The sequence below is a fragment of the Arvicanthis niloticus genome, chromosome 27, assembly GCF_011762505.2.
Source record: "Arvicanthis niloticus isolate mArvNil1 chromosome 27, mArvNil1.pat.X, whole genome shotgun sequence".
Taxonomy (NCBI): domain Eukaryota; kingdom Metazoa; phylum Chordata; class Mammalia; order Rodentia; family Muridae; genus Arvicanthis; species Arvicanthis niloticus.
The window spans coordinates 22557353-22610726 of NC_133435.1; the positions used below are offsets into that span (position 1 = coordinate 22557353).

Below are 53374 nucleotides of genomic sequence, written 5' to 3' on the forward strand. Positions count from 1 at the left end.
TTTTTTTTTTTTTTTTTTTTTTTTTTTTTTTTTTTTTTTTTTTTTTTTTTTTTTTTTTTTTTTTTTTTTTTTTTTTTTTTTTTTTTTTTTTTTTTTTTTTTTTTTTTTTTTTTTTTTTTTTTTTTTTTTTTTTTTTTTTTTTTTTTTTTTTTTTTTTTTTTTTTTTTTTTTTTTTTTTTTCTTTTTTTTTTTTTTTTTTTTTTTTTTTTTTTTCTTTTTTTTTTTTTTTTTTTTTTTTTTTTTTTTTTTTTTTTTTTTTTTTTTTTTTTTTTTTTTTTTTTTTTTTTTTTTTTTTTTTTTTTTTTTTTTTTTTTTTTTTTTTTTTTTTTTTTTTTTTTTTTTTTTTTTTTTTTTTTTTTTTTTTTTTTTTTTTTTTTTTTTTTTTTTTTTTTTTTTTTTTTTTTTTTTTTTTTTTTTTTTTTTTTTTTTTTTTTCTTTTTTTTTTTTTTTTTTTTTTTTTTTTTTTTTTTTTTTTTTTTTTTTTTTTTTTTTTTTTTTTTTTTTTTTTTTTTTTTTTTTTTTTTTTTTTTTTTTTTTTTTTTTTTTTTTTTTTTTTTTTTTTTTTTTTTTTTTTTTTTTTTTTTTTTTTTTTCTTTTTTTTTTTTTTTTTTTTTTTTTTTTTTTTTTTTTTTCTTTTTTTTTTTTTTTTTTTTTTTTTTTTTTTTTTTTTTTTTTTTTTTTTTTTTTTTTTTTTTTTTTTTTTTTTTTTTTTTTTTTTTTTTTTTTTTTTTTTTTTTTTTTTTTTTTTTTTTTTTTTTTTTTTTTTTTTTTTTTTTTTTTTTTTTTTTTTTTTTTTTTTTTTTTTTTTTTTTTTTTTTTTTTTTTTTTTTTTTTTTTTTTTTTTTTTTTTTTTTTTTTTTTTTTTTTTTTTTTTTTTTTTTTTTTTTTTTTTTTTTCTTTTTTTTTTTTTTTTTTTTTTTTTTTTTTTTTTTTTTTTTTTTTTTTTTTTTTTTTTTTTTTTTTTTCTTTTTTTTTTTTTTTTTTTTTTTTTTTTTTTTTTTTTTTTTTTTTTTTTTTTTTTTTTTTTTTTTTTTTTTTTTTTTTTTTTTTTTTTTTTTTTTTTTTTTTTTTTTTTTTTTTTTTTTTTTTTTTTTTTTTTTTTTTTTTTTTTTTTTTTTTTTTTTTTTTTTTTTTTTTTTTTTTTTTTTTTTTTTTTTTTTTTTTTTTTTTTTTTTTTTTTTTTTTTTTTTTTTTTCTTTTTTTTTTTTTTTTTTTTTTTTTTTTTTTTTTTTTTTTTTTTTTTTTTTTTTTTTTTTTTTTTTTTTTTTTTTTTTTTTTTTTTTTTTTTTTTTTTTTTTTTTTTTTTTTTTTTTTTTTTTTTTTTTTTTTTTTTTTTTTTCTTTTTTTTTTTTTTTTTTTTTTTTTTTTTTTTTTTTTTTTTTTTTTTTTTTTTTTTTTTTTTTCTTTTTTTTTTTTTTTTTTTTTTTTTTTTTTTTTTTTTTTTTTTTTTTTTTTTTTTTTTTTTTTTTTTTTTTTTTTTTTTTTTTTTTTTTTTTTTTTTTTTTTTTTTTTTTTTTTTTTTTTTTTTTTTTTTTTTTTTTTTTTTTTTTTTTTTTTTTTTTTTTTTTTTTTTTTTTTTTTTTTTTTTTTTTTTTTTTTTTTTTTTTTTTTTTTTTTTTTCTTTTTTTTTTTTTTTTTTTTTTTTTTTTTTTTTTTTTTTTTTTTTTTTTTTTTTTTTTTTTTTTTTTTTTTTTTTTTTTTTTTTCTTTTTTTTTTTTTTTTTTTTTTTTTTTTTTTTTTTTTTTTTTTTTTTTTTTTTTTTTTTTTTTTTTTTTTTTTTTTTTTTTTTTTTTTTTTTTTTTTTTTTTTTTTTTTTTTTTTTTTTTTTTTTTTTTTTTTTTTTTTTTTTTTTTTTTTTTTTTTTTTTTTTTTTTTTTTTTTTTTTTTTTTTTTTTTTTTTTTTTTTTTTTTTTTTTTTTTTTTTTTTTTTTTTTTTTTTTTTTTTTTCTTTTTTTTTTTTTTTTTTTTTTTTTTTTTTTTTTTTTTTTTTTTTTTTTTTTTTTTTTTTTTTTTTTTTTTTTTTTTTTTTTTTTTTTTTTTTTTTTTTTTTTTTTTTTTTTTTTTTTTTTTTTTTTTTTTTTTTTTTTTTTTTTTTTTTTTTTTTTTTTTTTTTTTTTTTTTTTTTTTTTTTTTTTTTTTTTTTTTTTTTTTTTCTTTTTTTTTTTTTTTTTTTTTTTTTTTTTTTTTTTTTTTTTTTTTTTTTTTTTTTTTTTTTTTTTTTTTTTTTTTTTTTTTTTTTTTTTTTTTTTTTTTTTTTTTTTTTTTTTTTTTTTTTTTTTTTTTTTTTTTTTTTTTTTTTTTTTTTTTTTTTTTTTTTTTTTTTTTTTTTTTTTTTTTTTTTTTTTTTTTTTTTTTTTTTTTTTTTTTTTTTTTTTTTTTTTTTTTTTTTTTTTTTTTTTTTTTTTTTTTTTTTTTTTTTTTTTTTTTTTTTTTTTTTTTTTTTTTTCTTTTTTTTTTTTTTTTTTTTTTTTTTTTTTTTTTTTTTTTTTTCTTTTTTTTTTTTTTTTTTTTTTTTTTTTTTTTTTTTTTTTTTTTTTTTTTTTTTTTTTTTTTTTTTTTTTTTTTTTTTTTTTTTTTCTTTTTTTTTTTTTTTTTTTTTTTTTTTTTTTTTTTTTTTTTTTTTTTTTTTTTTTTTTTTTTTTTTTTTTTTTTTTTTTTTTTTTTTTTTTTTTTTTTTTTTTCTTTTTTTTTTTTTTTTTTTTTTTTTTTTTTTTTTTTTTTTTTTTTTTTTTTTTTTTTTTTTTTTTTTTTTTTTTTTTTTTTTTTTTTTTTTTTTTTTTTTTTTTTTTTTTTTTTTTTTTTTTTTTTTTTTTTTTTTTTTTTTTTTTTTTTTTTTTTTTTTTTTTTTTTTTTTTTTTTTTTTTTTTTTTTTTTTTTTTTTTTTTTTTTTTTTTTTTTTTTTTTTTTTTTTTTTTTTTTTTTTTTTTTTTTTTTTCTTTTTTTTTTTTTTTTTTTTTTTTTTTTTTTTTTTTTTTTTTTTTTTTTTTTTTTTTTTTTTTTTTTTTTTTTTTTTTTTTTTTTTTTTTTTTTTTTTTTTTTTTTTTATTTTTTTTTTTTTTTTTTTTTTTTTTTTTTTTTTTTTTTTTCAAATGCAGTCTTTAAAGTTTGGATTACCTTTCTTCAAACTTATGTTTCTCCTTTCTACCACCTGGCATAGTAAAATCCTGAAAGAGAAACTGAGAAAGGTAATAGAGCAGGGAAATTTGAATTCACAGAAAGGAAGTATCACCCTAGAATAACTAGAAAAAGAGACTCTGAAGAACGTGCAGACCCTGGGGAATGAACGTTGACACGGGAACATGCATGCTATAGTAATTGTGTGTGTCACTCAAGGAGGCAACAGGAATTTTGTCTTATTATTTTATTGTTTTATGTTTGTGTAGTATACGAGTGGCACCCATGCCACAGTGTGAGAGACAGGGTTTTTTTTTTTTTGTTATTATTTTATGTTTATGTAGTATATGGTGGCACACACACCACAGTGTATGTGGAAGTTGTAGAACAACTTGTGGGAGTTGGTCTTTTTCTTCCACCACATGGATTCCTGAGGTGAATTAGGTGTGACAGTGTGCACTGTTACCCACTGACCCAGGTACTGACCAGGGATACAAGGAGATTTAAAGGTAAGATGAAAGGGTTACAGAACTCATTTGGAGACAATTACCTTTGACTGCCAGGAGCAGTAGCCAGTGTTGCATCTCGCTATAAGGCTGTAGTCTAAATAGCTTCTCTGAGCTTGAAGCAAAATGAAGGGCTCCTTTTCCCAGCAGCGCTTCCCCTTCTCTGACCTTGTCTGAGGAGCCTGACCCCACACTCTCTAACTGAGAAAAGTTACACAGCCTTTGACAAACCTACAAGCTCAACTTCCTATTTCCGGATAAGAACCTGCCCAGGGAGTACCTGGGATTCCTGGAGTGCGTCTCCATTCACACTTACTCTAGTCAACTCTCCAAGGGTCATATACAGCACTTGGCCATCCCGAATAAGTGTACGAGTACAAGCTATTTCACTGAAAACCGTCTAAGATAGCTGTTTCACTGAGTATCAGCTCAAAGAGCTGGAACACTAAAATCCTTGGAAAAGGCCTTCTCCCCACCCCCACCATCCACCCCCAACTCCCAATTCTCAGCCCCACCGTGATCCTGCAGACACCACCCATCCCAGACCCTGCGGCATCCTTCCAGCAGCATCGCCTAGACACCCTGAGGTGTCTGGAACCATAGCTCACCCCAGACATGCATAGGGTGGTGTCAGACCAAGACTGGAAAGGTGAACACTGAGCAGATGTCACAGAGAATATTTTGTGTGAGGGCTGGAGAGATGGCTTGCTGACTAAGAGCACGTGCTGCACTTGTAGAGGACCCAGGTTTGATTCCCAGCACGCATATGGTGGCTCAAGACCATCCATAACTCCAGTTCCAGGGATCCAATAGGTACTAACGTGGGATTCACAGACATGCATGTAGGCAGAACATTCATACACATAAAGTAAAATAAATAAAAGAGTTTTTTGTTTGTTTGTTTGTTTGTTTGTTTTCAAAACAGAGAGTACTTGTGTGAGCTTGTGGTTCTGGCAGTTGCTTGTGATGGTCCTTATCAGATATACACACCCCTCCTGACCTCATTTAGTTCATTATTATTTGATTAGGATTCCATGTTGATTCTAACAACTTTCAGTAAAGAAGGTGAAAGAGTAGGAGAGAAAAAAAAAATGGAAAGATCTGGGAAGAGGTAAAGGGTCAATGTTCAGCAAGTCTCAGTGCAGAGGGCATAGGACAAAGTCAGCTGAGGAAAGGGACCTGGCAGCAGAAGCCACCAGGGGGTGTGACGTTAAGGGGGCAATGCCCCACGTGAGTGCCAGGACAAAGTTGGGGCAAGTCTTCTGGGGAAGCTGATGTTCACCTGAAACCAGAGGGCAGCAAGGAATTAATCATCCAGGAAGTGCAGGCAGGGTGGTACAGGTGTCAAGCCAGGAGTTCATGGCAGCACCTAGGGAAGAGGAAGTGCATTGTCTGCCGATGCTGGTCTCCCAGGAAGTAGTCAGGCCGCCAGCACTTTCATGACACCTGGTTTTCAATACCAACACAGGCAGCCAAAGCACAAACAGGAAATGGAGAAGCTTATCCCTGGGAGGGAATGTAACACCTCACCCTCTAAATTCCTTGTAATCAAGCTCCACCCTGGAGAAACAAACATTAACCTGAGAAGAAGCTTTGCTCCCTGGTTTGCCCCAGCAAATGACCTCACTGTCCTCTTTTCAACTAATCTCCAAATCTCAGTGTAAAACAAATTTCTATACAGAGCTCATTAACTGACAGAGGAGAACCTACCAAAAGACTCTGCAGAGTCAAGAAGTCAGAAAAAGTGACTTTTACTAACAGGAGAGTGCCATACCTATTATCCTTTCTCTGTCAAACATCCCAGGGCACAGCTGTGCCCACCCATTGCATCCAGTGTGTCTGTATTTAACCATCAAAAGCATTCATTACCTTTGTGTCAAATCAGCCACAAGATGAATGGCTGTCACTCTTGTCAGAGATAGATTGTTAGATGAAAACTGTAAAGGGCTTTGGGTTTTCTTTATCAAGTGTCCTGGGTTCTTATCATCTCACCTGCATTGTACAGGGATCTGAAATAGAAAGTATCAAGCTATGGAACAGTGCAGTGTCTGGGATTACACAGAGTTGGAAATAGTTTGGTATTCATGCACTCAGATGCCCAGATCTCGATTGTAGCAGGCTCTGGTTCCGAGGACCTGCCCCTGCTGGATGCTCTCCATCAGTCTTTCTTCTTGGTGTCTCAGGAAAGCAAATGGACTTCCAACTGTAGAACCCGCAGGTGGAAAATATGAATATTGGCATTTTTGATACATTATTAGAGGCTGTCTTAATTACTTTTTTGTGGCTGTGAAGAGACACCATGATCAAGCAACTCTTATAAAAGAAAGCATTTAACTGGGGGCTGGCTCACAGTGTCAGAGGGTTAGTCCATTATCGTGACAGGAATCAGGCATGCAGCTAATAGTTACGTCCTTATCTTCAGGCAAGGGGAGAGACACTGGCCTGGTGTGGGCTCTTGAAACCTCAATGCCCATTCCCAGGGACACACTTCCTCCTACAAGACCACACCTCCTCATCCTTCTCAAATAGTGCCACATTCAAACCTATAGGCCTATGGGGCCATACTTATTCAAACTACCACAAAGGAGTCTTATTCAAACCCCAAACAGGGAGAGGAAAGTTACCACCAAAAAGGAACTTGTTTCACTTCTGGAGGGAATAAAGTGAAAGAATGGTAGCCAAAGAGAAGGGGGAGGGAGAGGGCAACTGGGAGAGTTTCAATATGAGGGGCTCTCTCTCTCTCTCTCTCTCTTCTTTCCTTTCCCTTTTCAAAATTTTTATTTTTTTTTTTCACCCTCATTTTTTAGACATGATTTCTCTGTGTAGCCCTGGCTGTCCTGAAACTCACGCGGTAGACAAGGCAAGCGTCAAACTCCAAGATCTGCCTGCCCTGCTTCTCAAGCGCTAGGGTTTACAGTGTGTCACCACAGCCCAGCCTTTCTCTCTATCAAAACACTAAAGATGCTTATTTAAGAAACATTGAAAAATAATAGGAGACAGAAATAATACGTTCACTGGTGTCTTAGTCAGGGTCACTATTGCTCTGATGAAACACCATGACCAAAAGCAAGTTGAGGAGGAAAGGGCTTATTTGGCTTACACTTCCAGATCACAGTCCATCACTGAAGGAATTATGTTGGTGTGCTTTTTTTTTTTTCTTCTTGGTATACTTTATTGGGTTCTTATACCTCAACCTCCCTTCCAACCATTATTCCACCCTAATCCCTTCCAGCCCCTGACCCCCAAAATAGAAAGGAGAGAGGAGAGAGCTGGGCATAGACATCTGTCTTTAAACTACTTCCTGCTGATTTGGAGCCTTCAGTTCTTTGGGGAAATGCTGATATTTGTCATCAGGATATCTTTAACTTCTCCTCTCTTTGCTCAAACCACAACAACAGCAAGCAGAAGCGGCAGAAGGGAGCAGCAGCCACTCCCAGTCCCTCCTGGGACTTTCCCATTTAAACCCTCTCCAGAGTTCCCAGAATTAAACTGTCTGCAGCTGGAAAGAAAGAAAGAAAGAAAGAGAGAGAGAGAGAGAGAGAGAGAGAGAGAGAGAGAGAGAGAGAGAGAGAGAGAAAGGGAGAGAGAAAGAAAGAGAGAAAGAAAGGAAAAAAAATCACACCCCTGCTAGTGCACAAGGCAAATCACAATCACCTGCTGTGAAGCAGCCGCTCACCCCACACCTGGAATTAAAACAAAAACATAATCATATAACATAACTGGGTTTTTAAAGAAACCAAAATTATCACGACAGAAGTCAGGACAGGAACTCAAATACAGCTGGAACCTGGAGACAGGAGCTGATGCAGAGGCTGTAGAGGGTGTGGCTTAGTGGCTTGCTCCTTCTGGATTGCTCTCCCTGCCTTTTTATAGAACTCAGAACTAGAACCCAGAAATAGAACCACCCACAAGGGGCTGTGCCCTCCCCCAACAATCACCAATTTAAAAAAAAAAAAAATGCCCTTCAGACTGATCTTTGGAGGCATTTTCTTAGCTTGTGTCAAATTGACACAAAACTATGCAGCACAATTTGAATCAGAGACAGTAACTGAAAGAAATAGCTTTTTCCTCAAGTTGAAGGGACATGAGTCTGAGAGCAAAGATCCTTAAGGGGGCCAGCACAGTGAAAGGCAGGGGTGGGGGGTAGGGTGGATTTACAACTAGATATCAAAACATCCAGGGCACATGTGAGGCCCTTGAGTCTAATCACAGCACTGGAGGAAAAAAAACCAATAGAATCTCAGCCATATCAGATGGTAGAATAGAATGGTAATCTTAAAACTCTAGAGAAAATTTATTGACAAAAGTACACATAACAGGTAAGCTTGTTCTCTCTACACAGCAGCTACGAAAAGTCAGAAACCCTAAGAACTAGGCCTGAAGCTTTCATTTGGATCTTATTCATCCTGTAGAAGATGGGATTTTTGATTCTGGAAGTTATGAACAGTTTCTAGAGAAGGTTAAAGTCAAGGGAAGAACTGGACATCTTGGGACTGTTGATCACATTAAATGCCTGAAGAATAAAATAACAGTTGTTCTGAAAACAGTTCTCCAAAAGGTACTTGAAATATCTTACCAAGAAATACCATAAGAAGCCGGGCGGTGGTGGCGCATGCCTTTAGTCCCAGCACTTGGGAGGCAGAGGCAGGCAGATTTCTGAGTTTGAGGCCAGCCTGGTCTACAGAGTGAGTTCCAGGACTGCCAGGACTACACAGAGAAACCGTGTCTCAAAAGAAAGAAAAGAAAGAAAGAAAGAAAGAAAGAAAGAAAGGAAGGAAGGAAGGAAGGAAGGAAGGAAGGAGAAAGAAAAAAGAAAGTAAAGAAAAGAAAAAGAAAAAAGAAAAAAAAGAAAAGAAAAAGAAATACTATAGGAAAAAAAATCTCCGAGACTGGCTTCCTGTGGTTGCATCTGACAAGAAGACTTGCAAACTTCCTTATTTCCAGATTAGTCAAGATGAAGATGGTCAGAGTCTGAAGAGTAGTTGGCCTTTGCTTTTAATAAAATCCAAATATGTTAAAGAAACTTGAAGTCGGTCTTTATCAACAAATAAAAACCACTGTACTCTATTTTTTTTAAAAAGTACACCTAACATTCAACCATGGGTTTATGATTATAAAATGAACATCCATGAAGCCACCACCCTACTAAAGATATTTACTATCTCAGATGCTTGTGACAAATCTAAGGTTCCTGGCCTGGATTCTTGCCTTTTTGCCCTGGCTGTAGAAATCTGAATTTCTACACTAGTCATTTCCTTGATTTCCTTTCAGCTTCTCACCTGTTTATGTATTACTGATCGATATAATTCTGGTTTTTTAAAAAAAAAAACACACATATTATCACATAAAATGTATCTGTTGTTTGAATTTTTTGATAAGTTACATCATATGACATGTTTTCCTCTGAAGAGCTGCTCACCCGTGTATTTTTAAGAGCGACCACATTGCTGTGAACACCTGAGTTCCAAACAGGTCCTGTGCTACATTCATATTTACCATACAGAATGCAGGTAGGCCAGCTTCACTCTGAGTAATCCCCAGTAAATCTTGTTCTCCCCTTTGGCTTATGCCGGTCTGTGCACTAAGCTGACAAACCTTGATACTATCGATAGATTTATTTTAAATCTGATCTGATAACTAAGGCTTTAACTAGGTTATTTAATGTGATCCCTGATGTGGGAATCTGCTTCCCATCTTCTGCTTTGTAGTTATTTCTTTTTCTCTCTCTGTTTCTCGTCCTTTTTTTTTTTCTTTCTTTCTTTCGAACTAGTCGAGTGTCTCTGTGTTCCCACTTCTGTACAGAAATCTGTTGAAACATGGAATTTCTAATCGAATTATAAAAGTCTGAGGGAAAAATGAAAACCTTTTCAGACTTAGAAAGACTGAACCCAGGAAAGGGATGAACAACAACGAGAAATGAGAAAGGCTTCCTGGGAGTGAAAGGCCAGCAGCTCCAGACAGTAATCACCTGGCTGTAGGTACAACTCAGAGGTACCGCGCAAAGGATCAGGATCCACCTTCAGTATGTCGGGTGTGGGGGAAAAGGGGCAGAGAGTAATCGTCCAAAACAGATGTTATGGGGTGAAATTTTGAAAAAGAGCCATTGGGAAAAGCAGAATTCCAAAGATTTGAAGTTAGCAATGGAGCAGCAGATTAAAGTACGCTCAATAAGAAGATAAAAGACAGACTAAGAAACAGGCAAGGGAAGAAATCCTGACCTCACCAGTTACATTTATTGCTAGCAACCTCATGGGCCTCTTGTGAGGATTAATTAGTTAATAACTGGAGAGTGATTGGAAAGGGCCAAAATAAACAGATAAAAGAAAATGAAACTTTGTTGAGTGAGCCCTTGGTGATCGCCCACAGGGCCAGGAAGGAGTGGTCACTTCCTTAACTGCTGAGATTCAAGCCCTAGTTTGAATCACTGAGTGCTTAGCCGTGGTTAAGGATATAAGTCTTATTATCTTAGAAAACACAAAAACTGTAAATATATAAAACATTAAAAATACAGACGTCGGGGGATAGGAATAAAAAAACACGAGACATGCTGTCCGTGGCTTACACAAAGAGCAGAGGGGACTGGAGAGGTGGCTCAGCAGTTAAGAGCACTGCGCGTCCTTGCAGAGAACCTGGGTTTGATTCCCAGCACCCGCATGTTTGGCTTACAACCATCTATAACTCCAGTTCCTTGGAGTCTAATGCCCTCCACAGACACAGACCTACAGATAGGCAAAACCCCATACACATAAAATAAAATAATAGTGTGGTGGTTTGAATGAGAATGGCCCCCATAGGCCCATATGTTAGGAAGTGTGGCCTTGGAGGAGGCGTGGCCTTGTTGGAGGAGGTGTAACTTTGGTTTTTTGTTTGTTTGTTTGTTTTGTATTTTTGGTTGTTGTTGTTTTTTTAGAGTTTTTTTTTTTTTCCCCGAGACAGGGTTTCTCTGTATATCCCTGGCTGTCCTGGAACTCACTCTGTAGACCAGGCTGGCCTCGAACTCAGAAATCCGCCTGCCTCTGCCTCCCAAGTGCTGGGATTAAAGGCGTGCACCACCACTGCCCAACGATGTGTAACTTTGTTGAAGGAGGTATGGCCTTGTTGGGGAGCGTGTAGCCTTGTTGGAGGTGTCATTGAGGGTGGGCTTTGAGGTTTCAAGAGCCCAGGACAACCCCAGTCTTGTCTCTCACTTTATGCTTGCTGTTCAGAATGTAAGTTCTTAGCTACTGCTCTAGTGCCATGCCTGGCTGCCTGCCTCCATTCTCCTCACCACAATGGTCGTGGATCTGCCTTCTGAAACTGAAAGCAAACTTTCTTCTGTAAGTTGCCTTGGTCATAACGTTACATCACAGCCTTAGAACAGTGACTAAAACAAATTCTAAATGTTTTCCTAAGATAAATTGAATGGGAATTGAATAAACATGAATGGGAAAGTTCTTTCTAAACGGTTCAGATCTTGGTGCTGGCTTTAACCAAAGGGATGACGTTTAAAGCAGACAGAACTGAAGTAGAAATCTAAGTTTATCGTTTTCCTGTGAGGTCGTTAACTATGACGATGATAACAAGGAGTTACTATGGCTATGCTGAAAGATAAATATAAGGGAGACAAGTATGAGAGAGGCCGATTCTCCTGGATTATGTGGAAAATTGTGCCTAAAATCAATAGTCAGTTACTGATCAATAACCAGCAGCAAACACATTATACACTGATATGAAGATAAACCCCCAGAGAGACTATAAACAGAAACACAAACCATTCAAGAGGTTGACATTGTTCTTTCTCTGGAGCAGGTGACTCTGAGAAAACACACAGAGACTGAAGCTTCTCATAGAAAACCTGTAGATTTTGAAAACTTCAGTTGTTTCCATGTATTACTTTGGAAAGAAAATAAAAGCACTTAAGGATACATTTACAACTTTGATGAGAGAAACCTTGCAACTACTATGTTTTAAATGCTTAAATGTTTAATTTTTCATTATTGGCAGTTTGCATTATCTTCAAATGTCTATGCAAAAATCAAATGTCTTCATGATACAGGCTTGCAATATTGAACAAATATTAACAGGTGATGAGTAAACCACCCTACCCCACCCTGCCCCCAACCCTCCACCTTCACCCTACTTCCACCCCATCCTACCCCCCATCCTTCCCACCCTCATCCTACCCTACCCCTACCCCTCCACCCGTACCTCCTAGCCCCCAACTCCCTCTTACTCCCCTAGACAAGGTTTCTCTGTGTAGACCTGGCTGACCTGGAACGTATTGTATAGAAGTTGGCCTCGATCTCAGATCTGCCTGCCTCAGCCTCTCAAGTGCTGGAATTACAGGTATGTATCACCATGCCCAGCTCCAAATATCTTAAAATTTTAGATATACCAAATTACCAATTCTCCTAAAAGGCCCTCAAGCCTTGATGAACTATTTTTTAAATCATGTCAAAAGTTAGAAGATTGTTGGTTACGGTGGCCTTAAATCCTGGGGCTTGGGAGGCAGAGGCAAGTGGATCTCTGAGAATTTAAGGCCAGCCTGGTCTACAGAGCAAGTTCCAGACAGGACTACACAGAGAAACCCTGAAAGGGGGGTAGGGGGGGTGATCTGTCACGAAACAATGAAGGCTGCATTAGAACTTCCTTTTTAAAATTACATTTTTATTTCATGTGTGCATGTTTGTGGAGGAGGGGAGGAGGAGTAGGCAGAAGGGAAGGAGATGGAGGAGGAGGAGGTAAACAAGAAGGTGGAGGAGGAGGAGGAGGAGGAGGAGGAGGAGGAGGAGGAGGAGGAGGAGGAGTGCCAGCGTTTCTGGTGCCTTCTGGTCTCCGCAGGCACTAGGCATGTACATGGTACACAGATGTACATGCAGGCTTACAAAACCAAATACACATTTAAGAGAGAGAGAGAGAGAGAGAGAGAGAGAGAGAGAGAGAGAGAGCAGGGGAAGGTAAATTGTAATCGTGACAGTGTGAAAATACTCTGTAAATATTGATCATAGATCAGGGATGATGGAAAGAAAATACAACACTTCTTCAGCAGTGACAGTGACTTGTCATTTTCATGCCATGTCCTCAGAGCATTAGCCCAGAACAGGGGCACATGCCCAGCGCTCAGAGGGCAGTTGGTTCTTCGTGACTCTGAAACTAGCAAGCTCTGCATACCGAGTTCCAGACCAGCCAGAGGTCCATAGTGAGACTCTGTCTTAAAAAAATAAGACTATCAATCATTCTTGAAGGACTAGAGTCAACCAGAAAAAGGACCAGAAAATGTCAGGTTCCTCTTATAATGAGGGTTGGAAACAATCTCCATGTTACATTGTTTACTTTTGTCTCTTACCAGCTACCTATTTCTAAAAACAAAGCACCCCAGAACTTGGTGGCTGCACCCGGTTACCACTTGTTTTACCTTGTAATTTTTGTGGCACTAGGAGGAAACTGTGGTTTGATGTTTGTTTTCATTTCCAAATGGTTTCTGTGTAGATGGCTTCAATATGACCTGCAAGTTGGTTCTTACTGTTGGCTGGTCTGCTTTATGGTTATGATCTGTGTTTCAATTCCTGTTCACATGGGTCTCTCAATGGGCTATTGGGTTCCAAAAACAAGTATTTCAAGGGAAGTTTCCAGCTTCATATGGCCTGGCCCAGAGAGTGACACAGACTGGCTGCTACCATGTGCTGTGGCCAAGAAACCACAGACAAGAAAGGATGTAGATCTTCCCTCTGTGTGAAAGTGGTATCAAAGAATTTGGAAGGCATGTTTTCAAACTGAAATATGAGTGTTCTCTCTCTCTCTCTCTCTCTCTCTCTCTCTCTCTCTCTCTCTCTTTCTCTCTCTCTCTCTCCCCTCTCCTTATCCCTCCCCCTCCCCCCTCCTCTCACACAGACACACTTTGCATATACACTGAGGTCATATGATGTTCAGAAAATCTCGTACAAAGAACACACAGACATACGCTTAGGTGATATGTGCAGCTTCAGGCCTGTAAAGCGATTTTAGATTTCAGAGTTCAAATGAACAGTTTATAGGAGGAGTAAGAAGAGGGGTAGGAAGAAGAGATAATGAGGAGAAACAAAAATGAAGGGGAAGCCAAGTCTTAGTCCTAAGCACTGGGTTAAAACCAAAAATGTTGATAGGAAAAAAAAAAATGGTGGTAGTGATGCTTTGGTCCCAGCACTCAGGAGGCAGGGGCAGGTGCATCTCCGAGTCTGAGGCCAGCCTGGTCTACATGGTGTTTTCCAGGACAGCCAGGATTACACAGAGAAACCCTGTCTCAATAAAACCAAAACAAACAGAAACAACTTGTCATCAGGACTTATTTCTCGTCTACTCTTCCAGATGTGTGTTTACCAAATTTAGGTCCCTGGCATATTTAGAAATGTGTACTATAAAGGCATAATGTAGTATATGCCAATCTTAAATTCTCCAGCAAAAGCAGATTTTCATAAACAGAGAGAACAAAGCTGAATCTGGTAAACAGTAACCGAGAGCCATGCCTGTATTGGCCACTTGTCTCCCTGCTCCAACAGAACGTCCGACACAAACAGCTTCAGAAAGCTATTTGACTCACATCTCTCTCCAGCATGGCGGGGAAGGCATGAGAGAGGAGGTGATGGCTGTCCACACCGGTCCACGGGAATCAGGAGGGGGTGGGAACTTATGCTCAGCTGGTTGTCTCCTTTCTGTTAAGTCACATGATTTGGATTGGCTTTGGAGGTATCGGCATGAAGCCTTGACCTAAGTAGACAGGTAGATAAATGTGTATCCGTGCCTAAACATATGTTCATACATACCTAACCATGCATCCTATCTATACTAACGGGGCCTAAAGCAATACTAATCCCTCAGTAATGAGCGTCCCGAGGAACCCTAACTTGGATTCTAAATAACCTTCTAATGAGAAGGCATGCTGGTACCAGAGAGGAGGTCATTCTTGAGTGAGAACAGGAAAACACAAGATAAATTTGGGATATCTTGTGATGCCAGAAAACAAAACAAAAAAAAAAAATTGTGAGTGATTTGGGGGAGGGGTCATCAGCCTGAAAGACCTGGCCTCTCTAAAGCCAAAGCTGGACAGATTGGGACAAGAAAATAAATAATAGGACAAGGTTACAATTTATAGAGTAAAATAAATATCTACTCTATATCAAGATAAATCATTTAATGAGAGGTTAATGGGAGCTGCACAGAAAAACCCTGTCTCGAAAAAGCAAACAAACAAAACAACAACAACAAAAAACCCACAAAAATCAGCTGTTAACAACAATCCTCCCAGATGCCCCAGGTGCCTGATCTTGAGGAGAAGGCACTGCATTACAGTCAACAGATATGATTGTGGCTTAGCCCGAGGCCTTCCTCTCTGAAACCTGAGACTGACTTGAGCATGTGACCTAAATCAAGCCAATGCAAATGACTTCTGAAAATTATGGAGATTGAAAGGAAAAAAAATAGGCTGGAAAGATGGCTCAGTGGTTAAGAGCACTGGTTGCTCTTCCAGAGATCCTGAGTTCAATTCCCAGCAGCCACATGGTGGTTCACAACCATCTGTAATGGGATCCGATGCCTTCTTCTGGTGTGTCTGAATACAATGACAGTGTACTCATATACATAAAATAAATAAATAAATCTTTAAAAGGAGAGAGAGAGAGAGAGAGAGAGAGAGAGAGAGAGAGAGAGAGGGAGAGAGAAAGGAAAATCCCTTTTCTGGGTTTGTTTGTTTGTTTGTTTAAACCTAGAGTGAGAACCTGCTATGTCTGGGGTGTCCTTTGCCCAGGCCTCTGGAATGAAGTCTTGACTGTAGAGGGCCTACATCACACAGGCAGAGTGAGAGGAGAGGAGACCTGTGAAGAAGGTGAGAGTCACAACCCCAAGACTCTGGTTCTCCTCAGCTAACTCTCCCAGGAGTTGAAAGCAACCTGCACATCCGCATAGCTGAGTAAGCCAGCAGTTACTCACCAAAAGCCCTTCCTTCCCTTTGTTTGAAGAAGCTTAAATTCAGTGTAATTCCTGTCACTTGACAGCTTAAAGACATGAGCAGCCTGTACTTAAGATTATACTGTCCTGGTAGCAGAGGACTACCATTCAAGAAAAGACTGGTTTTTTTTTTATCTGATTTTTTTAAACTTTCAAGTAAACAATGCAGAGTCACTGTTTCCCACGCCCCGCATTCCAGACAGTGAGACACACTAGGAGCTCCGAGGTTTAGGTTGGGTGGCTGTGCTGCTGGGGACCTGACTGAAAGCCTCATTTGCACTAGGCAGCTCTACCACTTTAGGATTTCCTCTTATTCATCAGAAATCTGAATCACAGGAAATCTCTGTTGCTTTGTGTTATCTAGACTCCATCTTCCAGTTCTGATGACTGCTGTTGGCTCATATTTAAATTTTATTTGGAATTTATTCTTTTGTGCAGCAGGAGGAAGACAATTTTATCTTCATTTCAAGGCTATCCAGTTACAACAGTACTACTTATCAAAAAGTTCATTTTTTTTTTTCCTGACTGATACAGGATACCTCCCTTAATACATACTCCCATTTTGTTGTTGTTGTTGTTCTATAGGTAATAATTTTATCCATCATCAGCTTTTAATGCTTTTAATACTTCTGTTTATAATCATTGCTGTGGTCACAGGTGAGGTTAACCTCAGGCAGTACTTGTTGAAGGACACCCAGAAACTTCAGCCGAACCCTTACAACTTCTCTGTAATGTCCACAGCTGTTTAAGCGTTAAGAACTGTTTCAGGAAGTGAGGGGCCCAAACAGATGGCTCAAGAGTCAACAGCTCTTGCTCTTCTTGCAAATGAAGAAGAGGCTGGGCAGCCAGCACCAGCCTCACCACTTCCACTGCCTCAGCACCTTTTTGTGATCATCTCCCTCACAAAAGCTCCCCTTCACACCCCTTCCTCCTTACAGCCACCTAACTGTTCAAAAGAGACACAGCCCAGCACCCTTTGGCAACCCTCATTCCAATAGCACTCCCTAATGCCAACCCCCTCCCGGCAAATGCCATCCTGAGAAAAGATAAGCAGGCCCCTTGTTGCTGAGGCTGGCACTCTCTCTGATGGATGGCTAGACACTCCCCAGCACAGGTGGCTTCTGGCCTTGGGAGAATCGAAGAACTACACATCCTTAGAGAGATTAAGCCAATTAACCATTCCCAGACAGCTGTGACCGGGTTTGTAAAAACACTTACCCCTGATAGCACCATAAAAGCCAAAGAAACATCCCTCCCAAGTTGTGCGACCCAACCTGCCGCCTAAATGGAATTGTGTTTGAAGAATGACTTCCTTTATCTGCCACATAACCCTGATACCCAAGACCTGCTTGTGCATAAATTCCCTAAGCCCCTAGACACAGGATCGAAATCCTGCCCTTCGAAGATCTGGACCTGAGTTCGAATTATTAAAAGACTCTTAGCCTCACTGCATTGGATCTGGCGTTCTTTGAGCTCTCTTTCGAGACCTGGGCATAACACAAAGATCTGGGTTCAATTCCCAGCATCCACAAGGTAGTTCACAACCATTTATAACCCCACTTCCTGAAGTCTGGATGCCCTTTTGGCTACTGAGGGCACCAGACACATATATGGTACCCAACAGTGGTCTCTAAATGATGCCACAAATAGCAGAAACCAGGAGTTCTTAAGCAAACAGTCAATTTCCAAAGAGGCTGAAATACATAAAATGTCTTTGGGTAAGAAGGATCAGCAGGTAAAGGCAGTTGCATGGGCAAGGGAGAGCACAAACTTTCACAAGGTGCACACACACACACAATTGTAGCACCAACAAGGATAAGAAAGATGGGAAATCTTTCCTTCTAGTTTCTTGAGGACACCTTCTAAAACAGACTAGAAACAAACGAAAAACATCCCTTTGAGATGAAGTCCTTTCCCAATCCCACCCGATCTCGGCTAAGTGGGGAGCTGCTTCCGGTTGGGTTGTGATAGCTCCTTGTGAACTGAACCATAAACTTGAGGTAAGAACACCGAGGAAAGGCAAGGCAAAGCCTGGAGGACCGACAGAAAGCCTGCATCGGTGGGTAGCAGGTGCCATGGAAAGCAACTAGAGAGGCTTGGCCAGGAAGTAACAGAATTTGATTTGCATTTTTAAACGACGGTCCTGGCTGCGTGGAAGAAGGGATAACTTTAAAACGCAGAGGCAAATAAGGATGTGTTTGTAGCAGTTCCCGGAATGAAGGTATGGTTTTAGAGGTGGAAGAAAGTGGGCGGGGCAGGCAGACACTTCTGAAAGCCGGCAACCCTTGCAACAGGATGGCTGGCCAGTGAGGGATGACCTAGGCTCTTGTCTGAAGCGATGAGTAGATTGTGTGTGGTGTTATTTGTGACACGCAGAAAGCAAGGCGGTATCCTTAACAGAGGAAGCAAATCAAAGGTTGAAACAGGAACATTGTAGCCTTGGTGAGTTTATTTGAATATTTACATATTGAAAGATATGCAAAGTTTCAACTATCTCAAGTCATGGCTTTGAGGGTGATCACTGAGACGTCGCCTTGGCAGTCTACTCATCTGTATCCCTTTTCCTCCACTGTCTCTGTTCCCAGCTCAGTGTCCTCACCAGTCAAATCCTAGTTCCTAAAGGTTACCCTCAGGCAGGAAAATTCACCTACTTACCCAACTAACCTTTTGTAACCAAAAAGGCTCTCTCCACTGCTCGCTCTCCAGTCTACATCTCCAGCAGTTGCAGTTCGTGATCTTGTGCTGCTATCCAGGAGCTCCTGGTATTCCATGAGAGGGTGGACTAGGCACTGTGTACCCTGCTCTGGGTAGCATGATGTTGTATATGAATACACAGTAGCTGTCTTCAGACACACTAGAAGAGGGCACCAGATCTCATTACAGATGGTTGTGAGCCACCATGTGGTTGCTGGGAATTGAACTCAAGACCTCTGGAAGAGCAGTCAGTGCCTTTAACTGCTGAGCCATCTCTCCAGTCCCAACACTTAAAAGACAGCCCCAACGTACAATGCCACAAATCAGCCAGTCTATAACTTAGGTAAAATTTTGTCAAAATTGAGTATCTACTTGTGTGTGTGTGTGTGTGTGTGTGTGTGTGTGTGTGTGATTGTGTAAAAAAAATTGCTTTCCACATGGGTAGATCCATGGGATACACATGATGAAGCAGAAAAGGTACTCCAGTAAGACGTCTTCTGACCCCCACTTTAGCTCCATGACCTGCCTGCACACAGACACACAGACACACAGACACACAGACACACACAGAGATACATACATGCACACAGACACACAAATGCACACAGACACACACGTGCATACAGACACATACATGCACACAGACACACACGTGCATACAGACACATACATGCACACAGACACACACACACATGCACAGACACACACAGATACACACACAGACACATACATGCACACAGACACATACACACACCTCAAGCACAATAAACAAATGAATGAATGAATGATAAAATCTTTAAAAGAGTAGATCGGTCATTTCAAAATCACTTTCTCAGTAGGGATGAAAGCAAGTGTGGTATGTATTAGTCAATTTCCCATCAATGTTCAGTAAAAAAACGTTCCTTGGGAACTTGTGAAATGGGGGGTTTTGCCTGACAGAAAGAACCACTTCCCTTTACACCTGAGGTCACACTTCAAAGCCCATACCAGCCTCCTGGCTCTTCTCCCTCCTTCTCTACTCTGAACATCCAGGCTGCTTCAGTTCACAGGCTCCCTCTGAACCTGGCCAGTCTGCTTCTTTTTGCACTCTTACAAATGCCTCTGGCTGCTCTCTCCTTCTCCTCCTTCTCCTTCTCCTTCTCCTTCTCCTTCTCCTTCTCCTTCTCCTTCTCCTTCTCCTTTTTCCTCTTCCTCTCCCTGTCTCTTCCTCTCCCTCTCTTCCTGTCTCTCCCTGTCTCTCTGTCTCTCCCTGTCTCTCTGTCTGTCTCTCTCTGTCTCTCCTTCTCTGTCTCTCCATGTCTCTGTCTCTCCCTGTTTTTCTCTCTCTGTCTCTGTGTCTCTCCATCTTTGTTTCTCTTTCTCTCCCTCCCTCCCTTCTTCCCTCTGTCTCTCTGTCTCCCCCTCTCCCCCTCTATCTATGTCTCTCTGTCTCTCCCTGTCTCTCTCTGTCTCTGTATCTGTGTCTCTCCATCTCCATCTCTCTTTCCCTCCTTCACTCCCTCTCTTTCTCCCTATCTCTCTGTCTCTGTCTCTCTCTGTCTCTGTCTCTCTCTCTCTCTCTCTGTCTCTCTCTCTCTCTCCCCCCTACTCCTCTCTCTCTCTGTGTCTCTAATTTTATACGATTGGCATTTTGCCTGTATATATGTCTGTATAAGGATGTGGGATCCCCTGGAAGTGGAGTGAAGGCAGCTGTGAGTTGCCATGTGGGTGCTGGGAATTGAACCTGGGCCCTCTGGAAGAGCAGCTAGTGCACTTAACCATGACAGCCAGCTCTCCAGCCCTTTACTCTCTCTTACTGACAATAAAAACTTTCTCCCCATGGATGAAGCAGTCATTTCTGTTTCCTTTACTTACTGGCCCTCACAGTGACAACTTCCTGAGGAAACCAGAGAAGGAAGAAAAATTTACTTCCCAGTTGTTTCTGAAGTCTGAGTCCATGGTTGTCCTGGTCTGTGGTGACACAGGACATTTTGGTGGTGGAAGTCTGATGGATGAAGCCGATGTCCTCTGATAACTCAGAAGCAAAAAGAACATGATGTCTTGGGGCTGAATAGCCTTTCAAGGAGAGCCTCCGTGACATACTTTCTTCAAACAGGTCTTATCACCTCTTAATAATCAAATTATGAATCCACCAATGAATTAATTCATTGATTAAGTCAGGGTCTTAGGAACCAATCACTCTCCGACAGCCCAACTTCCCTTGCATAGGAGACCAAGCCTTCAACAACACAGGAGCACCAGTGTGTGTGGGTGTACAGCATGTCAGAGCTAAACAACAGGAGGAATGTTCTTAATGCTGTCCATCAGGTTGACTGGAATTTCCCCTGTTGGAAAAACGGGGCTCCTTCAGGTTCACTTTGGCTGTGTGGTACTTAGCATAGATGTCTGCATTCTGGTCTGGTCTTCTGGGGAGTCTTGTTGTATAGGAGGCTAGTCTTTTTTATTTTTTTACTTTTTTAAGGCCTCCTATAAATTTTACCGCTTAATAAAACCACTCAGAAATGGAACATTCCCTGGGCTGGAGAGATGGCTTAGTGGTTAAGAACACTGTCTGCTCTTCCCAGAGGACATGGGTTCAACTCCCAGCAACCACATGGTGGCTCACAACCATCTGTAATAGGACCATCTGTAATAGGATCCGATGCCCTCTTCTGGTGAGTCTGAAGATAGCTACAGTGGACTCATATAAATAAAATAAACAAATCCGAAGGAGAAGGAGAAGGAGAAGGAGAAGGAGAAGGAGAAGGAGAAGGAGAAGGAGAAGGAGAAGGAGAAGGAGAAGGAGAAGGAGAAGGAGAAGGAGAAGGAGGAGAAGGAGAAGAAGGGGTAAGAAGGAGAAGGAGAGGCCGGGCGGTGGTGGCGCACGCCTTTAATCCCAGCACTTGGGAGGCAGAGGCAGGCGGATTTCTGAGTTCGAGGCCAGCCTGGTCTACCAAGTGAGCTCCAGGACAGCCAAGGCTATACAGAGAAACCCTGTCTCGAAAAACAAAAAAACAAAAAAAAACAAAAAAAAAACAAAAAAAACAAAAAAAAAGGAGAAGGAGAAAAGAAATTCCTAATCTACACATCACTCACTCTAAGGTTGCTAGGACATGGCTGTACTAAATTGTGTGGTAAGGATGTGTACCAGTATGAATCAGAGAGTCCCATCACCAAGTAAGTCTGTGCCTCAGTTTCTTTATCAGTCAAGTAGAGGCAATAATGATACCACCCTTGAATCATAAGGCAAAAATTTCAAAAAGCGTTAAGAACCATGCCTACAGGCCCAGCAGTCAAAGGCACTTGCAGTGAAACCCAACAACTGAGCTGGAGTTGCCCAGAAGGCAAGAGCACTGGCTGCTCTGCCAGAGGGCCAACTTGATTCCCAGCACCCACAAGGTGGTTGATAGCCATCTGTAACTTTAGTTCCAGGGGATCCGACATCTTCTTCTGGCCTCTGTGGGCATCGGGCACACATGCACATACATAGTGCACAGGCATGCGCACGAGCAAAACACACATACACACAAAAATAACTTTTTTTTTTAAAGAGCAGGAGGAAAAAAAAATACTGACAGTCTCAGTTTGATCCCTGGAATCTATAAAATACATGCATGCATACAAACATACATACATACATACATACATACATACATACACACACGGTGGCTCATAACTGTAATCCCAAAACTCCTACAATAGATGGGGTGTGGGGTAGAGGCAGGAGAATTGCTTGGAACCTCACAGCTATGCAGCACAAGTGGGAACAAGAAACAAGGCTGTTTCAACAGATGGAAGGAGAGAACAGACTTCCCAAAGCTGCCCTCTGACCTCCACATGCCTGCCATGGCACTCAGATGCCCACATGCATGTACAGGCACAGACCACAGAGAGATGGGGGGTGGGACATGACGATGACGATGACGATGAAGCTGATAAAAATAAAATAATAAAAATCATGCCTAACATATAGCAAGTGTTCAGTCTGTTACAGAAACCAAAGCATTGTAGCAATATCGGGGAATAGAGGTAGGTCAATAACAGAGTTCTCACCTAAAATGCACTGCCTGGGTTCAGTCCCTGACATCTCAGGGAGGAAAAGAGAGAAGGAGAGGAAAACTGAGAAGAGAAAGATCTGATCAGAAGTCCGGCATGATGTCGCACATCTTTAATCCCAGCCACAGGAGGCAGAGGCAGAGGGGTCTCTGAGAGTGTGAGACCATCCTACAAAGTGATCTCCAGGATGGCAGGGACAATAGAGAGACCCTTGCCTCAAGACACAAACGAGAAGAGTCTGAGCAGGCCTGCAATTCCAGGTCACCTAGTCTCTTCTTGCTTATTATGTTAAAAGAGGACAATAAGGTGTAAGAATCAGTGAGCTTTGCTAGGCAGGTAGACTAATCAACTACTGCAGAAGCACCACCTCTCCTCCCCACCAAGGTATTCCTTAGCCCACTGTAATTGTAAAGAAGGAAAGGCCCTATTTGGTAATAGGTAGTTTAGCACTTCTGCCGGGATTACCACAGCCAATCAGAGCACTTTGCCCTTTGGACTACAGCCCACTCCTACCCCACCCTCCACCGGGCTGATCACCTCTCCCTTCCTCAGAGTCTCTCCATTTGTAGTAAGACTCAACTCCAGACCACAGGACCCGTCCTGCCCAAACCTTTCGAACTGTAAGTATTTGTTATTAAGAAATTCTTTAAACCTAGGGGGAACTTTCCTTTAAAAGTGATTTCATGGTTTTATTTTATTCCTAATGTAGTTCGAGATTCTGTTGAAAGATCAGTGTTTTCTTCCCTAATTGCTTTAAATTTAGTAATTTTTAGTGAAACTCAGAGTTTGTGAGTCAGGCATGCCAAGTAAGCATCTCACTTTGAAACATGTCAGCGGGATCCTCTGGAACGGCACTTTCAATGGAGAGGGCATTTTCTGTGCTGGCTTTCCTAACTAGACTCTCTCTCTCTCTCTCTCTCTCTCTCTCTCTCTCTCTCTCTCTCATTGGAGTAATCTAGTTTCTTTGTGCATATATATATGATATATATATATATAATCATATATACATATCATTCATATATATATATATATATATATATATATATATATATATATAATACATACATACATTCATTTAAACTACCTGGGGAGTTTTATAAATTTAGTCAATGGAATTTTGTAGATTTAGTTTGTAAAGTTTGAGAATCCTTAAAAATTCTCATTATGAAAGCAAAAATCTCAGTGCTCTGGGGATTTAATCCTGGTCTTCACTGGTATTCACAGAGAAACACTCATATCTCATACTGGGTGGCTCATGAGACTGGAGAGCACAGAATTTTAATACCAATGTAAAATAGAAGAACTTCTAGCGCATGTCGCTTAGAGCCTGGCTTTATCAATATTAACAAAATTCATTAATATAACCAGTACCATGAAACATAATTTTATTAGGCCAGTGTATTCTCCTTCTAAAGAGTGATGCGTTCTGCCGGGCAGTGGTGGCGCACGCCTTTAATCCCAGCACTTGGGAGGCAGAGGCAGGCGGATTTCTGAGTTTGAGGCCAGCCTGGTCTACAGAGTGAGTTCCAGGACAGCCAGGGCTACACAGAGAAACTCTGTCTCGGAAAAAAAAAAAAAAAAAAAAAAAAAAGTGGTGTGTTCTGAGGCAGAAATATAGGTACAAGAGTGAGCCTAAGACTAAGAGAGAAAATTAAGATGTTCAACATGTAAGCCAAACCCTACAAGATTTCCTGGCGGGGACCAGTCCTTGCCAAGGAAACGCCTAAGGAAGATATTTATCATGTTACTTTTTAAAGCCTATCTACTTAGAGTCCTATTTCTGTCTCCTCACCTCCATTTTTTTTTTTTTTTTCTTTTTCCCTGAGTGGTCCCCACCACAGTGTTTATTACTTTCAGATTGTGTGTTCAGAGATGTCATATGCGGCAAGCTCTGAGTAGGGTTGCCCCCACAGACAGAACTACAGATTTCTCCTTGGTCCATAACACACAGCTGGGTCAGTACATGTTTCTAATGGACTTGGAGTTATTTGTAACAGGCAGGAAAGCAAAGAGCCAGAGGTGGCAAGGTATGCAAGTCCACCCTCCAGGGGTCGGTCCTGCGTCACCAGCAGATAAGTATCAGGAGCTGAGTTTGCACGTGCTCTTTGGACATGTGCACAGGCAGGGGCTATGTCAGCGGGGGCGGGGGGGGGGAGCACTCTTTTTTTTTAAGTCACCAAAGCAGCCTTTGTCAAGACACAGGGGCTGTAGCCCAGAAAACTGATGATTACAAACTCCCGGACTCTAGGCTAATTACAGCTTTCCAGAGTAGTGACCAGGAACCCACTTAACCATCAAGATTTCCAAAATGCTTTTTGTGAGGGGTCTGACAAAAATGAAGATATTCTAAAGAGATGCTGACATCTCATAGTCTTACTATTGGACTATTATAACAACAGACCCTAAAGGAATGGGAATTTCCCAGAGGAAAAGGCCTCTGGTCAGGGGAGGGACTTATCTCACAAAAAAGGACTCCAGAGTTCTGCAACTTGTCAGACCACCTTACCGGATGCTGCTGACGCCACATAGTGCTTACTTGTGCAGATCCCAGTCTTCAGGTTAAACCTTAATCTCAGTCAGGACCCGGAAGGCAGATTTGTGGACTGGGCGTGGGGGAATGTCCTTTTTCTGGTTTCCACTATTAATTTGACTCTTAAATTGGCTTGGGAAAGGATGGGTGGACAAACAGAGTTTGAGACACAGGCTGTCACCTCAAGCTCAGTACCAGTATTCACATATGATCAAACATAAGGTCACACAGCACTCCTAGAAACAGGGCACAGCATTAGGCAGATGCTAGGCAGTTGGGGGGGGGGGTCTTTTTGTTTTGTTTTCTTTTTTTTTTTTTTTAAATTATTTATTTTATGTATAAGTACACTCTTGCTGTCTTCAGACACACCAGAAGAGTGCATTGGATCCCATTACAGATGGTTGTGAGCCACCATGTGGTTGCTGGGAATTGAACTCAGGACCTCTGGAAGAGCAGTCAATGCTCTTAACCACTGAGCCATTTCTCCAGCCCCTTGTTTTCTTTTCTTAAAGGCGTGTGCCACCACCGCCCGGCTGGGGGGGGGGGGGTCTTTTTTTAACCCCTTCACTTCCTGGTGACTTTTCCTTTAAGATGACTAAGGTTAAACCTTTATAGAAGAAAAAAAGAAAAGTGGGTTTAGGGACACTTTGCATGGCATTTACGTTTTTGTTGTAACTTCCAACTGACAGGGACTGTGACCGGATCAGGCTGCCTTAAGAGGGCATCGAGTGAGTTTTTGCAGACCTCTCCTAGTGTTTTGTGGTTAGTTCTTCTGTTGGTTGGTTTCGATGGATATCCGGGATCAGGGGCAGGGCATGCTCCCCTGTCCCTGTTGGCTCTTCAACTGTGGAGGAGGTGTATTCTTCAATGAGAAACCGAGGGCTACAGTCTAAGAATCTCTTCAGAGGAAGCTGGAGGTGCAAATGGCAATCCTGGAGCGCTCCTTCCTTCTAGGACTGCACTTCTAGCCAGTGCTGGGCGGAGCATCCTTCCCCCAGCTGTATGCCACCTTCAAAACCTTCTGCGCGACCCCCAACCCCTCCTACCCATGCTTGGTTTCGGTTCCGGAAACACCGAGGTCCCCACGGGTGCCCACCCCACAGTCTCCCACCTTCAAAAGAGGAAGTTAGCTGAGCTCCCTCTTGCCTAACACACAGCATGCCTTAGATGCATGCCTTAGATTCAATCCCCAGTACCAGAGGGAGGGAGGAAGGGAGGGAGAGAGAGAGAGGGAGGGAGGGGGAGAGGGAGGGAGAAAGGAAGGGAGAGGGAGGGAGGGAGGGAGGGGGAGAGGGAGGGAGGGAGGGAGAGAGAGAGAAAAGGAGGAAGGGAGAGGGAGGAAGGGAGAGGGAGGGAGAGAGGGAAGGAGGGAAAGGAGAGAGGGAGGAGAGAGATCTATTCTGAAATATGCAACCTTTTAATTTATTATTTTATTTGTAATTTGATTTTTTTTTCTGTATTAGAAATAGAAAAAAAAAAAAAAAAAACCTTACAATACCAAAGGGACTGGAATGGTTTCCATATGTGTAGGGCACATTATATATGTCTTCAAATTTCTCCTGGGTTAAACAAATGAAACAGATATGAGTTTTGTTATGGTTGTTACTATAATTTTTTTCTCCCAGCTCCACCTCCAAAGTGCTAGGATTACAGGCACTACCACCTTGCCCAGTAATATACAGCTTAGACTGACTCATGACTAGGCCACAAGCAGAGAAAAGAATTTTTTTTTTCCAATTATCTGTCAATGAACAGGTGAATTGTTCTGGGTACAAGTCTTTGCCACAAATACAGATGAGTGTGTTCTCATGTGGTTGTAAAGTCTATGCAGCCCAAAGTAAATACACAGACATCTGGGATATTCTGAGTGAGGGTTGCCAGGAAATGGATAGTTACATAACCACAAGCCAGTGGTTTCTCTCAGGACCCTTCAGATGCCCGTGCTTATATCTAAATCGCAATGTAGAAATGAGTTAAAGGATTACAATTTTCCTTTGAAGACAGTAGGAAGGATGCTTCTTCAGTCCCTCCACTGGTGTCATCAAATGCTATCAATGTACTGGCACTGACTAGAACCCAGGAATAATACTAGAGCTATGGCTGCTGGCTTAATCCCCTTAAAGATGTTAGTCTCTGATTTGATTTTTCCTCCTGAAAGAGAAATCACAGTAACCTCAAGATTTCATTATAAAAGAAATAAACTTTTTTTTTTTTTTTTTTTTTTTTTTTTTTTTTTTTTTTTTTTTTTTTTTTTGCTGTTGTTGCTGCTGCTGAGGCGGGGGAGCTCCAGTCCTGGGCCTCTCACAAACAGAAAGTACTCTATCACAGATCTGTCTCCCGGCCCTAACAATTTCCTCAACACTATCGTAAAAATAATAAATCCGAAAGATAAACATGAAAAAGAGTTATCAGCAGCTCACCCTGAGGTAACCGCCCAGTATTACTCACGTCTCTGTATTCTTTCTGGCGTTTGACTATTCAAAGGCAATGCAAACTAAATTTGAATACACATGCTTTTCTGTTTTCTAAAACGCCTTGCTTTTCAAGGCACCGTGGTGCATCATCTCTCGGAATTTCTGACTTTTTATCGCTGGAGTTGGGGTGGAGGGAATGAATCTAAGGCATGCATCAGCTTTGGGGGACCCCATGCTGAGTTCTGAAGGAAGCTTGACCTCACCCATCACCCATTGTATTGTTTGGGGATCTTAGGGTCTGCCCCCAGCCGCTGAAACGCATTTTCAAGCACCTCCCCCGGGGGAAGTAGTGCCTGCAACGTTTTCCTAGTTTTGCGTCAGTCAACGCTGCTCTCAAAGCCGTCGGCTCCTGTTAACTGTGAAAAGGATCCGCAAGGAAAATGAATTACTGCAATGTTTTTACTTTCTTTTCCCGAAGCTGATTAAATAAATTTAGGAAGCAGCTGTGGCTTCCTGTAAGACACTTGAAAAAGTTGGAAGATGAACACTCCAGTCTTGAGGTGGAGGGGGCGGGGGCGGGGCAGATGCGCTCAGTTGAGGTAGCCTAGCAATGCAGGAGGTCCTGGATTCAATCTCCAGTACTGGGTGGGGCAAGAGGACCCAAAGTTCAAGATTATCCTTGGTCACGAACAGTTTTGAGGGGAGTTTACGCTATATGAGAGCCTCCTTCAAAAAAAAGAAAAGAAAGGAAAAGAAGCTACATTGCTTCGGGGCTACAGAGACAAGGCTTATGGAGAAATTGCTGGGGCGATAATCTGGCGAGGCCCGTGGCAGTTATCAATTTTGGATGGGCTGTTTTTCTGGCCAACCATCTGCTGTTACTCATAGGTCATCGGACCTTCTGGGTTCCAAAAAGCCAAAGGAAGTTTAGATTATCGTGTCTTAAGGACATGGTGTTAGCCCTTTCCTGGAATAGCTAACTTTGCAGTTAATCATTAGGTTACACGAGGCATTGCTCAGGTTGCTGGAGACAGACATTTTTCTTCTCTGGTGTGGTCACTGGGTCACTGGCTAGTTACCCAGGCTCCTGTGAGTAACCCTAATTAAACAAATTCACGCACGCACACACACACACACACAGAGAGAGAGAGAGAGAGAGAGAGAGAGAGAGAGAGAGAGAGAGAGAGAGAGAGGCAGACAGACAGACAGACAGACAGAGGGAGCTTTTTAGAGAAAAAAATCCTAAGGCAAGATAATAAAACCTGCTGGGTGGCTTCATTCGGAGCTGTTAACAGCAAAGTTAGTGCGGACCCAGGAATACCCAGACTAGCCCTGTGACCTCCACAGTTGTTGAATTGTTTACAGGAGCTCTCTCTCCCCATCTTCCCCTCTTCCCCTCTCCCCCTCTCTGCCTCACACCCCCCCCCCGCCCCCAGTACCTCCTGATTCCTCTTCCAAACCATTCCGTGGCAGCCTACACTCTCTAAGAAGTCTTTCCATCCACTCTCTTCCCAACCAACTGTCCACGATTCCCCTCTGTGAACAAGGAATAAATCTACTAATTCAACTACCAGTAGATGGTTTGTTGTTGTTGTTGGGCTTTTGTGTTCTTGTTACTTAGTTGTATTTGCTTTGGGTTTACATAGTCTCCTTACTGCACAGACTAGCTTCAAAGTCGCAAGCCTCCAGACTCAAGCAGACCTTTTGCTGTTGCTGTTATGAAACAGAGTCTCTTATAGCCCAAGCTGTCTTCCGACTCACTACACAGCTGTTGGCTCTGAACTTCCCAACCTCCTGTCTCCTGCTGGAATGAGTGGAGTGTGTCACCATGTTTAACTTTACAATGCTGCCATGACCAGTCCTTCTGGCGTGCTAAGCAAGCACTCTACCAACTGAGCTACGTTCCCAGCCCTCTGCAAACTCCATCCTCTGGGTGGTGAGGATGCTGCTGAGTGGTCACTACGCCTCGTAGACCAGGTGGGGAAGCATCAAGCCCACCTGGCCTGCTCCTTCAGTGTTACTTCCTCATGACCCAGATCCTACAATGGCTGTGTGTGATTGGCTGACTGAGGAGATAGGAAACTGTTCTTATGGTCAAGTCCAAGACAAAAAGATGGGAAAGGTTAGTTTCGTTGACTTTGAGGAGGTGAAATCACAGTCTTTATGGCTCATTTGGGGGGAGGGAATAATAAGCCAGGAACCACAGGTAAAAATGAAAAATATCTCAATAATATCAGAGACTCTACCCATCAGCCTTGCCTATGGTGGCCACTATGGCGTATGCCAAATGCTGGTCTTATATTCCCGTTATTCCTTCTACACTCATTGGAACAAAGAAAGTGCAATCTTTTCTCTCCCACTTAAAATTCTGTTGTCTAGACTAGTATCACATAGATAAGATACAGATAATATAGAGAGAGCTACAGATAGTTTCTTCTATGAGTTGTAATCTAATAACATTACCTTTTTTGCTCAAATTGTCCTAAATTTGGCCATCAAACTTCCTAGGAAGTGTCTCCTAGCCCCCACTCAGCAGTGACTCATTTCATAAATTCTACTCTTGAGCCATGTGTCCCAGGTTCACCTTAGACCTTCCCCTCCCAGTCCTGAAGTCATCGGGCTCTTTTTATTGAACAATGGCATTTAATAATCAAGATTTGGGTACTAGGTGTACCTTCCTTTTGGACGTAAACAGAATTTATCTTCACATACTTCCACCATATCTACCTCTGTATCCATATGTGCCCGTAAACTTGCTTGTCTCATGGCTCCCTTGGTCCTGGCACCTACCCAGATGTTTTTAGTTTGTTTTAGTTTTTCAGACAGAATCTTACTATGTCACTCATGCTGCTCTAGAACTGGGCCTTACTGATCTTCCTGCTTTGGCTCCCCAAGTACCAGGGACTATAGATATGTGCTGCCTGGTTTGAAGTTTTGCTCATCTTTGGGTGCTCCAGTGTGTTCAGAAGCCTCATAGGGACCTCACCATTTGTACTTCCCAAGTTAACCCTGTCACAGCCCCATTACTCTGCAGAATGCTTTCGAAATATGAAAGCTATTCTCACCAGAAGCACTCACCCCTAGCAAGTCTGTACAGCTGCTCTCTCCTGAGAGCTCTGACCAGGGTTTAGTGCTAAAGATCAACCTTGGAGCTTTGCTGGTGCTGGCAGTGGCTCACCATGAGCATCTGAGTTCGAGTTCTCAGCTTTGCTCAGCCAGTAGCTCTTCTTCCTCACTGATGGGAACATCTCGGTTTGGTTTTGGGGTTTGGGTTTTTTGTTTGTTTGTTTGTTTGTTTGTTTGTTTGTTTGCTTGTTTTTGTTTTTCGAGACAGGGTTTCTGTGTAGCCCTGGCTGTCCTGAAACTCACTCTGTAGACCAGGGTGGCCTCGAACTCAGAAATCCGAACTCAGAAATCCACCTGCCTCTGCCTCCCAAGTGCTGGGATCAAAGGCGTGCGCCACCACTGCTCAGTGGGTTTTTGGGGGGGTTTGTTGTTGTTGTTGATAATGGGTTTTTGGATTTTTTTTTTGTTTTGTTTTTGTTTTTTCATTTCTTTTGCAAACTATTTGACCCTGTCTTTTCACCAGTTTCCTAACCTTGGGACTTTTGAGTCTCATTTTGTTTTTTATTTTTTTCTTTCCTTTTTTTTTTGGTTCCTTTATTTGTTCTTTAAAATTTATTTATGTATGAGTGCTCTATTTGCATGTACTCCTGCAGGCCAGAAGAGGGCACCAGATCTCTTTATAGATGGTTATGAACCACCATGTGCTGGGAATTGAACTCAGGGCCTCTGGAAGAATGGCCAGTGCTCTTAACCACTTAGCCATGTGTCCAACGTGCATGATTTTTGTTTGTTTGTTGTTTTAGACATTCTCAATGTCAAATTTGGCACCCTTTCTCCTTATACTTGCTTTATTTACTAAATCTTTTAAAAATGCCCCAGTATTTGCATACTCCACCCAGTAGCAGGGAAGGGAAAAGAACTAATGGACATTTACTGAATATAATGATAACAGTCAACAGATACAAACACTCAAAAACACTTTGGAAGCCCCTTCCTCTTTGTCTCCCCCTCCTCTGCTCCACCTCCACCCCTTTCTTATAGACAGAGTCTCACTATGTAGCCTTGGCTGGCCCACAACTTACAGACATGTCTGCCTCTGCTATCCCAAGTGCTTACACTAAAGGTGAGCCCAGCCTGCCTCTTTTTAAAACTAAACCAATTTTATGGTTTAGTTCCTCTGAAATAACTAAACATTGTTTGTGTGCTGTTTGCTAGGATTCAGAGGGCTGGATTGGTTTATAATTAACTATATCAAAGTGCATGCAGATTCAGTTATATTTCAAGCATCTTTGAACACTCCTAGTCACATGGAGAAACATGCACTCATACCCTTCATTTAAGGTTGTTCTGGGCATCATATACTGCTCTCTTTTTTCATTCAAGAAAACCACTGACCTAGCAGACGTTGCAAATGATGAGATATAAAGAGAACAAAGCAAAGGTAACTGAAGAAAACTCCTCACTGCTATGAAAAGACAGAGCCAAATCGTCCATCTTTAAAAGCGTTCTGTTTAGGAGATGGTCTCAGGCTGTCATGGAACTCACTATGCAGACCAGGCTAGCCTTGAACTTACAGACATCCACCCGCCTACTCCTGCCTCCCATGAGCTGGAACTAAAGGCGTTTGCCACCACTCCTAGCCCTTTTGTGCCTTTAAAAATATGTAACAAATCTCTAAATAAAAATGACCCAACACCCTTACTGCTTAATTCAGCAATGAAGTTAAAGCAGCTACTGTGAGTTTAACACTGGACTTGATGCTAAAGACAGTGGGAGAAGGAGAAGGAGGCAGAGGTGGGGCTACGCAGGGTAGTGTGCCTGATCCTCAAACTTGGGTGCTCAGTTTGATCCCCAGCACCCAAGTAAAAAGCCAGGAGTGTCTGCACATGTCTCCCAGCCCTAGAGGGCAGAGACAGGAGGGATGGCTGGGCTTGCTGGTCACACCCTGTGTCAAGGGACTGAGAAGTGGAGCAGGGTACGTGGCACCCTCTTCTGGCCTCCAGAGGCACACACAACTCACAACTGCATACACACTATATGTACAACACACACAAACACTTTTTTTTTTTTTTTTTAATGAGAAAGGGGAGTCCTGCTTTCCAAGAGACCCTCATAGACCAGTGGCAGTCCTGAGTAAAGCCAGTAGCATTGGACAGCAGGGGTCCTAGGCAAGAGCTCAGGAAAAGATCTGAATTTCACAACTGAGTTAACCCCTCCCCCACCATTCCTGTTTTCTTAGTAAATCCATAGAAATGATAATTTCCTATGGCGGGGTAAATGCACAATGCAGCTCTAATGCCTTGCCTGTGGATAAGCTAGCTGACAGTATTGCCACCCACAGAGATGTCCTTGTCAAATCTGTGTGTGTTACGGCCACTCTCCTATGGATTTGTATTCATTTTTTAAAACTGCCCATTAAAATTGTCTGCAGACTCTACTTAGTGCTCTCGATGCACAGGTGAGGTGGGCAAGCCAGTAACCACTTTGATTTCACAGATGAATAAATAAAAATGTAAGTGATTGAGATCACATGACTAGTTAGAAGGCTGGGATCGTGTGGCTTTAGAGACGAAGGCTTTAGTAAAGACACTGTCATTCCAAATGTCGGTCACACCCCTGAACCTCAGCACTCCCCCATAATGAAGAGATATTAGGAATAGCCTAACAAAACACACTCCATAAAGGCTTTGCTCAGCTGGGAATTGTGACTGACACACAGCTGTAATGCCAGCATATGGAAGGCTTGAAGCAGGGAAGAATCATGAGCTTGAAGCTAGCCTGGGCTACCTGATGAGCTGCTGGCTCGGAAAACAAGTCAGCATCCTCAACAACAAAAAAACAGAACACTAGGAAAGCGTTTGGGATGATAAGGGCTTGCTAGCCCTTGCCACGAGTCGTGGGTTAAGTTGCACGGATAGGAGGTTCAGGTTCTGGTAACCGTGAAATGACGGAGCTGCTTGGATTCAGGAGAGTTGTGTGAAAACCCGAGGCTGTTGAGCGAGAAAGGGAGGAGAGTAGTTTTGCACGGTTCCCCAACCCTAACCCTGTCCCAGGCCAATGGTTCGGGTCTCCCATCTTCTGGACAGCAGGGACCTGTATAAAAATAGCCTTTCCTTTCTTTCACCCATGAGAGACACCTGTTCACCTTGCCAGTTCAGTGAATTCCTTTCCCCTGAGGGCTCTGTCCCCTCGGAGGTGGAGATTGAAAGGTTCTTTAGAGATCAACAAGTTGATTTCTCCAACCACCTCCTGTCCCTAGCCAGTGGAGCACAGCAGGAAGGGCTAGCTAGCTAAGAGGCGGTAAGGTAAGCGGCACACCGCGCCTTCCCAGAGCAGCTTCGGGCTGAAACGCCAACATTTTTCTTTTTCAGACCTGGTCTTTTGAGATCTCGCATTGAAGATGGCTCAGGGACCAACAGTCATCGTGACTCAACCTGGATTTGTTCGTGCTCCCCAAAATTCCAACTGGCAAACCAGCCTGTGTGATTGCTTCAGTGACTGCGGAGTCTGTAAGTACCCGGAAGGTGTCCCTATAATTGATACAACCCCCGCCTCCCCCCCCCCCCCCGCCCCCACATTCCTCCCTGACTGTGTGGAAAGTTGCTAAGCTCCTGAGAATCCGGGAACGGTACAGTAAACATCAAAGACAGTCTACTCATTATACCTGATTCTTCTCCAGCCACCAAAACAAAACAAAACAAAAAAACAACAAAACAAAACAAAAAAACAAGTTACCCCTAAAATAAATCCTTCAGTTAAGGTAACATTGAAAGCCTTAAGTGACTCTAAAACGAACTGGCCTGGCCTAGTCATTATAAACAGATTATGAAACATTTTTACTTAAACCTCAGGGCTTGGTTTTATTGTTTTGTTTTGTTTTGTTTTGTTTTTGAGATAAGGTTTCTTTGTTTTAGCCTTGGCTATCCTGAAACTCTCTCTGTAGACCAGGCTGGCCTCGAATTCAGAGATCCACCTGCTTCTGGTGGGGATTAAAAGCCTATATAGCCACTATCTGGCTAAACCTGACTTTTTAAAAATGCATTTATTTTTATTTTATGTGCATTGGTGTTTTGCTTGCATATATGCCCTGTATGAGGGTGTTGGATCCCCTGAAACTGGCGTTGCAGACAGTGTGAACTGCTATGTGGGTGCTGGGAGTTGAACCCAGGACCTCTAGAAGATTAGAGCAGCCAGAACTAAGCCATCTTTTCAGTCCCCTAAACCTGATTTAAAAAAAAAAAAAAAAAAGGAGCAACAGCAATTAAATCTCTTCTTGGTTGCACACACATTAAATCTTGTTTTATAGTCAGTCACAGGACGCTTTGAGAGAGTTTCAGCACCCTCTCAGAGAACGATTTCAATCTCTACAGTTAAGTTTCCCTGTGTGCGGTAAGATCTCTCTGAGTAAACAGGGAAGAAAACGAGGTGGGTGGCAATGGGGACCAGCAATTGTCCACGGCAATTCAGGGAGGAGAGGTTTGCTTTGAAGCCTACGCCTCAGTGGTAAGCAAGTATACAAGCTTCATCTCGAAGCGGGATGGAACTTGGAGCCGAAGGAAGCTAATACTTCATGGAAGGCAGAGGCAACAAATTCCAGGCGAGTTCTTCCAAAGCTCTCCATGGCTTCACTAGGAAACGGGGGCTGATTGGCTAATGCATCCCACGACACATTGTGACATCTGAAAATCAAAATCTTAATAAAGACTACAGTAGTCAAAGTCCCTAAAGACTAACTTTTACTCCTCCAGCCCCAAGTTGCTACTCGATTATGTGAATATACACTTACTTGGAAATGTGAGTTTTAATGTAGGGCCACCAAGATGGCTCAGTGGGGAAGGTGACTGTGGCGTAGCCTCTCAGCCTGAGTTCTATTTCCCAGGACCCACATTGTGGAAGGAGAGGATCAACTCCTGAAAATTACCCTCTGACCCTTACCTGTGTGTGCACACACTAAATAAAATGTAATTTTTAAAAGTTTGTGTGGGATGGCGGGTTGAGCTCTAATGCAGCCTTCCTTGTTGTGTGGCAAATTTTTTTCTTTCTTTCTTTCTTTCTTTCTTTCTTTCTTTCTTCCTTCCTTCCTTTCTTTCTTTCCTTCTTTCTTCCTTCCTTCCTTCCTTTCTTTCTTTCTTTCTTTCTTCATTTACTTATTTTTCTTTCTTTCGTTTGTTTGCTCACTTGTTTGTTGGAGACAGGGTTTCTCTATGTAGTCCTGGCTGTCCTGGAACTCTTTCTTGTAGACCAGGCTGTCCTCAAGTTCAGTACCACCCGCCTCTGCCTCCCCGGTACTGGTATTAAAGGCACGCACCACCGCTCGGTTTATGGTAGATTTTCTTAAATGAACATCTGACCAAATTAATTTCTCACAAAATACTTGGTGGTTCTTCCTGGCCTGATCGCATACACAAATACACACACACACACACCCCATATTCCACCCCCTAGCTTCATCCCCATCCTATGCCAGGATCTTGGCCACTGTGTATGGATGTGACAAATTATCTCAGACTTTAATTCTCTTTAGTCCGTTAAAAACATTTCTAACCATGCTCCACCATCTGGCTCAAGCCGTGAGTACTTCCTACTTAGGGCCTTGTAGGCGCCACTCTGAAGTGACCCCGGGCATGCTAGACTGGGTCTCCTCTTTCCTATCTCCTAATCTTTCCTATTGTATCCCTACTGGATTGCGACTGAAGACATTGTTAGTACCAAGGGTTTTACCTGGAATATGGGTAGGTTTCAGTAACTTATACGTGAATGCCACTACTGGAAAAGAGCTAGGTCTTTTCCATGTATGGTGTACTTTTGAGATGATGGGGCGGGGTCGTAATGAAGCCCCGCCCAAACAACGAAGTCGGACTTGCAGCAGAAAGGAGAAAGGCCTCATCTTGGTGTAGCCAACCGGGCAGTCTAAAGTAACGAGTACTCTTGTTTTCATGTTTCCAGGCCTCTGTGGGACCTTTTGCTACACTTGTCTTGGATGTCAAGTGGCAGCTGACATGAATGAATGTTGTTTGTGTGGAACAACGGTGGCGATGAGGACTCTCTACCGAACCCGATATGGCATTCCTGTGAGTCTCTTACCTTTGTTATCATTCTAGCTGGCAACTGTATTCACCTTATTTACGGTAACTGTTGTAGGAGTGGCTGCCATTTGACTGTATCCAAACTCTGAATTTGATAGGCCAGAGTTTTGTAGCAGCTGCAACCTTAAATTCAGCCGATGCAGTCTTTGACCCAGAGATGTGCCCTAGTAGCAGAGAGAGGCATATCTAATCCAAACTGTCCATGCATGTGCTTACCATTATAACACGGTATGAAATGGGATAGCCTTTTAATCAGAGCTACAGGGGAAAACAGTCAATGGGTGTGTAGATGCATGTGTGTATATATATACACATATTTCTATATATAAGAATATACATATTATATATTACATATATATTATATGTACATATTACATATATACATATATGTGGTGTGTATATATATATGTGTGTATATATATATATATATTACATATATACATATATATGTGTGTGTATATATATAAGGCTTATTCATGGATAAATTGACATTCAAGTCCACAGGCAGTTTCCAAGCAGATTTTTTTTCCTATTCAAGAGAAATCCTCTTTTTTTTCTACCAAGGTCTTCAGCTAGCCGAGCGTGATAACACACACACACACCTGGAATTTTAGGGCTTGGGAAGTTGAGGTGGGAGGATTGGGGGTTTGACACCAGCCTGAGGTACATAGCATGACCCTGTCAGAAGGAGACTTAGGAGGAACAGGCCAAAGGACAAAGCTGAAAAGAGTCCAGTTGGTGAATCGCTTGTTCTGCAAGCCTAAGGACCTGAGTTCAATCCCAGCACTGGGGAGGTGAGGACATGTGGATATCTGCGGCTCCCTGGCCAACCTCACTGAGCCTCAGGTCCCAATAAAAAGGCCTTCCACTTATCGGAGGAGAGGTCCATCTACGTTATGTGAACTGATCTGTTGTATCCCAAGCCTACAGACTTAAATGTTAATTTTTATTCAAGTACATCTTCAATAAACATCTAGACTGGCCGTGCAGTGGTGGCACACACCTTTGAGCTCAGCACTTGGGAGGCAGAGGCAGGTGGATTTCTGAGTTCAAGGCCAGCCTGGTCTACAGAGTGAGTTCCAGGACAGCCAGGACTACACAGAGAAACCCTGTCTTGAAAAACCAAAAACAAACAAACAAACAAACAAACAAACATCTAGATTGATGTTGAACCAAACATCTATGTTCACTTATGCCCTAGAAAAGGTGAGACATAAACTTAAGCATCACAGGACACAAACAAAAGTGCAGTATTTTCTAGGAACCTATTTTAATTTCACTGAAATTATTTTTTCACTTGAGAAATTTAACCAGTATTTTTTAATTACAAAATAAATAGCTAACTAATTTTTTTAAAAAATACTTAACACGCTTAAATAGAAACGTGTGAAGTAAAAAGTGAAAATTGAACCTTTTCGTTACCAAGTCTACTCCCTGGTAATAAACAATAACTTGTGTGCATCTTCAGATATTTTTCTCTCCTTGTAACTTGGAATAGGAATACATTTGTGTAAATGCTGATGGTTTGTAAATTGATAGTCTCTCTCGAGGGATATTTGGCAGTATCTCAGAGTGTGTGTACCCAGTCTAATACCTGCGACATTACCCGCCCTTTTCTCCCATGCTCTTCTGGAGCCCTGAGGCCCACATCGGGAGGCTCTGGGCTTGGACCCTCTGCATTTGCATCCCAGGAGAACCGGCCTGAGGCAGGTTTGGCTCACTGCCCACTTTTCCTGTTCCCTGAAGCTTGAACTTGCTCGGGGTTTATCTAGTGTAGCGTCCCCACCTCTTCCGCCTATGGCTGCTTCCTGTTGTGAGTTCTATGATTCTGCTTGACTTTTCTCCTTCATGGATGGATTTCAGCCTTTTTGTATTTACCTCAAATTGCTCAGGATTTTTGGCTTTGTTTCCCTGTTTCCTAGTGTGGATTTCTTTTTTAATGGATGAAAGAAAGCCCTGGAGCAAATTGTTCTTTAAATGATCTCATTTTATAGACTGCCATTCCCCGGCTTGCTTTGCCTACAGCAATTTCTTTTTTTCTTTTCCTTTGGATATTCTTAGATATTCGCTTCTTGAGGTGGGCTTTACCTACACACTCCACAGAGGCTTTAATCCCCTTGTCTTCCTGGTTCCCACCCCATGCTGTCCTACACAGACAGCTCTGTGTTCCTTTGTCTAATTCCATGTCCAAGTTTTATATGTATAAATGTATCACAGTCAATATCTTACAGTGAGTGTGGTTACATTTCCTGCCAAACTTTTACTTTTTAAACTAGTTCTTAGGAGTACTTTGACCCCAAGTTTTTTGCCACTTCCCCAAATCTCTTCCCAAACCGCTCGCCCCATCAAGTGCCCCGAGCTTTTCATCCTGATGTAAATGCTTTGAGCCCAATAGCGTCCTGGCTGTGAGATCTGACATTCTAAGTCTCCTTCTTGTACTCTTGGACTTGGTAGCTTGATTGACTCTTACAGTCTCAGAATTATAAAGTACTGGAACGAAGAAGCAATTGTTGCATGGAAAAATCAGCTAACATTTTCCTAAAGGTATCTAAACTGAATCCAGGGCGAATGAGATGGTTCAGCAGATAGAAAAGCACTTCTGGCCAAAGCGGAAGACCCAAGTTCAATTCCCAGGACACACAGGGTAGAGGGAGAAAAAATGACTCCTGTAGGTTTCCCATTGACCCCCATGTGCATGCGTGCACACACACACACACACACACACGAAGTAAAGAAATAAACCGTATAAAATAATAAACAGAATCCAAAGAATTGCTGCTTTTGGCTCTCTTTTAAATGCCCCGAAATCCACAAGCTGTGCTGGCTATCATTCATTCCTCTTCTGTGTCCTCCACAGGGATCTATTTGTGATGATTACGTGACCACCATCTTCTGTCCTGTTTGCTCTTTGTGCCAAATCAAGAGAGACATTAACAGGAGGAGAGCCATGAATGCTTTCTAAGGAGCTGGATGGTGAGTCAGTATGGGACTTGGGCTATAGAATTAGGGGCTGGGGAAGTTATTCGTTGTTTGGAATAACAATTCAGAAGTGGAGTGTCTTAAGTCTCCCGTGCCATCTCATTATAGTAATGTAATATAATTGGTTTTGATTTTTCCTTTATTTGAGCCACATTTACTAAATAATGGCGAAGGTTTATAAACTTTTCAGAATTATTTTGGTCTATTAATGAAGCAACTTGCCACTTATATAAGCTACAGAGTACAGAAGGTAAAGACGTTGAAGTTGGTAGTGCATCCTGTAACCCCCAAACCCAGGAGACATAAGAAAGGTTGCCCACTTATGGGCAACCAGTGTTGTCTACAAAGTAAGTTCCAGTCTATTCAGGGCTACATAAGAAGTTCTGTCTCAAAGCTTAAATGAAGGACGGGGGAATGGTTCATTGTGTAAATTACTTGCTATTTAAGCAGAAGGACCTGAGTTTGGATTTCTAGAACAAATGTGTGTGTTCGCACCTGCATGCATGCATGTGTGAGAGTGTGCAGGTATGTGAGTGTGAGCTTATGAGTGTGTGAGAGTGTTTGACTGTGTCTGTGCCCGTGTGCATGCATGTGTGCATGCGGGTGTGAGTTTGAGTGTGTGTGTGTGTGTGTGTGTGTGTAAAAGCTGGGTCCAGCAGCCTATAACCCCAACACACAGGGTTGAAACAATTGAATCTTTGAGGCCCACTGACTAGCAAAGCTAGACAAAAGACCAAGCTTCAGGTTAGTAAGAGCCTGTCTTTAAAAAAAAGTGGAGAAGTGACTGAGGAAAGATCTGTATAGGTTAATCTGCATGGAGAGAGAAAAAGAGAGAGAGAGAGAGACAGAGACAGAGACAGAGAGACAGAGACATACAAACAGAGAGAGACAGAGGGGGGAATAGTTTTTTAAAACTGAAAAGATAAACAGATACAAAAAGAAGGCAAGACACACTTCCTGCTAAGACAATGGTTTTGAGGTGAGATATTTAAAATATCTAATGTCAAAAAGCAAGAATGACATATTCTGTAACATTTGTAGTGTGTGTGTGTGTGTGTGTGTGTGTGTGTGTGTGTGTTACACATGCATGCAGAACCCAGAAGAGGGCGTTAAATTCCCGGAGCTAGAGTTACAGGCACTTGTGAGCCACCTGATGTGGGTCCTGGGAACAGTTGCTCTCTGGAAGCGCAGCAAGTGCTCGTAACCCTGAGCCATCTCCCAAGCCCCTACCCCTACTGTTTAAAAAAATAAAAATTATTTCATGTATGTGAATGTCTTGCCTGTGTGTGTGCACACGCGTGTCTACCACATGTGTGCCGGGTACTCTTTGGTTGTGAGCCTCTACATGGGGCTGGGAACCAAACCCAGTTTCTCGGCGAGAATAAATGCTATTGACTGCTGAGCTCTCCCTTAAGCATGCCCTAAATAATTCTTGAAAGTTGCATACAACGCTGTTCATTCGTTTAGCAAATAATGTATTGTGTATCTAGTATTACATAAAAAAAAAAAAAATCAGCTAGGTGTTGTTGTAAACAAAGATAAACTAGTTTCTGGTCCTTACGGCTTTGTGCTCAAAAGATACCCCTAAATAGAACTCTGTGTATGCATGCCTTTAGACAGAGTGCCATAAGACGATCGGATCTGTAGGGGAGTGGACAGCGGTTTCTCAAAAGCAGTGGGCTTGGGTTCTGGAGAAGGTTGTATTTAGTTCGCCAGAAGTGACTGTGAGAGGAAGCACAGTGGGCTGGCGTCAGCTGTGGGCGGAGTCGCAGGGCAATTACCTGGACAAGAGCTGCTCAGCTGTTACTTCCTCTAAGGCCCAGGGGAAAGAGGCATCAATTCCCAGAATCCCTCGGGAAAGGCCTGAAGAAAGCGCCCTACAAAGCTACCCTGAGGGCACGGTCAAGTTAATGGCACTCTGACCTCCACAGAAGCTCCCTCCTGGGCTTGCACTGAGCAGAACCTACCAGAACCGAGGGAGAAGGGAAGGGTGGTCCTATTTTTCAGACCAGCCTCAGAGACTTACAGTGGGGTGGACACATGCGATTTGTATGTATAAAAATAGAAGGCAGCTTTGAATCAACTTCTGTGAACCTATGGAGCAAAAAAAGTTTTTTTAAAGGAAAAATCATCCATCTTTATGGGCTTGGGCCAATATGACTGGAACACAGAGTGTATGTAGGAAAATAATGAAACAACAGATTTTTTTTTTAAAAGTGAGTTTGCCTTGGCATGCCATAGATGAATGCTGGGTGAGCATGGGGAAATTAGAGATTTTAAGTGAGTGGAGCCATACTTGAGAAAAGCAATAATAGTTTACAGCCCAGTGGGCAGGATAAAGGCCAGAGATAAAGATATGGGAACACCGTTAAATATATACATTGTCCACATAAAAAACACAGCTCTCAGGGCTGGAGACATGGCTCAGTGGTTAAGAGCACTGACTGCTATTCCAGAGTTCCAGAGCTCAATTCCCAGCAACCACATGGTAGCTCACAGCCATCTGTAATGGATCCAATGCCTTCTTCTGGTGTGTCTGAAGAATGACAGTGTACTCACATACATTAAATAAAAAAAAAAAATTTTTTTTAAATAGCTCTCATCCTTAAAGGAATGAGACAGAGAGAGAGTTTACTCTGGAGCCATTATGAGTAGCCACAGCCCAGAAACACAAATCTAAGTCACCCCAAATGCCATGCTCCAACATGGAAGCAGTTGTACAGGGTTTTTATAGTTCTACAGGACAAAGAATCATAAATGATGGTAGGCAGCTTTAAACTGCACCGGTGGGCACTACCAGAAAGGGGCACAACGAGATGAAGGAAGCTGTCTTACAGGCCCAAGATGTTACCTGATGCCGCTCTTAGCTCTTGAATTGGTGGGAGCTAGTGTTCTGCTAAGTTAATAGCTTTTTTTTTTTTTTTTTAAGATTTTATTTATTTATTCATTCATTTACTTATTTATTTTATGTATATGACAGTAGCTGTCTTCAGACACACCAGAAGAGGGCTTTGGATCCCATTACAGATGGTTGTGAGCCACCATGTGGTTGCTGGGAATTGAACTCAGGACCTTTGGAAGAGCAGTCAGTGAGCCATCTCTCCAGCCCAAGTTAATAGCTTTTAAGAGGTCCTTTTATTTATTATCACAGACAGTGGTTCAGACACAGAGAGGAGCAAGGAATGGTGCTCCAGAAGGCTATCACTAGCCCAAGACAAAGTTATCAACCTCTGAACCTCCAAAATTCCGATGGGACCATCCATCTCTTCAGACTCTGACCCCTTCCAGGAGATTTTTGTTCACAGACACAGCTTTTTAAGGAGTTTCCATTAAACAGTGTCAACAAACCTTACAACCACTTATATACATACTAACAAGTCAGAACAACTAAACTTTGGTTTTTAATCTCAAGAGAAATTAGCTCACTGAATCCTTGAGCTGGTTTGAAGTAAAATGTCTTTGCTGGTTCTGTCAACTTAGATAGATAGCCTATGTCATTCACTGACAATAAAACTGAGCACAGGATTGAAGGTGAAGCCGAGGTGGTAGAGTACTTTGCCAAGGATGCACAAAGCCCTGAGTTCAATTCCCAATACTTCATAAAACAGGCACACACCTGCAATCCCAGCACTTGGGAAGCAGGGCGGTAGAGGCAGGAGGATTAGGAGTTCAAGGCCAGTATCTGGTAGAGTGAGGTGAAGGCCAGCCTGGGCTATGTGAGACCCAGTTTCCATACAAAACAAATCCATCCATAGGGCTAGAGAGAGGTCACATGTTCAATTCCCAGCAGCCATTTGATAACTCATACCATCTGTAACTCCAGGGAATTTGATGCTTTCTTTTGGCTTCCATGGGCACTAGGGACACATGTGCACAAACAGACATGCAGGGAAAATAGTCATACACACAAAATAATTTAAAATACAAATAAACCAACAAGAGAAGTCTGATTCACTATCCAGTGAGAGCTTGGTAAAGATGAGAGGACCTCTGAATCACGTTCTCTCCGGTTAATAATGTGCTGATATTGGCTGTCAGCTGTGATAAACCTCCCACCGTAACACCTGATGTTAACCAACAGGGAAACAGGGTGTCCAGGAACTCTGAATGATCTGTGTAACTTCTCGGTGTTTCTAAAATGATTCTGTAAATTAATGTTTATTAATAATAAAAGTAGATTGAGACATTCAGAAACTATTTTCTGCTTTCCTCACAGGTGAGAGCTCCCGCTAAAGCAGCTGAACTCAGCACACACCCCTTCAGCCTGGGTCTTTCTAAATCTTTGGCAATTGAGATTACATTTAATTACAAAATGGTGGAATCTTTTTAATTGGGATTTTTGATTTATTTTAAATGGTTTCTCCTTGCTTCCATATCATCAAATATTCCAGCTTATAATTTTTGTACATTACATCTTAAATATAAACCAAATAAAAGATTTTGCTACGAAGACTGTTTTGTTTTGTGTGCAGTGCTGGGAATTAGCCTTAGGGCATCTTATATACTAAGTAACTGCTACACCCACAAGCCACACCTTTGGCTTGCCCTCCATGCTTTACGCATCTTGGCTTTCACTCAAACGCTTGTGTCACCAATAAATTTTAAGGGTACAGTCTCATCATTCCCACCTATGGTTCAGGGTCTGGATGGCAGACTTTTCAGCAACAGCGATACAGCATTTTGATCCTCGAAGTGTGAGTTGGGATCTGGAAGCTACAAATACCGATAATGACCTATTCTGAGACCGTGGATGTTTTCAGTCCTTCCCTGTTCCTTATCAACATGTGCAAGGACCCAGCAGACTATGCCGTGCACGTCCCAGGCCTGACTTCCTGTTGAATGCTGGAGAGGTCTGTGGTATTTTTTATCCGTTTAAATATGAGGTAGTGATGTAGAAGAAACTCAAAGTAATAAAATTGATGTCATAAAGGACTTGCCAATAGATTTTCTTAGAAGACATTAACTCACACAAAGTAGAATTTAGCTAAGGAAGCAACACCACCAAAATACCTCAGAGACAACCAATAAGCTAACCGGGCTCGCTAGGGATAAGCAAAATTTGCGATACAAAAACATAAACATTTATTCACCAGGATTTAGCAACCATTAAGCCCCATCCCCAAAGAACTGAAGACCCCCCATACTCGGGAGACCCTTCCTCAAGCCTCCGGAATCGCGACCACCCAAAGATCACAAGAAACCATACCTGGATGCAATCAGCAGAGGTTTATTAGGGAAAGAGCTGGCAGCCAGCGGTCTGACCAGGTACTCGCGCTGGAGTCAAGGTCCGACCCCCTCGGCCAGTCCTTGGAGGGTTTTAAAGGGAAAAACCACAAACCAGGGGAGTGGGATGGGGTTGTTAAAGATACAAAACATGAAAACAGTGGAACAATTCAGAGGTATTCACTCTAAATGATTAGTGTCATGTGGAAATCGCCCTGCATTCTTCTCAAAAATGTGGTTTTTACCATGCCATTGTGCCCTATCCGGCCATTTCAGATTGCTATCTTTACTTTTTCCGGCTATAGGGCTAGGGCCCCACCTAGGTGGTAGCATCTTTATCTGTAATCAGGAATGCCTTCCTGCCTTGGGCGAGGCTTGAGGAATGTAATCCAGCAAGTGTCCTTCACCTGGAATGTGAAGGCCTGAAATCTTATTTTCAGTTCTGTAAGGCAAAAAATCTACACATATTTCATAAAATGGCCTTTATAATTTTTCACTCTACATTCCTCACTTTTTCCGATTTGGCTATGTTTTTAATCATAAAAACTCAATTATTAATAAGTCTATTCTCACCCCACTTTTTCCGATTAGGATCTTTAGAAAAGTTTAAACTCCAGTGTCATCATAATTACCATTTTCTTGACCCAAAGTCTTATATTGGTGGCGCAACACAAAAAGCTGAACAGCATTTATCCTTTCTCTAACAAAAGTTACTAATCTATTTTAAATGTAGGGGCCTATGGTTAAGAGCAAAAGTAAAATCACAAGGGGTCCAGCAAGGGAGGATTGAACCAACTCTCGAATCAAAGTTGCGGTGCATCTCTATCTTGTCTCTGGTCTAACTTTTTTTTTCTGAATTTACTCTCTGGTCACTCTTGAATGGTCTACATAATAGTAACATTTTTTCTTAGAGCAGCACACAGACTTTCTCCTTTAAGAAACAGCAAGTCTAGTAACAACTTAACTTTGTTACTGACTGTTCTAGGGCTCTCAAATCCACATCAGTGGCAGCTCTCAGCTGATGAAAGTAATGAGGTGTCTGTATCAATGTAGTTACACCTGTCTCTATACCTATGGCCACTCCTAGTCACAATGTAACAGCTAGAGTCAAGGAAAATAGGCTGTCTGCAGAATCATCTAGGGTGTATCTCAAACTCAGTTCAAGAGTACCTGCAGGATCTAGCTGGACAAGTACACAATAATCTTTGTTTTCATCAAAGATAGCAGTGGAAACACATGGTGTTAACCCGGAGCTGTAAGTCTACCATTTATCAATTTTAGGCACTAGGTATCTGTTAGCAGGGGTTCTTGGGCTCTATTCTATTGACTAGGGGTTTCAAAACATTTCCTTTTCTTTGTAGCACACTTTCAAAGTTGTCTTCTGACTTTTCCACATTTTGTGGCACATAGCTGTCTACATATACATAAAATCACATATATAATAAAGAGAAATTGCAAAAGGAACAAATCTATATAACTCTAGATTCACATTTCAACTTCAATCTTGTAATCACAAGCTGTCATTTAACCTTGGGTGTACACACACTAAGTCCCACCCTCCAAGGCAGCATTTTCCCTGTGCCTCTGGGGTGGTCTCAGGAGTCAAGGCCTGCTGCTTCTTTAGCCTTGTAGAATAGCAGAAGACCTGGAGCCAAAGAGTAGGGGGTTGTTCAGGCATCTGGATCTTCTCCAGTTGACATCAGTCACAGGTGGTGATGGTGAACTTCAAGGAGGTCGGATGGTCCACAGCACCAGGAACAGTCTTTTAGTAGCCTGAAAAATCATTTCTCACACAAAATGGGCATTCTGGGTATGGAGCAAGAACAAGGGACACTCTAGCCAGCGCCAGTTCCCAAGGGTAGTTTAATTTTAGGGTCCTGTATATTCTCTCTACCTGTCCTGAGCTTCGGAGACAATATAAACAGTGGAGCTTCTAATATCTCTGACAATTCCTGACTTACCTTAAAACTGCTATCTGATCTAATTACCTAGGACACTTGAAACCTCGAGAAGGTCCCTATTCTAGGCTGTTTTCTCCTAGGTATTTCTTATCTATTCTAAGTCTTATTATTTCTCTGGCTTAGAACCTAAGGTCCCTTATACGCTTTAAGTCTCTTAGCTGCTTGGTTGCACTCATATCTTAAGAGTCCATCTGTGTATTTAGCCTGGTAAATCCTTTGCTTTCTGGGGAGTATAGTTCTCTCTTCTTGTGTGCGCCATTGTCTATTTTAGGCCCCAAACCTGGGAGGGCTCCTGTATCAAGCCACTTGATCTGTCCGGTTGTTGCCTCAGGCTGGAGTCTCATCCCTTTTTGGTATCCTGGGCAACAAATATTTACAGCTTCCGGTTTCATCAGGGTTTCCTCTCTTGGCATATAGCCTTGCAGGCATGGACTGTGGCAAAAGCATACCTGTTGTCCATGCAGATGTTGGCTTTCTTGTCAGCCCCAAGTTCCAAGGTTGTTCTCTGCACCGATGATCTCAGGGGTGGGGAGTCAGTCCAGATGGCATGTGTCCACCACAGTAGCGCTGGCTTGTCTCTGACCAGCATGGAGAAAACTGCTCCCGTCTGTAAAGCACGTTACCTCGGCTCCCGGCTGGAGTCAGTAGGAGGAGCCTTTCCTCTACCCGTGAGTTCTTGTCAGTTAGTTGCAGCCTGTCTGGGCCCCAATCCTGGGGAGTAAGTCTCAACCCGACAGAGGGTAGGAACAGTCTAGGATGACCATAAATGAATGGGATACCCAGCCCATCTCTTAGTCCACCATTTTCGGGTAGTCCATGAATACCTTTTGACCCATTGGCCTGGAGGAAGCCCCTGTGTCTATCAAAGGTTGGGTGGCTCCAAGCTGCCCCGTCTATCTCAATAGCCGTCTTCACACAGAGCTGTTATCTTCGCCACTTGGGGTGTTTTTCGAGGCCTGGGATTTTCTGGCCCTGGCTTCTATTTGTTAGGGCCCTCTTGGACCCTGAAGCTGGCTCCTTTACTTGCAATGCACACACTGGTCTTTTTCAAAGAGTTTTATCTCTCTTTGACTGGAATCCCTTTTTTCTGCTTTCTGTAAATTCTTTCCTGTCACCTTTCTCTTTCTTCACCTCTCTCTAGTCTCCTCTATTCCTCTCTATTCCTCTGGACTCACAGCAACTGATCTCTATTCTTCTTCTCTACTCTTTTCTTCTAGACTTACACTAAACCTTCTCTATTCCTCTTCTCTATTCCTTTCTTTTAAATCTTCTCTCACTTGCTATTACCATCAATCATTTTAATATGTAGTATACTTCCTAAATCTTTCAATGACTTATCTTGTAGTCTCTGTAGCCTCTGGAGCCTTGTCTACACTGACAGAATGTCTCTATGAGCTAGTCTAGAAAGGCTGTGGGTAACTTATCTGATCTCTGCTTAACCTCATGTGTCCTGATCAAACTTAGTGGGGTCTCATATAATCTTCTCTCTCAAGACCTATCAGCGGAATCTGGCGTGGGCCTCTGGGTGTCCCTTACCTTCTGTCACATGGAGGTCTCAGTCAAATCTGCTCCAAATTGACCTGCTGCTGACCACGGCCTGATCAATTGACGGGGTCCCCAATCTGAAGACCAGAACCTGCAAAGGTCTTGTGAAAGCAAGGCTTTTACCTTATCTGTAGCATTTCACAGCAAGGATTATTAAGATGTTGAAGGTTCATACAGTTATTAACAATTTTTAAAAGGCAACTTGAGTTACATTTGACACTTATTTGAATTTAACTTTTAACAAAATAGAAACTTTGGTCATAGTTCTATAAAAACCTTTTAAAGAGTTATTTCTGATTACAACAAGAACAATAAAGTAAACATTTTTATGTCTAACGTAAGAGCACAAGTCTTCACCACTTCTTTAATTTTATCTTGTCAGAACTCTCATCTTTGAACCAAATCTTAATGAAAATCTCATACAAATAATGAAATTGTCTCAAACAGTAATGGCTAAAAAATTTATCAAAACTGAAGGAGATATATATATATATATATATATATATATATATATATATTTCTGACTCAGGGCAGCCTATAACTTTTAAGCTGTAATTTTAGAAAAAAAAGCACTCCTTTACTTATAAAACTGGGAAAAATCATTATCAACTTCCTTATTACAGAAGCTAAAAAAACTGCTGGCCCCCTTTTTTTCTGCTTTCTGCTGGTGTCCTTCTCCTAGCCACAGAGCAGGGCGAATTATCAGTTTTTCTTGTGTAAATCAAGACTGCCTCACAAGTAAGTTTTAAACTAAATTAAGTAAGCAGTTTTAACCAGTTCTTGTCTCTCTTTTTTTAAAAAAAAAATAATTAACTCTCAGGTGAACAATCTTGCTGTGGCTGTTTGTCTAGCTGTCCTGGCTCCACTGCCAGGTTTTTTTCTTTTTTCTTTTATCACCTGGGTTCTCATCTATCTTCATAGGCGGCAGGTGGAAAACCGCCATTTGTTGCACTAGTGACCTCAAGGTACCCAGTACAGCCAGGAATACCAAACTAGGTAGCTGTTGCACGCTGTTGCTGTGCTGGGGAACCACGAGTTGTCGCCCGCCAAGTGCGGGCTGGGTGAGGGCACCCTCCATGTGCTGTTACCTGAAGCATACCCTACATGCGGTAGGCGGGCTGTAGGAACACGAACCGCGAGCTCGAACCGAGGTAGCTGCCCCTTATTAAAGGACCTGCCCGCCTTTCTGCAGTTGTATTCTTGTACCGGCGGCTTCATTTCTCTCTCTGCCGGCAATCATGTTACCTATTTTTAACTCAAGGTGTTTAACACAGTAGATTAACAGCTAACACACAGATGATTTGCCAAGAAAAGACACACACATATAAAAAAACAACACAAATAACTCACCCCTCTCACGGGTAGTACATAAAACACAGATAGCTCACCCCTGCCACGGGTGGCACAAATAACACTTAACTACATTTGGTCACGACCCCAGATGGAGAAGGATTCCACGTCTTCTCCCAAGTAGGAGCGCTCAGTCTCTTGAAACCTGACAGTCAGATCCCCTGACCTTCTGGAAGGCCTCTCACCTTCCCCCTGAAATCCAACGGTCAGATCCCCTGACCTTCTGGAAGTCCTCTCGCCTTCCAAGTAAGACTCTGATAACCAGACAACTCGGTCAGTCTTCACAGATTCAGATTTAACAGATTCAGACAACTTGGTCAGCCTATGCTGGACCAAGTCTACCAGATTTCTAACACGCCAGCAATGAACAACCCAAAAATAGACACACTGCCATGAGAGCATAACAACCACGGTGGCCATTTCTGACCTTTTCTCTCTAGTTTCATTGTTAACACACAAAAAGACTAACAAAAAACCCGTCTCAATCGCCAGTGCCAGCCAAGAGGGATTCCACGTCCTCTCCGGCACCTAGATGCAAACCTGTGCCAGCCTAGAGGGATTCCACGTCCTCCCCAGCACCTAGATGAACCCCCAAACGTCTCTGGGGGTGCAGCAGCTAGTGACTCTCCAGCACGTCTGCTAATCACTCATTTGTCTCCTCTCGAAACAAAAATGGTTTACTGCCCCTCACGAGACAGAAACAGCTGCCAGTCCAAACCGAAGTGCACTTTTCAGAAACCAAATAATTCAGACAGACGGGCACAAACAACTTAGAAACCAAATAACTTAAACAAACCTAGACAAAACAGCACACGATTTAGGCAACCCTAGCACACGAGAAATCAGACGATTTAGGCAAACCCGCACATGAAAAAACAGAAATCAGTACATGAAAAACCAGGCAATTTATACAAAAGGTCACACAACAATCAGACAGAAAAACCGCGGTGTCCCTTTACCTCCCAGCGTGGTTCTTGGATTAAGGTGGTCGCATATCCAGGACGAGCCCCCAAATGAAGACCCCCATACTCGGGAGACCCTTCCTCAAGCCTCCGGAATCGCGACCACCCAAAGATCACAAGAAACCATACCTGGATGCAATCAGCAGAGGTTTATTAGGGAAAGAGCTGGCAGCCAGCGGTCTGACCAGGTACTCGCGCTGGAGTCAAGGTCCGACCCCCTCGGCCAGTCCTTGGAGGGTTTTAAAGGGAAAAACCACAAACCAGGGGAGTGGGATGGGGTTGTTAAAGATACAAAACATGAAAACAGTGGAACAATTCAGAGGTATTCACTCTAAATGATTAGTGTCATGTGGAAATCGCCCTGCATTCTTCTCAAAAATGTGGTTTTTACCATGCCATTGTGCCCTATCCGGCCATTTCAGATTGCTATCTTTACTTTTTCCGGCTATAGGGCTAGGGCCCCACCTAGGTGGTAGCATCTTTATCTGTAATCAGGAATGCCTTCCTGCCTTGGGCGAGGCTTGAGGAATGTAATCCAGCAAGTGTCCTTCACCTGGAATGTGAAGGCCTGAAATCTTATTTTCAGTTCTGTAAGGCAAAAAATCTACACATATTTCATAAAATGGCCTTTATAATTTTTCACTCTACAGAACCTGCTTCTAACAGGCAACAAACTCAAGGGGACAGCCACCATTTGGTTCTGGTCTGCCGTTTAGTCCCCTGTGCTCCTTCCTATCAGGAAAACATAATCCTGACAGGTGGGCAAGCTGGACCGGGTAACAACTATTTGAAAAGAGCAATACTGGCATACTTCAGAGATAAATACTTCTGGTACCGCCTTTGCTCTGTAAGTCTCCCGTTCTTCCAAGTGACTGGATTTGCATTCTCTTGTTCCTATTTAAATTGCTCAGAGCATAATCTGGGGTTGGGACACACGAGAGAAGTAAGGATGACAGTATGTGTAAATTACATGAGCCCAAGGTGCATAAAGGACAAATCTACTCAAGGCCAGCTCTGTATGTTAGCCAGTCAGCCTTGAGCTTCCGTAAGGGGCTTTCTCCTTACTTTCCTCAGGGCTAGGAGTGACTGCCCACTGGAAAGGCATGATTTCCCTAACAGTGCTAATAAAGTTTTCATTGTCAAAGTCTGTGACGTGGTTTTCAGTTAAATATTGATGGATAAGTGTGTAAGACAATTTAAAAACACCTTTTATCCTATCTATCTTAAATTGTATTTGAGAATTTCCAATAGTCATTCAATGCTTTTGAGTCCTCTTCATTTGTTAGGGTCAGGGAGGAAGGAAGGTAAAGCCTCCACTTAAGAGATTTATTGTTAAACTTCAGTGAGATAGAATCTAGGCACCTGCCTGTCAGAGAGAGCAATGGTAAATACTCTGGCCCTGCCTTTCCAGCTCATGAAGCAGAGTGCCTTGTGGGGCTCTGCTCTCCTCCTTTACACCAAATGTTATCCATCCATAGCCTTTGCTGCCTTCCAGATCCCACAGAGAACCCCAACACATTTTCTAAAACATATACACATACATACATGCATGCATACATACACATGTATACACGCATATTATACACATGCATACACACAAGCACATGCATGTATATATACATGCATACACACATACATCATACATATATGCAGGCAAAACATTCATACACACACACAAAAATTTCTTCTTTTTTTTTGGGGGGGGGGGGTTGGTTTTTTTGTTTGGTTTGGTTTGGTTTGGTTTGGTTTGGTTTGGTTTGGTTTGGTTTTTTCCAGACAGGGTTTCTCTGTGTAGCCCTGGCTGTCCTGGAACTCACTTTGTAGACCAGGCTGGCCTCAAACTCAGAAATCTGCCTGCCCCTGCCTCCCAAGTTCTGGGATTAAAGGCCTGTGCCACCACCGCCCGGCAAAAAAATGTCTTCTTTAAAAAGATAAAGGAAACTGGGCAGTGGTGGCACATGCCTTTAGTCCCAGCCCTCAGGAGGCAGAGACAGGTGGATCTCTGAATTCCAGGCCAGCCTTGTAGACAAAGCAAGTTCCAGGCCAGCCTGGTCCTGTTCCAGGACATCTAAGGCTGCGCAGAGAAAAACTCTGAAGACTTCCTTCTGATATTTCTGGTATGCCAGCTCTTACATATGTTCTGGTTCCACTTGGCCACTTGCCACTTCAGCTTGGGAAGTTTTTACTTACTGTTGACAGTTTCAGTATCCACAGCTTTGGGCTATTTCTTCTCTTAGCATCTCCAGTCTGATGACAAGCTCAGCAGTGGGGTTTGTCATCGTTGTTTTGTCATTTTTCTATTTATTTTGTAGTGGTTTGAATATACTTGGCTCATGGGAAGTGGCACTATTAGGAGGTGTGGCCTTGTTGGAAGAGGTGCATCACTGTGGGCGTGGGCTTTGAAGTCCCACCCAGTGCAGGAGACCCTCTTCCTGGCTGCTGGCAGAAGAGATTCTTCTGGCTGCTTTTGGATCAAGGTGTGGACTTCTCTGCTCTCCTAGTCCTATGTCTGCCTGATGCTGCCACGCTTCCTGCCATGATGATAATAGACTAAACCTCTGAACCTGTAAGCCAGCCCCAGTTAAATGTTGTCCTTATAAGAGTTGCTTTGGTCATGGTGTCTCTTCACAGCAAATTAACCGAGGACTGATTTATTTATTTATTTATTTATTTATTTATTTATTTATGCTGGTGTTTCAATATAGGGTTTCTCTCTAAGAGCCCCAGGTGTCCTGGAACTCACTCTGTAGACCAGGCTGATGGCAAACTCAGAGATCCTGCTTCTGCCTCCTGAGAGCACCACACACCTGGTTCATGGTGGGTGCTCTCATGTGCTTATTTCTTGCACTTCAATCCTGAGTTTCAGCCTTCTGTTTACCTATTATTTTTCTATTAGAACCCCTGGCATGTTAGTCATGGCTGTTTTCAATTGCTGGTCTGATAATCACCCC

General features: G+C 41.3%; 1 protein-coding gene across 1 annotated transcript; it reads left to right on the top strand.

Moving 5' to 3' along the window:
* The first annotated feature begins 22779 nt into the window (after window positions 1-22779).
* Plac8 (placenta associated 8) lies at window positions 22780-43832 on the top strand. Its single transcript, XM_076926363.1, has 5 exons — window positions 22780-22927; window positions 33689-33826; window positions 36264-36388; window positions 39261-39376; window positions 43599-43832. Exons 2-4 carry the CDS (start codon window positions 33718-33720, stop codon window positions 39363-39365), a joined length of 339 nt encoding a protein of 112 aa, XP_076782478.1. The 5' UTR covers window positions 22780-22927; window positions 33689-33717; the 3' UTR covers window positions 39366-39376; window positions 43599-43832.
* Window positions 43833-53374: the final 9542 nt, after the last annotated feature.

Excerpts from the sequence above, each read along its gene's own strand:
- Plac8 (XM_076926363.1), top strand. The coding sequence starts at position 33,718 with ATGGCTCAGGGACCAACAGTCATCGTGACTCAACCTGGATTTGTTCGT. Across the intron at positions 33,827-36,263 it reads CTTCAGTGACTGCGGAGTCT|GCCTCTGTGGGACCTTTTGC; the intron begins GTAAGTACCCGG and ends TCATGTTTCCAG. Across the intron at positions 36,389-39,260 it reads GAACCCGATATGGCATTCCT|GGATCTATTTGTGATGATTA; the intron begins GTGAGTCTCTTA and ends TGTCCTCCACAG.